This window comes from Oryctolagus cuniculus, chromosome 17 (assembly GCF_964237555.1).
Source record: "Oryctolagus cuniculus chromosome 17, mOryCun1.1, whole genome shotgun sequence".
NCBI classification, from domain to species: Eukaryota; Metazoa; Chordata; class Mammalia; order Lagomorpha; family Leporidae; genus Oryctolagus; species Oryctolagus cuniculus.
The window spans coordinates 19362355-19430200 of NC_091448.1; the positions used below are offsets into that span (position 1 = coordinate 19362355).

Below are 67846 nucleotides of genomic sequence, written 5' to 3' on the forward strand. Positions count from 1 at the left end.
GTGAACCAGCGGATGGAAGACCTCTCTCTCTCTTTCTCTGCCTCTTTCTGTAACAATGCATTTCAAATAAATAAAAATAAGCCTTCATAAAAAATAGATGGATTTAGGCTGAAAACCAGCACGTCGCGTCACAGAACCCACACAGCAGCGTCTCAGCACGCGGGAGATGTTTTCACTGCTGCTGCTCCCTGGCTGCGAACAGGGCTCCTGGAGCCTGCAGAGCCACAGAGGGGCTAATGGCGTGTGTCGCTTGTGTGGTCCCAGCTTTGATGTTGTCATGTGCTTTTGCTTCCCATTTGGACAGCGCTGGATTCGGGGCTCATCACAGCCCACCTTTTCCACCCCTGGCATGGTTAAGAGCGTACTCGTCTGTCCCTCCATCCCTCCTCTCTTGCCTGCTCGCTCTCTCTCTCTCTCTCTCTCTTTCCTGCTATTACTACTTTTTCATAGCCTCAAATAAAGATGCTCATTGCGTATTTCCTCCTGCCTGCCCCGTTCTTGTTCTGGGCTTTATTACAGCGTCCTAAGGCAGAGTGTGCAGCCCCTCAGGGGCGTCTGCAGAGTCCGAGCAGCCAAGGCCTCTCCTTCTCGGGCAGCTTTTCCATGGTGAGGAGCCTTGTGTTCAGCAGGGAGAGAGGGAGACAGGTCAATGACACAGAACCAGCCTTCGGAAAGCCGGGGTGTCCATTTCTCCTTCTCCCCTACTCATCCCTGATGGTGTTAAATAATACAAAATGCCGACACAACAGTCCTTTTGAACAGTGGCAGAGACCTGTAATGTAACGTTGGCACAACTTTAAAGCCATGAGGCCTCCCGTTTAGGTCTTAGCAGAACCCATGGCTTCCCTGCAGACTCCTACAGAGCCTCGAAGCCGACGGCAAACGACACTGTCGTTCCCGCTTGTGTGGAGGGAAGAAACAAAGAGAGCGCCGAGTTCCCTGTACAGATGACCTCTCGTTCACCATTTATGGGTTTCTTAGGGCTTTGGTATCAACTGTGACCATGTGGTGCAGATACACAAACCTATTCATCTTGGGAGAGAAGATATCTTGTTGTATTTTTGATATAGCGCCTTGAATTCTGGAAGAAAAAAAAAAAAACAGAAAGATCCATGTCAATGCAGGGTGCTGATGCTACAGCTGACGTCCTAAGTCCTTAAGGGGGGCTTGCGAGCGGTTCCCAGACCCAAGCAAGGGAGTGGAGGTTTCCACACACAGTGCATGGCTCCCCTTCCCCCCTTTTCATCTCTGAAGGGAGCAGACCAAGCACCTGCTGGGTGCCCCCTGTGCATTCAGCCATCTTTAATGAGTTAAGGGGTCGGGGAAGCTGCTACTGGATATTTCCTGGAACTAACACCTAAGACAGCGAGATGTCTTTAGCTGTTGGTTCGCTAGTCTGTTGGCTTTGTTAGCCTTCGATGGTTTCTGTTCTAACCATTGCGGCATTCCATGGGATCTGGCTCCAGCCACTTAGGGGTGCTTCTGAGACCGTCTATAGGCTGAGCAGGACAAACTGTGTGTGTGCGCGGGGGGATACAGCAAGAATGGCCACGTGCCTGCCAGTCCATCTCCGATGCCCTGCGGTCGTAGTGGGGCTTGCGGTCACCCAGCCTCTTGAGGATGCCCTGGTTCTCCACGGTGATCCTCACCAGCTCCCGGTTCCTTGTTTCCCTGTTTAAGCTGAAAAACACAAAGCCACAAAACAGATGCGGAAGGAAGTGCTTCTCCTGGATGGGGTGGGAGAGGTGCATCTGCTAAGCCGTCACAGACGCCCGCACTGTGGGGAATGTGCACGCCTCTGCAGGTTTGACAGGCGGTCCTAACCCCACTGCAAGATTCTGCTTTACTGGTCTGGGCTGGAGCTTGGGCGACACCATCTCGCACACGTGCCCCAAGGATTATATAATGTGAAACCAGGCTTGAGAATCTCTGCTTTCTTTTGGGGGCGGCAGGGGAAGGGCTCTTTTTGGACAAATCACAAAAGTCTGGCGACAAGTTTTGGTTCACCTCCCGCTCCCGTCTCCAGACATAGGAAAGGGGTCTCCGCATCACCCACTCCAAACTCTCCCTGGCACCCTCCCCACCACACTGTGCTGTTGCTGTTGCCACAGACAGCTGCCCTGTGGGATTTTACTTCTGAGGCCATACGTATGTCATTTCATCTCGGACGCCTGGTGCCTGGAACACTGCTTCGCAGTCCCAGCTATGGTGCTGTGGTCTGAATGTGTGCCCCCACCCACGGTTCGTTTCCTGAAATCCTAACCTCCAAGGTGAAGTGTTGGGGGTAGGGGGACCTGGAGAGGTGATTCGGTCACCCTAAAGCAGGGTTGGGGGACTTTTTTTTTTTCCTGCCAAGGGCCATTTGGGAATTTATAATGCCCTCTGCCGGCCACACAGAGTTAGCAACTTAAAAGTCAGCCCGCGGTTGCCATGAAAGGGCCAGGCCAGGTGATTTCACAGGCCCGGTACCCACCCCTGCAAAGGGATTAGTGCCCTCATAAAAGAAGTCTCAGGGAGAGCCCCACCCTTCCTCCAGTGTTGAGTGTTGTTCGTAAGCGATTGGAGTACGGCGTTTCGTTGTAGCTGCAAATCGAAGTTAGCTGTAACCCTGGCCAAAGCCCCAGTCGGGACGTTTTCCCCTTCCTCACCACAATCTCTCTGCCTATCCCTCGAGATAAATACCCCGAGGTGCTCCCCTCACACAGGAGAACCTCACGTGAAAACCCAAAGGAAGGGCAAGTTTGTCTCCCAAAAACTGAAACGAAGAGAAAGAACTGTACCTCTTGGAGAAATACTCGTTCCAGCAGTCCACCTTGGCGGGGCCGCGATGGGCGTTGGCGATTTTCTGACATAGCTGCTTATTTTCATACTCGATCTTATCGATTCTCTTTTGTTCACCCTGCGAAGAAACCCCACCCACATGGGGGTGTCATGGCTCCCCCACAGTGGCTGAGCCACCCTCCTCTGGGACTGCAGGAGAGGAACACGTGGGGGGCCAAGCTTAGGGAGCTGGGGGCAGGGGATGGGAAGGCGGCGCACCGACACAGGGGCTAGGTGGGTACTTAGCAGGCTCTGGGGAAGCCGGGCCTCTTTAGGGCTTAGAGAAAAGACCAGTAAAATCTGGCTGCAGACAGCCAAAACAAGTACCTGTAGTTTGCTCAGTTTTAAAATGTGGTGTGTGTGTGCCGCTGGAGGCTTGGTGTCCACGGTCGGCTTCACTGGGGCAGAGGAATAAGAGAGAACATCGTTAGAGCACAGGGACCCTGGAGCTTAGCAAACCTCCGCACGGGGGCCTGACAATGACCCTGACCAGTGAGCGTGACGATCATATTCCAGTTCAGGAATTTCAATTTGGTATAATTTCCCAAACTGACCTCAGCAGAAATGGAAGAATGGTGAGGACTAGAACAAGTGACACTTAGAGAGATGAACGTCCTCTTCACCCAGCGAAAGAGCCTCTCTTCCGTCCCTTCCCTGAAGTCCTAGCCTCAGGTTTACTTTGGTTTAAAGAGTTTAAAACGAGCGCCTTGGATGGAGCTGGTGTTGTGGCGCAGGGGGCTAAGCCACCTTTGCAACACTGGCGTCCCGTACTGAAGTGCTGACTTGAGTCCCAGCTGCTCTGCTCCCAATCCAGTTTCCTGCTAATGTGCCTAGGAAGGCAGCAGAAGGCAGCCCAAGTACTTGCCACCCATGTGGGAGACCTGGGTGGAGTTCCTGGCTCCTGGCTTCTGCCTGGCCCATTTGGGGAGTGCACTGGCAGACGACAGATCTGCCTCTTCCTCTCTCTGTTGCTCTGCCTTTCCATGAACGGAACCTTTCAAACAATAAAACGAGTGTCTCCCTTAAACAAGCTTCCCGGTGGAAAGTACATTCCGTTACTGATGCTGATGTACACCGGACTAAACTCAGCGTTCAGCCACGTCATCCTGAAGTCACGCAATGATCTGGTTTGTGTCAACGTCTTTGCGCTGGAAACTTCAGCGTCCAGTCCAAACAGCCCACCTACCTATTTGTATTCTATTCTTGTGAAATACGTAGTGGCCGAAGTCCAGTTTCTTCCTGAAGGTTGTGCTTTGCCTGTGATTAGAGACGATAACAGGGTAGGCCAGATAATCCAGAGAACTGTTCATCTTCTCTTCCTAGTCTCACTTCAGAAATGAGCACCCGGGGCCCTCTGGGAGGTGCTTAGGGCCCCTGTGGCAGGTTGTCATAGCTACCCAGTTGTGACATCAGGGACAGGGCTCAGAGGAGGAGGCGCAGCAGTGGGGCACGGCCGGCTGCCTCTGGGCTTCTGTTCTCAGTGCTAACGCAGTCCCCGGTCAAGATTAAGGTCGAGAGACTCGGAAGCTCTCCCACCTGCCTGGAATGCAGATGCTGCCAGCGCGGGAAGGAGAGGCATCAGCTTCCGGGGAAGGTGAAAGGTGACCTTGAGAATCGGATGCAATTCCTTCATTTCACAGCCGAGGAACTAAAGGGCAGAGCGGCAGGGAAGCGGTGCAGCAGCCAAGTCAGTGCAGAGCTGGGCACAGGAGGTGGGAGTCTTGATTCCGGGGGCCACATTCACCCCATTCGGGGTAGGGGGTCTCAGAGGAGAGAGCAGATTTCCTCCAGGACAGAGACTGTGTCTTTGGCACTAAGGGGGAGCTCAGGACAGGCTGAGTGCTGACGCCAGGTGGCGCCTGGTGGGCTGGCCGCGGGTCTGGGGGTCCGCATGCTAGCACCGGTCATACCCTGTGCCAAGACAAACGACGAACACTTCCTGAGTGCTTACTGCTGGTGCTGGGTGCTTTCCCTGAGTGCCGCATTTAGTCTTTCCAGCAACCCTCGGAGTTCGGTGTTCCAGGCTCCAAACTACTTAGGACCAGAAAGAATTCAGATGTCGGATTTTTTTTTTATTATTATTTTGGACTATTTGCACTTACATACTGAGCTGTCTTAGGGGTGGAGCCCGAATCTAAACATGAAATCCATTTGTGTTTCATATGCACCTGAAGATAAGTTTATACAATAATTCTGGTGCTCCTGGTGTTGACTGCGACCTGTCACACAAAGCCAGGCGTGAACTTCCCAGACGTGGCGTCACTCACTTCCGTGCTGCATGTCGAGCTTTGGGGCATTTCAGGTTTTTTTCAACTAGGGATGCCCGATCTCTGTTTCAGCAAACAGGCTCAGAGAGGTTCATTCCCCAGGGCCAGAGTTCCAAGCCTGGCTGCTCAGGGCTCCCAGTTTTTAAGCAGGATGCTGATTCTCCAAGAATGGTGAAAGCAGGTGGGCTGGGGGGCGGGGGAGCAGCACTTTAGCCCACTGCCTGCAAGGCAGGTGCTGAGCCTGGGTCCAGGCTGCTCTGCTTTGGACCCAGCTCCCTGCTAAAGCACCTGGGAAGGCAGCAGAAGATGACCCAAGTCCTTGAGCCCCTGCCACTCACCTGGGAGACACAGAGTTCAACTCCTGGCTTCCCCATGGCCCAGCCCTGGCTGTAGCAGCCATTTGGGAAGTGAATCAGCAGATGGAAGACTCTCCTCTCTCTCTCTCTCTCTCTGTGTGTGTGTGTGTGTGTGTGTGTCACCTGCCTTTCAAGAAACTAGGGGAGAAGGGGGCGGGGAGCAGATGGCCCTAGAGTAGTGCCTCTTAGACTTAGACCTTGGTAGGGGTTTCCTGAGGTCGGTGGGTCAGACTGGGGCGGAGACTCTGACAAGCCCCGGGGGATACAGCAGGGGGCGTCAGAGCGGGAACCCCGGTGCCCCAGTCTTCCTAAAATAATCTAAGCGACACCTGGTTGCACCCCGACAACAGGAACATTTATTGCGCCCCGCATTCGGTTCAGGGAAGGATGTGACTGCATTTCCCACTTTACAAAGATCCAGAAGCAGCTGAGCCGGGGCTGGGAGAGGCCCCCGAAGCTCACGAGCCGAGGCCGCTCGGGCGCGCGCCCCGGGGTGGGGGGGTCTTGAGGAGCGGCCGCGCGAAGCCCGGCGGCGCGCAGCCTCCCCGGAGAGCAGCGCGGTGGCCCCCGCGCCCGGCGGGCCCGCCCCCGGGGCGGGACGGGGCGGCTCCCGGCTCGCCAGCCCCCGCCCAGCTGACCCGGCCGCTCTCCCCTCGCTCGCTCCTGCCCCGGCGTGCAGGGCCCGGCCGCCGCCATGTCGGGCCCGTTCGAGCTCTCGGTGCAAGATCTCAACGACCTGCTCTCGGACGGCAGCGGCTGCTACAGCCTCCCGAGCCAGCCGTGCAACGAGGTCACCCCGAGGATCTACGTCGGCAACGCGTGAGTGCCCCTCGGGGCCGGCCCGGTCGCCCCTCCCCGGGCGCCCCGCCCACCGGGGGCTACGGCGGGGGAGTGGGGAGGCGCGGGTGGGGGCATCGCGGGCGCGGCCACCACTCCCGGCCCAACCTCGGGGCTGGGAGGGGGCCGGAGTCGGCGCCCACCCCCGCGTGTTTGCCAGAGCGCGGTCCTCCCGCGAAGAGGGGTGCGCGGAGCCCCCAGGGGTGCCCTCTCCAGTCTTGGAGTTCGGCCTTGGGCGGGGTCGGCTACCATGTTCCCTTAACAGGTGGCCCTCGGTCGCCCGGCCGGTCTCCTGCCCGCGCATCATGTGACAGCTGCCTGGTTCTGCAGTGAGGTCACCGCGGAATGTCTGCCTCCGTTGCCATGGCAACGGGCTGACGTCTCAATCCGGGCGTGGAACTTTTCCTGGCCCAGATCAGGGAATCAAAAAATACCTGAAACGTGGGAGTCCGGAAAGCTGGGCCGGGGTTTCTTGACCTCTTCTCCCACCTTCCAGACAGGGTTTGACTTGCATGGGCTTCTAGAACCATCCACCGATAACCCCCCTCCCCCAAGCCATCACTTGGAAAAGGCTCCCATCGCAGTCCTCTCACCACCAGGGAATGCATTTATTATTGATCACTTACCAGGGCTTCTTAGTAAATTGATTTTCCGGTTCTCTGTTCTTTAAACTACCTATCAGCATTTCTCAGCAGCGGGAGGGACCCAGGGTTACCAATTCTGGGAGGCACTGAAATGCCAGCCAAGAGAAAGAATAGATCAGATGCTGGTACAGCCCTGTGTGCCTGCCCGGGAGCATGTGTTGAAAACCTGGAGCTAACCCTCCTCTCAGCTTCCACAGGGCAGCGGGTGGGTGCCCGGATGGCAGAGCAGTTGTGAGCACAGGATCGCGGTTTTGTTCGTGCGTGTAGCCGCCATCCTGCCAAGGACGGCCGCAGAAATGGGAATCCATCGCCCGGCTAGGAGGGGTTGGAAAGGCCGGTCCCAGCCTCCCGAGGACAGAGCTCATTGCCGTGCCATCCGCTCCCGCCCAGCACCTGCTGTGATCCAGGCACTACAGGGTCCACGAAGAGCAGGAGGCATCAGGAAGGGGCAGGTGTGTAGGCTGTTGCATTCATATCAGCACCGGGAGATGAGGGGAGTGACCTCAGAGTGCTTCCCGTCACCACCACCTGGCAGTCCTGGGCAGCATCACACACTGGACAGCTAAGGCAGAGTCCCTCGGCCTCAGCCAGAGGACCCAGGAATTGCAAACTTCTGGGGGTACTTTCTGCCACCCCCCCAATAAGTGGGGCTTGGCTGCCTCGGGAGCCATGCTCACTGGGGCAGACCCAGGTGTTCCACTGTAGACCCACCTCCTCCCCAAGGGGAAACCAAGGCTTCAAACATCTGGTGGGAGCTGGCGTGCTAACTGCTGATGGGGTGCTAAGTGCCAGTGGCATCGAGAACACCTTGCTCGCCTGTGAGGCAGATCTGACCTTGACGTGGCCTGGTGTGTGTGTGTGTGTGTGCACACGCGTGTGTGTGGTGCTAGCAAGCAGGAGCTCCTGGGCACCCAAGTGTCATGAGCACCTGGACTCCCCCACCCATTGGGAGCCCCTCAAAAAAGTCCGGCCCCCAGAGCCAGAGCCTGTGTGAAGGCCCGTTTTCCAGGCCTCTGGGTTTTCCCATGGTGGGCATGGGACGCCGTGAGATGGGAGACGGTGGGGCTGGGTGTCAGGAGAAAGGAGGTCTCCTCGAGGCTCCATGATTGGCAGCGCGTGAACCCACACCCGTCCCTCCGCCTGCCCTGCGGGGCCAAGGTTAAGCCCTGTGCAGCGGGATGTCGCCACCCCTCCTCCGTGCACGTGTCATAGAAGTGCAAGCCGCTGTTTGAATGGGGATGTTGTGTGGTGGAGTGGTGGGGCGCTGTGATCCCTGAGCGCAGGCGTCTTGGAACCCCTGCAGTTCTCTTGGGGACTCTTGCTCCCCAAGTGCCAGCTTACCCGAGCGAGCTTCAGGAACATGGCGAGCGGAGTGTGGCTGGTCCCACTGGACGGCGGGGCAGGGCTGCCTGGCACGGGACAATGCTGTCCTCCCATTCACCAGGTACTTACTCTGCATCTACCACACGCCAGGCACCATAGCAGCTGCTGGGGAAACAGACCTGAAGCAGATCTGATTCCTGCCCCCCGGAGCTCCCAGCCTGGGTTTATAAATAAACAAACAAGCGCAGTCGTGCATTGGAATAGCAGCATTTGTGGGGCCGGTGTTGTGGCGCAGTGGGTTGAGCCGCTCCTTGCGATGCTGGCATCCCAAGTCACAGGGCCAGTTTGAGTTCTGACTACTCTGCTTCCAATCCAGCTTCCTGCTAACGTGCCTGAGATGGCAGAGGGCAATCACCCAAGCGCTTGGGTCCCTGCACCCATGTGGGTGCTTAGGGCAGTTCCTGGCTTCTGGCTTCGGGCTGGCCCTGGCCTGGCTCTTACGGTCATTTAGGGAGTGAACTGGCAAATGGAAGATCTTTCTTTCTGTTGCTGTGCCTTTCAAAAAAGAAAAAAAAAAAAGATTAGTAGCACTTGCCATGGCAATGTGGCATTTTACAGCGAGGGAGCTGAGGCAGAGAAAGGTGAAGTGTCGCTGAGGGTTGCCTCGCTGGCAGGTGGCAGGCTGGTGTCAGAGCCAGGCAGTCTGGGGTGTTTGAGCCCTTGGCTGTACCCTACGGGCACGGGGGTGTGACTGCAGGTGGATGTGGAGAGGAGGTGACACTGCCCAGGGCGATGAAATATGAGAAGTTTCATGTCCACAGAGCAGGGGCGGGGTGGGCGGAGCGCAGCCCAGGGAGGGGGTGAGCCTGGGCGTGAAGCCACCAGGCTATTTGGGGAAGATGCCGGTCATGAGATACGGCTGGAGTGAGGGGGCGAGGTCCCAGGATGAGGCTGCAGAAGCTGGCAGGGCCCAGGCCCCAGAGGGTTTCTGTGCTTAGCCAAGAGGCTTCGATTCTTGCCCGTCTTCCCCAGCTGGGGCTGCCAGCCGGTCGGTTGATCAGCTGCTGCCGCTGTCTCCTGTCCAGGTCTGTGGCTCAGGACATCCCCAAGCTGCAGAAGCTGGGCATCACCCACGTCCTGAACGCCGCTGAGGGCCGGTCCTTCATGCATGTCAACACCAACGCCAACTTCTACCAGGACTCCGGCATCACCTACCTGGGCATCAAGGCCAACGACACCCAGGAGTTCAACCTCAGCGCCTACTTTGAAAGGGCTGCAGACTTCATAGACCAGGCGTTGGCTCAAAAGAACGGTAATGGGAGAAAAGGGAGGAGGAGGACGCACCGTGGTCCTGGGGGCAGGAGCGCCAGGGCTGGTGGATTCGGTGCTTGGCCGTGGGGTGTGGACCCGGCTCTTTCCTGCGCCTTCCTCTACCACCCTCCGTGTCGCGTGCCCCCGGTCCCCTGGAGGCTCTGCTCACAGCAGTGCAGCCAGCTCTTCCTCGGGGCCCTTCCTTTCTGAGCAGCAAGTGCAACCTCCCGTCCCAGCCCAGTGGCCACCTGCTCCCACCAGCACCTGGCAAGAGGAAGCGGGGCGGCTGGGGGTCTGCAGGCTGCAGCCCACGCTCCCAGTCTTCCAGCTGCCCTCTGAGTGCTTCCTGCAGCCCAGACAGAAGGTCGGATGGAAGGAGAATGGCCTTGGGGCTGGCACTCGGAGGAGGCGTCAGTGAGAAACCCTAGAAGGCCATGGGGCAGACATGAGCTCGCAGGCTGGGCCACTTCCGTTTCTGTCTGGAGCTGTTTGTCCCAGCTTCTCCCGCCCTCCCTACCCCAAGCTGTCTCAGGAGAGGGGAATCCACCTTGTTTCTTTTCTTAATGCTTATTGATTCATTTACTTGAAAAGAGTCACACGCACATGCTTGCACACATGCATACACACACACACACACACATACAATCTTCCATCTGCTGGTTCACTCCCCAAAAGGCCGCATGGCCAGGGCTGGGCCAGGTCAAAGCCAGGAGCCTGGAACTCCATCTGGGTCTCCCACAGGGGTGGCAGGGGCCCCAGCAATGCCAGGTGCACGAGCAGGGAGCTGGATGGGAAGTGGAGCAGCCAGGACTTGAACTGCTCTCACACGGGATGCAGGCATTGCGGGCAGCAGCTTTAACCCCTGCCCCGCGCCACCGGCCCCAGGCAGTCGGCCTTGTTTCTGTGGCAGCCATGCTCCTCGGGCCTGGCAGCCGCCCCGACCAAAGGAGTCGCAGTAGATACAACTGGATAGCCGTGCAGGGCTTGGGGGAGAGTCTGCAGGCTTCGTGGTGACCCGCCGCTGTCTCTGCCACCCTCACCCACTCCCCTGCAGCTGGGTTGCACTCCTCCCTGTGTGGATGGAGGATGAGTGTCTTGCTCTTGCCCGGTAACAGGGATCACTCGTCTCTCCAGGAACCTGGAGCTCTGGCTTTGCTTCCTGTTCTGCAAACACACACCTTGAGCCTTGTGACCTCTGCCTTGGCCCAGGTGGGCTGGGCCTTCAGTCTGGAGTGCCCTCGCCTCCCCCAGCCAGTTCTTCCTTGTGCTTTCACACTGGGCACAGTATCCTCTCCATGACAGGCTTCTTCCACACAGGCTGGTGCCACGGCGTCCCTGTCTCTCTCCCCAACACCTCATGTAGCATCATGCACAGTAGGGGACATGAATTCCCTGCGCCTCTAAGACTGATTGGCCAAGTGAGTGAACAGACTTGTGCTGGCCTCCAACAGGGTGCAGGACCTGGGCCACCTGGAAGCCATTTCCAAGAGCTGGGGGACTCAGAGGAGGGAGCACTCACTTCTGGGGAGGCTTCATGGAGGAGGTGGCATCTGGGCTGGGTCTGGAAGGCCGAGTAGGCTCTGTGTGTCATGGGCAGGTGGTGAGGCGGCCACTCTGCAGAGGGTCCCAGCGTGGGTCCAGGGTGGGGGAGCTCCACTCTGTAAGCTTTGGGAAAACTGGCCAGAGGTAGAGGGGCAGGAAGGGGGGGACTTGGCTTCCTGATTTGGGAGCCACTGGGCAAGGAGGGTGGAGTTTCAGGGTAGGGCAACTCTTTGACTCTGGGCTAGGAGATCCCTGCCGAGTACTGCCCGGTGGAGGTGGCAGTGGGCGCTCACTCACTCACTCGGGATGGGGGGCAGATGCTCACTGAGCACACGGGTGCTGGCGGCGTGGGTGCCAGAAGTGGGGCCAGTGGCATGGGTGTCCTAAGTCAGCGCCCCACAGTCCCTGCTGTTGAGAAATGCCTGCTGTGTGGGGGCTTCTGGAGGAGGTGACCGGGTGCCACCGGATGATGGCTGGCAATGGGGCAATTTGTTGAGTGCGCACCTGTGCCAGGCATGAGGCCGGACCTTTGCATGTTGTGCAGCGGTACCGTCCGCACAGACGAGAAGACGGCAGCCGTGGGGTTAGCTGGGTCTCAGAGTTAATCACCAGCGTGCCAGTCAGGGTTCTCCCGACAAATGGTGTTGGCGTTCCTCGGAGGACCTGCCTCCTGTGACTGTCACAGCTGGTGAGCCTGGAATCTGTAGGGCTGGAAGCTCGGTGGGAGTTCTGTGTTCAAGTCTCCAGACAGAATGGCATCTTTCTCCCAGAACCTGTTTTTGTCTCCAGCTGATTGGGGGAAGCCCACATTCTCCAGGCCGTCGCCATGACTGCTTGGCATGCTGCAGATGCCTGCTCAGCCACAGGCTGGCCAATGCTTGACCGAGCAGCCAGGTGCTCTACATTCGCCACGCTGACATGTGTAACCAGATTTTGTAGGGGAGCTTTGCGAGGGCTTTTCCTTTTCTTTTCTTTTCTTTTTCTTTTCTTTTCTTTTCTTTTCTTTTCTTTTCTTTTCTTTTCTTTTCTTTTCTTTCTTTCTTTCTTTCTTTCTTTCTTTCTTTCTTTCTTTCTTTCTTTCTTTCTTTTTTCATTTATCTATTTATCTAAAAGGCAGAGATGCTGTGAGAGAAAGAGAGAGAGAGAGTCTTCTGTCTGCTAGTTCACTCCCCAAATGGCCACAATAGCCAGGGCTGGGCCAAACCAAAGCCAGGAGCCAGGAGCTTCATCCAGGTTTCCCAAGTGGGTGCAGGGGCCCAAGCACTTGGGCCATGTTCTGCTGCTTTCCCAGGCGCACTAGCAGGGAGCTGGATTGGAAATGGAGCAGCTGGGACTTGTACCGGCACCCGTATGGGATGCAGGTGCTGCAGGAGGCTTTGCCTGCCATGCCACGGCACCAGCCCTGAGAAGGTATTGTTGTCTGAATGTGTCCCTCATCCTGTCATAGGATGGGATACACAGTTAGGTCAGATGTTGCTAAGGCGAATAACACTCCAATCAGCAAGTCAAAATTTAAACCAAGGGGCCGGCATTGGCCTAGCAGTTAAGATACTGGTTAGGACACCTGCGTAGCTGGATCGGAACAGCTGGATTCGATCCCTGTGTCCGGCTCCTGTTTCCAGCTTCCTGCTGATGTGAACCCTGAGGGGCAGCGGTGATGACCCGAGTAGTTGGGTTCCTGCCACCCATGTGGGAGACCCAGATTGAATTCCTGGCTCCTAGTTTTGGCTCCCCAGCTGTTGTGGGCATTTGGGAGGTTGAACCCAGTGGATGGAAACTCTTGCTATGTCCCTCAGCCTCTCAGATAAATGAATAAAAATTAAAAATGTAAACCAAGGTTCACACGGCTTCCAAGACTTGAATTCCTATGCCAAGGAAGGAAATGCTTGAACCGGCACAGGAGGAGTGGGAGTTTACCAGGAGGCCAAGAGAGTCTGTTCCAGGCAAGGATCGGCACGTGGGAGGCTGCAGGCAGCTGGCCTCCTAAGCCACCCCGTGGCGACCAGACCACCCTGCAAACGCGGACCAATGGGTTTGTGTCTTGGCAGGATCCTGCCACGTGCTGGCTGGAGGGTGGCTTGGTGGTGGTAAGGGGGCAGGGAGAGCCCTGTTTCGAGGTACTGAGGGTGAGGCGCGCCAGGACCTGAACAGAGCGCTCGCTCTGTGTGCAGAGTGGTGGTGGCAGAGAGGGGCCGAGGTTTGCGGCTGGCGGGGCCTTCCTGCAACCTGCTAGGGTCTCACTGGCCATGGCCGCTGGCACCTCCTCCTCACTCGTCCTGCACCTGTGGCTGGGGACACGGCCCGGGCAGCATAGATGACAACAGCCCTGCCTCACAGTGCTTGCTCGTCAGCGGTGGATGGCAGCGGCCAGGCCAGAGGGGGCACCGGCCTATGTAGGGCTTGGGAGATGAGACCAGGGGTCAGGTGGTGTGGGCTGGGAGCGGGCAGGGAAGACCCTCCTGGGTAGAGGGGGGAGGACACTGAGTGGCACCTGAGGAGGGAGGCAGTGCAGGCTGGCACGAGGGAGGAGGGGGAGCAGGAAATGACGTCAGAAAGAAGGGCCAGCCTTTGGAAGAGCCATGAGGGGGTGTGTGTGTGTGTGTGTGTGTGTGTTGGTACTCGGTATGCACACTTTTTTTTGAATTACGTTGTTGAGGTATAATTGACATTCAATAAACTATACATATGAGAATACTTCAAAATGTTTCTGAAAACATGGCATTAAAATCATTTTGGTGCAAAAACTTTAGTAAACCCATAAATAATTTTTTAAAAGATTTTTAAAATTTTATTTGAAAGTCATAGTTACACAGAGAGAGAAGGCGAGTCAGAGAGAGAGTGAGAGAGAAAGGTCTTCCATCTGCTGGTTCACTCCCCAATTGGCCACAACAGCCGGAGCTGCGCCAATCCAAAGCCAGGAGCCAGGAGCTTCTTCCCAGTCTCCCATGCAGGTGCAGGGGCCCAAGGTCTTGTGCCATCCTCCACTGCTTTCCCAGGCCATAGCAGAGAGCTGGATGGGAAGTGGAGCAGCCAGGACTAGAACCGGCACCCATATGGGATGCTGGTACTGCAGGCGGTGGCTTTACCTGCTACGCCGCAGTGCCAGCCCTCCATGGATACTTCTGCCTTCTGTATTATGTGTATATGGTTCCCACGTCTTGACAGTACGCAGCCCCTGGTGTTTCAGGCGTGCGGTTCCTGCATCCTGAGGGTGCGCAGCCCCTGTGCAGCCTTCACCAGCTCCTGGGTCATGAGTGTCTCCGTCACCCCTGGGTTTCCTCCTGTCCCCTCCTGCCCTGTCCCTCCCTTCCCCATCAGCCCCTGATGTGCTGTTGCCAGAGATGAGGGGTGCAGTCTAGCGCTTCCCGGAAGTGGAATCACACAGTGCCCCTTCGCTTAGCGGAAGCATTCTGAACTTCATTCAGGTTGTGCCCAGCGTCAGTAGCTGGTCCTTCTTGTCGCTAAGTAGTGTTCTACTGCCCCCGTGTACCAGTTTGCTGAGCCGTTCACTTGATGACGGACATTTGCGTTGTTTCCACATTTTGTCTTTAAGAGATAAAGTCCATCTAGAGGTTGGTCAGAGATTTGCACACAGCCACATACCAGCCGGGGGTCAAGAAAGAAAACGCAAGGCACCAGCATCCCATATGGGTGCTGGTTCGAGTCCTGGCTGCTCCATTTCCGATCCAGCTCTCTGCTGTGGCCTGGGAAAGCAGTAGAAGATGGCCCTTGTCCTTGGGCCCTGTGTGGGAGACCTGGAAGGAGCTCCTGGCTCCTGGCTTCGGATCGGCTCACCTCTGGCCATTGCAGCCGTTTGGGGAGTGAACCAGTGGATGGAAGGGCTCTCTCTCTGTCTCTCCTCTGTAACTCTACCTCTCAAATAAATAAATAAATCTTAAAAAAAAGAAAGAAAACACAAAAACCCAGTGTGTTCCCCACCCGCCCCTCCCCCTGCTCCCATCTCGGTCACTGGAAGCCGTTGTGCCTACTTTTCTGCTCTCCGGGGACCTGGCCAGCTGTGGACTGTTGCACTCATGTATGTGGTTTGTCCAGCTTGGGCCCGCCCTGAGGCCTGCTGCCTGTGGACATCACGGTACGCGTGGGACAGGGAGCACATGTGTGGACGCGTGTGCGCGGCTGCGGTGGCTCCTGGGGCCGTTGTCCGAGGCGTGTGTCCTGCTTGGCGCCCCTGCCACACGGGCGGGGCCACTCGCTCCACATCCTCCCAGGCGCAGGTGCTGCCTCCGTCCTCCCGTGGCCGTCCTGGTGGCCGCACAGGGGCACGCGTGGGAGTCAGCTTTTCACTTGCATTTCAGGGGCGGGATTCCGACAAGAGCCACGGTCTGGTTCGCTGTCCCCAGCCCACCGCATCTCCCTGTTGTCTTGCAGGCCGGGTGCTCGTCCACTGCCGCGAGGGTTACAGCCGCTCCCCGACCCTGGTCATCGCGTACCTCATGATGCGACACAAGATGGACGTCAGGTCTGCCCTGAGCGTCGTGCGGCAGAACCGTGAGATCGGCCCCAACGACGGCTTCCTGGCCCAGCTCTGCCAGCTCAACGACAGACTGGCCAAGGAGGGGAAGCTGAAACTCTAGGGCGCCCCCTTCTGCCTCTGCTCCGGAGGTGCACCCGGGGAGGCCCCGGCGGAGGACGGCTGCGCCGCCACGTTTAGGACCCACAGTGTTCCCCGCTCCCCGCGTCACAAGGCACTTGCCCACGCGTCCGTCCCAGCACAGCCCGGGGCCGCTGCCCCCAGGAGCACGTCAAGAAGCCTGCCGAAGAGGGCGGTCTCGCTCCCTGGTCGTCCTGTCCCGTAATTCACGGTGTCCTCTCCCTGAGCCGGGACCCAGGAAGGCCTGTGCGCGCCGCCCCGTGGCGCAGGGCAGGAGGCGGGGACCTCAGCCCCTTGTGCCCTAGTCCGCGGGCGGTGCCAGCGCAGGCCCCGGCGTCCCCGCCACGTCTGTCCCCCCGCGGTCCTCTCAGCCTTCCACTTCCGCTCGGAGCGGAGCGGCCATACCTGCTGCTGGGTGGAAGCGGCCGCCAAGACTGTGTTTGGATGTCTTCCTTAGGATTACAGGTGCCCCAGAGGCCCCTGGGTGGGCCAGCCGTTTCTCCCGGAGGACGCGCCCCCGGCCCCGGGGCTCGCCAGCGGTGCCTCTCTGGGAAGCCCCAGTTGGCCGTGCGCTGCTGCCGGCTGTCCGCCTCGGCGGGCTCGCGCCTGCTGGAAGAGCAGGGGCCTTGGGCGTGGTGTTTTGAAAACGGGGTGTTGAAGTCCAGTCTATTTCAAAACCGCACCATTTGGAGAATTACAAGTGTTTTGTCCTGAATGACGGCGTTGGGCGGCTCGGGAGCTCACGCCGGCTGCTCGGCGTCTCCGTTGCTATTCCAGGCCCTGGAGGAGGCAGTTGGCCAGTGATGGTGGGGAGGGAGGGTTGTGAGCCGGGGGTGCCTTCTGAAACGCAGCCCTGGGATGAGCAGGCTTCCGGTGGCCCTGATGGTGCCAGGCCAGTGCGGGAGCCCCGGTGGGACTCAGCCGGGCAGGACGGAGGCATCCTCTTCGTGCCTGTGCTGGATGCAAAGTGAGAGAAAGACCATGTTTACTGACAGTGAGGGTGATGTCGGGGTGCACAGGTGCTCCGGTGTGTGTGCTTTGCTGTGGACACATCTTGTGGGGTGTGGCCGTCACTGGGACATGCTGCTGTTCGTCTCTGGGTCACTCTGGGTAGTGCTGGGGGTGGGGGGAGGTTCTCAGCCACAGTCCCAGCAAGCGAGCACAGAAGTGTTTGATCAAAGGTTAGGGACTGAACCTCCTTATTTATGCACCAAATATGTAGTGTGGTCTGTGTGGGTGAGCCAGGCTGCCAGAGGCCTGGCCCCGTGTGAGGACACGGGCAGGATCTGTGCAGGTGTCTCCTGCAGGGGAGGCGCCATCAGGGACTTTTGTCGCGCGTGTCAATTTAAATTCAGGTAGTGTTAATATGTGGATGTAAGGAATGTGCCTTTCTGGGAGTTGCACAGCTGGGTGGTCACTGACCCCTCTCCCCTGAGCTGCCCAGGTAGCCCCACCTCCGTGAAATGACTGTCCATGGACCTGTGCCGTGCTTTCCAGCTTTGGGGGGCTTCGCTGCCCCACCCACGTGGCCTGCAGTGGTGGAGCGGACTCACGTGTTGTTAATAGGAAGGAAAGCACTTGGAGGTCAGGATGGCCAAGGGCAGGGCTCCCAGGGTCGCTGGGCTCTTTGTTAAGGCAGAGGCAAGACGCCAGGGCTGCCCTTCCAGACGCTGGTTCTTTCTCAGCACAGCCCTTCAGCAGGAGCCCCTGGAGCCGGAGCTGTGGCGCGGAGGTGTCACTGCTGCTTGGGGCGCTCACACCCGCGTCGGAGTGCTGGTGCGGGTCCTGGCCCTTCTGCCTCTGACCCAGTTTCCTGCCGATGTGTCTTGGACGGCAGCAGATGACAACTAAAGCACTCGAGGCCCTGCTACCCATGCAGGAGACCTGGATGGAAGTTCAAGGCTCCTGGCTTTGTCCTGGCCCAGCCCTGGCTGTTTCATGCATTTGGGGAGTGAACCAGCAGATAGATGATCTATCTCTCTCTTGCTCTGTCATTCTGCCTTTCAGGTAGATGCAAATAAATAAAACACTTTTTTTTGAAATCTTTTTTTTTTTTTTTTTTTTTTTTTTTTTTTTTTTTTTTAGTTAGAGACAGAGAGAAAGGTCTTCCTTCCATTGGTTCACCCCCCAAATGGCCACCATGGCTGGAGCTGCGCCGATCCGAAGCCAGGAGCCAGGTGCTTCCTCCTGGTCTCCCATGCAGGTGCAGGGCCCAAGCCCCTGGGCCATCCTCCACTGCCCTCCCGGGCCACAGCAGAGAGCTGCACTGGAAGAGGAGCAACTAGGACTAGAACCCGGCACCCATATGGGATGCCGGCGCCACAGGTGGAGGATTAACCAAGTGAGCCACGGCGCTGGCCCAATAAAACATTTTAAAAGAAAAACGAGCTGCCCCCTGCCCCATGCCCCATGCCCAGGAGAGTCCAGGTGCACTGCACGCGCCCTCCTGGCCCCGCTGACAGGGCTAGAACATGCGGCTGCTCTTACAGGTGTCAGGCAGCATCCCTACATCACAGCCTGCCGCTCTGCTCCTGGAAGAGGTGCAGGTGCTGTGCCTCCCATCTCACGCCCCGGCATTGGTCGCCTCACAGGACAGCCGTGGCTACCTAGTGAACGGAGCAGCATGGTGTGGCCAGTTAACCAAGGGAGGGCCCCTGAAGGCCTCTCTGTGGGCACATGAGGATGCTAACTTGGGATTTCTTAGTGGTCTGTGTCCCAGGAACCTTACCCTTTCTTTTTGAGATTTATTTTTAACTCCCCGTAAAATGAACGTCTGTAGTCTAAGAGCCAATGCCTGCCCAGCTGAGTGGGAGCTGTTCCTGGGCAGCTCTCTACCCACTGGGGATGCAATGGGATAGGAACTCAGGGTGCCCTTACCCCCTCCCTACCCCTGACCCCCGTCTGCGACCCAACAGAGCCCCACCCAGGCGAATTAGAACACCAAGTGGTTGTCTTCTTTATCTTAAAGCAGCTCCCCTGCCACTGAGTTAGCTTGAGAGCAGAAGCCCACTGCCTGTCAAATGAGGGAGCTCGCCCAGAAGACCTCAAGGGCCCCTTTTGGCTCTGACACTGTACGGGTCTGTTAGAATCCCACTTGGATTTAGCATCGTCTGCAAAGTATAGGATGTGCTAGGAATAATAATATTATGGCCAGCAGGTGGCGCTGCGCTCCGCCCGTGGCAATGGAAGGATGGGAAGTGGAATGTTGGTGCCTTTTGTGTTCCCAGTTCGTGCTAAGATGCTAACAATGTCCAGATGCTAATGTTTTAATCAAAATAAGCACTTGTCTTAAATACGAGGATATGGGCTTTTCTTGCAGGGAATCTTCTTTGCCATAAAACTGGTGTCAGGAATCACTGAAGAGCACAGAGCTGGTCCTCTCCCGAGGGGAGACTGAGGCCGTCCCGGGTGCGTCAAGCAGATGGGCTGCAAGTTCCACTTTAGGACCTGTTGCCTCCTGCTCGCTTTGGGGGTAATATGATCGTGAGAGAGTGATTTTCTGGACAGACAAAGGGAAGATATGAAAATGATTTTTTTAAAGACAAGTTTAATGTCTGCTGTATCGCGAATCAGTGTTAAAACACTAAGGTTGTAACCAAAATAAATGTCTTACATGATCAAGAAGTCGTTTCTCGTGTCCTTGTCGCGGTTTCCCTCAGGCTGTTGTGTTTTCTCTGTTTGTGCAATGACCCTCATCTGGGAATCGGCCCCTCTCGCCCTGTAGGAACCACGGCCATTCTGTTTTTGCAGCACGTCTTCATTGGCCGTATCTTCAGTACCAGAAACTTCCTGTGTTAGGAATGTGCTTGATAAAGTGGCCCACCCCAGCGAGGGAGATAAGATTTGTGTTTCTAAGAAAGAGGGGACTGGGGTTCCACAGTGACCTCGTGAAGATGACTGGGTGGCATTTTAGAATTCGAATGATCCAGTCATCATTAGTTAGGCTGAGGTCCGTGGAACGAGCTCTGAGCCAGCATGGCCTGGTGCTTACAACAGGGGGGCGTCTGGGCCCAGGGAGAAGAGGGAGGCAGAGCTGGGGGTGGTGCTTCCCCAAGCCCAGGAAGGGAAGCAGCCGCCAGCAGGCAGAGGGCAGCCTGGGGCAGGGGGCAGCCTGGGGCAGGGGGAAGCCTGGGGCAGGGGGGAAGCCTGGGGGGCAGAGGGGCAGCCTGGGGCAGGGGACAGCCTGGGGCAGGGGACAGCCTGGGGCAGGGGACAGCCTGGGGCAGGGGGCAACCTGGGGGGCAGAGGGGCAGAGGGCAGCCTGGGGCAGGGGGCAGAGGGCAGCCTGAGGCAGGGGGCAACCTGGGGGGCAGAGGGCAGCCTGGGGCAGGGGGGCAGCCTGGGGCAGCTCGTGCCCGCACACTCAGGAGTCCACCCTGCCAATACCTGCACCTTCCGTTTCAGCTTCCAGAAGCATGAGACGGTTAACTGCACTAAGCCGCTCAGCGGGTGGCACTCACCATGGCAGCCCAGCACTTACCGCAGGTGCACGCCTGTGTGTCGCAGGTGGGGCTGGGGACCAGCTGGGCCTGGAAGAGAGCCGTGCTGCAACATGGGCAGGACCTACCAAGCTGCCCGCTGCCTCGGCCGCAGCCTTCCCTGTGGAAATCAGTGCTTGTGGGACACCACTCAGTAGTCCAAAGGAACCAGTTAGGGATCCCTGGACTTGGACAATTCTCCAGGGAAGTAGGCTGTGCAAAAACAGCCAGGCCCCAAAGGGTACATACTGATTGATTCCATTCACATCACACTTAAAAATTTTTTTTAAAGATTTTATTTATTTGAAAGGCAGAGTTACAGAGAGGCAGAGGCAGAGAGAAACAGAGAGAGAGAGAGAGAGAGAGAGTGTGAGAGAGGTCCTCCATCTGCTGGTTCACTCCCCAGATGACCTCAATGGCCTGGGCTGGGCAAAGCCAAAGCCAGGAGCCAGGAGCTTCCCCTGTGGAAGCAGTTGGGGCATCCTCCGCTGCTCTGTGTAGCTGCGTTAGCAGGGACTGGATCGGAAGTGGAGCAGCCAGGACTTGAACCTGCGCCCATAAGGGATGCAGGGGTCGCGGGCGGCAGCCCCGTCTGCTGTGCCACAACACTGGCCTCTGCATCACATTTTTTGATATGAAAGAATGATTGATATAAATGGTGCTTCAGGTCAGGGCGTTAACCCCCTGTGCCACAGCGCCAGCCCTACAAAATTTAAAAATTAATCCAAAGTGATTTTGTTTGGACATTCATAAAAATGGAAACAATCCATCAATCCACAAAAGGAACCCACTAGAACCCTGGGATATGGCCTAAGTCTGGACAGTGGCAAGGCTGTGGACTGAATGGCTACTAGAAAGAGCTGTGTGTGACCCAACACTGAGACAGCGGTGACAGCCGCACGCTGAGCCATCTGTGAAACGCGTGGCTGCCCTCCGGCGGAGAACGCAGAGTGCTGGCGGTCATCGGGCAGTTCAAGTCCGCTGGGTTCTCCTTCTTTCTTTTTAAGATTTATTTATTTGAAACTTAGTTGCACAGAGAGAGGAAAAGACATCAATCTTCCATTTGTTGGTTCATTCCCCAAATAGCCTAAGTGGCCAGCCAGTCCGAAGCTAGGAGCCAGGAGCTTCCTCCAGGTCTCCCACATGGGTACAGGGGTCCAGGCCCTTGGGCCATCCTCTGCTGCTTCCCCAGGTGCATTAGCAGGGAGCTGAATCAGAAGTGCAGCAGCCCGGACTCGAACCAGTGCCCATGTGGGATGCTGGCGTTGCAGGCCGTGGTTTTACCCGCTATGCCACAATGCTGCCCCTCCCTTTTTTCTCTTTTTAATGTGACTTCAGTTCCTAATGAACTAAATGAGTCCTAAGCCAGGCCATCTGGCAGGCGCTGGCTCCTCCTTTTGTCTCCAGCAGGTGGCGGAAGAGTTCCAAGGATGGTCCCATAGCTTCCCATTGACTGACGCTGGTCAGAGGCTCCCAACAGCAGGTGGGGCTCTAAGCATCTGTCCTGCCAACTCCAAGAACCCTGGCAGGGCAGTGGCTCTCTACAAAGTTCAGGGTGAGAGGGCCGTGGTCCGGCCACAGCAGGGTTAACAGTCCACATTCCAGAGCCAGGGGAAGGAGGCTGGAGGGTCACAGACAAGGGGAGGGGGCGCCGCTTCTCACAACCCTGCTGGCTCTGCTGGGAGAGATAGATCACCCCCAACAATGGCCACAGCTGTTTTCGTCTGCCCGAAGGAAACCGACTTAGGAAGCAGGTATCAGAGAGGGCCCTTCCTGCGGGGGCTTCTGTCTGGCTTGTAAAACTGTCAGGGCAGCTGCATCCATGTGTCAAGTGATGGATGACGGAAAGGCGGGGGACAGTCGGCCGCAGATGGACATAGCAACGTACAAGTTGAGGCAGGTGGCAGCGGCCTCCAAGAGGCTGTGCAGGTGGAGCGGGCTGATTCATTGCCCAGTGAAAATACCAAGGGGATCCGGGCCACAGCCCTCTTCCCAGCCTCCCTCCCTCCGGGCAGGAGCCCAGCGCCTCCTGCCTCCCACACCGCACTGTCCCCAGGGAAAGCTTGCCCTGGCCCTTTCTTTTCTGGCACCTCGGGTGTGAACCTTCCTCCCCGGCCCCTCCCCCTCCCCAGAGGCCTGATCTCCTGGGGTGGGGGGAGCTGAGAGTGCGACCCCCTGGGTTTCTCTTGGCTGCTTGGACTGGGCTGCAATGGCTTTGGGGAATGCATCCCAGGGTAGGCACCACTGGGGTCTCCCAGAGAGGACTCCAAGTTGCTTCTGCAAAGGTAGCAGGCTGGCAGACGGGGAAAAAAGGTCAGTACTGAACACATGCGCCTCGGCTTTGGCTAAGAAGGCCACAGTGTGGCCAGGGAAGGGACCACCCTCAGCGCACCAGCCCGGGAGCTGCAGCCAGTGCTCTGCGGGACCTGCACAACTCCACATGTCGCCAGCATCCTGCCCTTGCGCCCCAGCGGTCACCGAGCTGGGGCCCTGCGGCTCTCTTCTCTCTTGACTTCCAGGGAGGTTTTCTTGGTCAAGATGATCCATGCTGAGCCTCATGGCTTTGGGACCAAAATGGGGTTTCTTGAAAAGCCTGCTCCTGCCCCTGGCTGAGCCTGTGGGGCTGTCCGATGGGGAGGTGAGGGTGGCCTCTGCCCGGGCAGCTGCACCAGCGAGCTCAGGCCCGTGGAGAACTCTGAGCTACTCGTTTCCTTGGTTAGGCTTAGGCGGCTCCGCGGGTACCATGCAAATGCCTGAGGGAGGTAGACACCCAGCAGCCGGAGCTGTGAGCTCCTGCTGATATGGGAAAGCCACAGCCGCCTGCCTGCCGGGGGAGGTGCCTGGGGAGCAGGCGTGGGCCCTGCCTCACACGCCCCTCCCTCCGATCACCTGGGAGTGCCAGCAGCAAGTTGGAAGTTTGCTGAGCTCCAGGAGAAATCTTTGGGGAGGGCTTGCTCTGAGCACACCCCTTCCCTCCCCCAGAGACATGGAGCCAGCCCTGCCCCAGCCTGTCCTCATTGGCTGGCACGAGGCAGAGGGGGCTTTAAAAAGGGGACCGAGTCTGGGCTGGGGAGCCAAGCCTGTGCTCCTAGAAGGCAGGTGCCCTCCCGTGGCTGGCACCATGCAGCTCTCCCTAGCCCTGTGTCTCCTCTGCCTGCTGGTGCATGCAGCCGTCCACATGGTAGAGGGCCAAGGGTGGCAGGCCTTCAAGAATGACGCCACGGAAGTTATCCCTGAGCTCGGGCGGTACCCCGCGCCTCCCCCGGAGCTGGAGAACAAGACCATGAACCGGGCGGAGAATGGAGGGAGGCCTCCCCACCACCCCTTCGAGACCAAAGGTATGGGGGAGGGGAGAGCCGTTAGCCCAAGGGTCCTGGGGAGGAAGGGGGGATGTTTTAGAATCTTCTCTTCGGTAGGCTGTGAAGGCTGGGGCTCACCGATGCAGGGACAGGCACTCCTGGAGGTAGGGAGGGGTGGTGAGCCAGTGCAACCTTAGCCTTCAAGTTCAGGGGCACTGGACCAGGAGGGGCTGAGGCGGTGAGGGTGCAGCAAGGCAGCAGGCTCCAAGGCACAGGATAGAAAAGGGTTCAAAGAAACCTCTCCTGAAAGCACAGGAGCCAGGACTGGGGACAAGGCAGGAGCCAGGACTGGGGACAAGGCAAGGGCCCCGCACATCTGGAGTGGCACGTGCTGAGCACCGAATGCTCTAGGCAGGCTGTCGCTGCACTGTGACCGCAGACCCAGCACGTGCAGGGCAACCCCCAGATCCAAGTGAAAGCTACGGAGGCTCCTGAGATGGAGCTCCTTGGTTATAAGCAGCGGAGCTGAGATCTGAGCTCAGGGCCATTCAACTGCAAGGCCGCCAGGCGTGTGCAGGAGGGGAGGGGTGTTAGAACCCGAGACCCTCGCACGGCAGTGGGAGAAGGAAGCCAGAGAGGCCCCTTCAGCTCCTACTGCCCACCGTCTACCCGGCCAGCTGGCCTTGAACGAAGTGGGGGTGTAGGCACAGCTTCAGCCTCTGGCATGGGTGGCAGCTGAGTCCAGGCCCTGGCGGGGGCGGAGACAGGGAAGGCAGCAGCCTCTGTGCACGGAGTGGACACAGGTGGCACTGCCAGTGCGGAGCCCCCACCCCAGACCCAGCCTCTCTTATCCCTGGGTGGCAGTGGGGCCGCTGCAGGGCTCCTGTGTGCCACCCCTGCCAGCCTCCCACCCAGCTGCTGGAAGTGGGCCCCGGGGAAGGGCAGGCCCCTGGGGGCCAGCAGCGACCCTGGGTTTCACAACAGAGGGTGGGCGGCAGGAGCACTCCTCCCCAGCCCCTGAGCTCAAGGGGCTCCCACTTACAAGGCTGCAGGGGACCCGAATATAACATGTCCACTTCCCCAGGCTCTCGTGAGAGGCCACAGCCCACCATCCGGCTCTGCAGAGGAAGTGCTGGGGGGGGCACTATTCTTGGAAAAGCCTCCTTCCCTGGGCAACAGGCCGCCCCACCCAGCACTGCTGCAGGTGGAGGATGCCAGCCCCGAAACCAGGCAGCCAGCCACGGCCCTGCTGCGCTGGTTCTCATGCCTCTGTGTCACCGGGGAACTGTCCAGTGAAAGCTGTTGGGGTGGACCAGCTGTTTAGAAAGCCCCCACCTGCCTAAGCCCACTGAAAGAGGCACAGTCAGTGTGTGCAGGGGGCCGAGCCACATCCAGCGAGCAGGCTTGTGTCGCCATCAGGTGCCCACTTGAGTGCCACAGAGCAGCAGACGTGCTTAGCCAGGAGCCTGGTACATAGTAGGTGCTTAATAAATGCTGGTGGCAGCTGACGCTATGGAATCAGAGCCCAGTGCCCCTCTGGCAGGAAGTAACTGTGGTAAAAAGCAGTCCTGTGCCCCCGGGGGCCCAGCCCCGCCTCCCGCGGGCCCCCCCAGCAGACCCCTTTCACCCAAGCTGCAGGCAGAAGGTGTGGGCGGTGGGAGGTGGTGCTGGGCGAGCCGAACTGCCTTTTGGGCAGGTCCTTTCCCCTCTCCTGGCTTCAGCGTCCCGTCTGATAATGAGGGGGTTGGACGCGCACCTTCGGCTCCTTTCAAGTCTAATGAATTCCTCCCCTGCCGCCTCCCGCCCATGCTGCTCCTCTCCTGCAGCCGCTCTGATTTACGGCCTGCAATCGACCTCTCTCCCCCTTTCTCCTTCTCCTGCCCGCCCCTGCCAAGTGGCTGGGAAAGGAATTCGGGAAAAGCCAGACCCATGCAGGTGTGGCTGGTACCGCCCCGGTGCAGGCCAGGGCCCCTCGTGCACAGGTGTGGTTAAACTCAGCAGATGCCCCCCACCCCCGAAGAATAAAAACAAGGCCCCACAGCCCGCAGCTCCCACCCCTCCTGTGAACCCAGCTGTGCAATTGTGCACGAAGGACTGGCTCGCTGGAGACTCCAGACAACCCATTTTGCAGACTGGGAGAAGTGAGAGGTTAAGTAATTTGTCCGAGGTCACACAGGTGTTAAGGGATGGGGCCCTTGCACTTTAACCCTAGCTGCCACTCGGCCACAAGGGCAGAGGGTGGCCCTGGGTTGATCCCCTAACCTGCAGGAGTAGGGGGGCCTTCCTGTAACAGGTGCACAGGGGCAGGAGGCCCAGGTGTGTTAGAGATGGGATGGGGCTCGGGGCACGGGGCGTGGGGCGCCAGCCGGCCCAGGCCCCACCCTCACGCGCGCCTCTCTCCGCAGACGTGTCGGAGTACAGCTGCCGTGAGCTGCACTTCACCCGCCACGTGACGGACGGGCCGTGCCGCAGCGCCAAGCCGGTCACCGAGCTGGTGTGCTCCGGCCAGTGCGGCCCGGCGCGCCTGCTGCCCAACGCCATCGGCCGCGGCAAGTGGTGGCGCCCGAGCGGGCCCGACTTCCGCTGCATCCCCGACCGCTACCGCGCGCAGCGCGTGCAGCTGCTGTGTCCCGGCGGCGCGGCACCGCGCGCGCGCAAGGTGCGCCTCGTGGCCTCGTGCAAGTGCAAGCGTCTCACCCGCTTCCACAACCAATCGGAGCTCAAGGACTTCGGGCCCGAAGCCGCGCGGCCGCAGAAGGGCCGCAAGTCGCGGCCCCGCGCCCGGGGAGCCAAAGCCAACCAGGCCGAGCTGGAGAACGCCTACTAGAGCCCGCGCCCCACCCGCGCCGCCCCGACGCGCCCCGGCCCAGGCGCGTCCGGGTTTCCGTCTTCTGCGCGGGTTTCGTTGGTATTTCACTTCAAGTGCCTGGCCCTCACCCCCACCCCGAGGCAGGGGCCGAAACCTTCCGCCCGGGCGGAAGCCCGGGTGCCAGCAAAGCTCCCCGCTTTGGCCCGCAAAGAGGGTCCCGCAGGGAAGGGGCGGGAGCTAAGAGCCACTGACACTGAGCCAGGCAGCCCCGCCCCCGGGGCCCACCCACCTTTGCTGGTCCCGCCCTGAAGTTTTAAGGGAGCCGTGAAGGCTGTGAAAAGTCCAGGGAGGGTTAGGAAGGTTCCCTAAGAGTCCCCCTGCACCTCTGCCCACCCCTGGAGCTGTGTGGTGCCAGGAGCCCAGGACTGGGGGGTGGGGGGTGGGTCTGCGGGTGGGTTTCTGGTCCTGACTCTGCCACTTGGACTGTGTGATCCCCTTTAGGGACCTCGACTTCCTCTTTGTAAGAGGCGGGTGGGGAGCAAAGGTCTCAGGAATCCTCTGTTAAATGCGTCCATGGGTGCCCTTTGAAGGGGCGGAGGGGAGAGAGAGGGAGACAGAGACAGAGGCTGATTAGATTGACTCACGGCCAGGGGCACTACCAGAATTCAGGGCTGTGAGCTCTGAACCAACAGCCAAAGATGCAACAAATGGCTATTTATGACTGACAACCCCCTGGAAGAAGCTGCCTGGTGTCCCGGCCTGGCCTCGCCAGATGCTTGGCTACCTCTGCCCCTCCATCTCAAAGAACTGACTTCGTCAATCGGGGAAATGCAGGCGAGGGTCCCCAGGGTGGTGGGAGGGGCGGGATTTCCCCATCGGCCCGGCTCTACGCCAGGTTTTAAAGGCACCTTCGGTGGAGAAAGTGGAGACCCCGAGATGCAGGGCTTGCGGGTCCTGGGGGAGCAGACCCCTCCCGCGGCCCCTCCCCCGCTCCCCACTCACAGATGCACTTCTGTCTACAACACAGCTTCTTGCTGCTCTTACCGGATGGCATTTCTTATATTAAAAGAACGTAAGGGGGTGGGGTTACAAATGCTGTACATATGCTGAGAAACTGCAAAGCAGCGTCGTTGCCACCCACAAGACTCCTGAAAACCATTTCCAGACACCTCTTCCTTTCTGTGTAGCTTTCAATTGTTAAAAAGGAAAAACACTTTTAAACAGGAGCACATGCCGATTGGAAAGCCCGCGGGGCTGGTGGTGTTTGCAATCCCCGAGAGAGGGGTGTGGTTTTTAAAGAGTTAAGTTACCTATTTATTTTCTCACTTAAGTTATTTATGCAGAAGTTTGTCTCGTAGAGGATGACAACGTTAATATTGCTTAATGAAATACCAGTCTGTTCTTCGAGTCCAGAGGCATTGTTAATAAAGACAATGAATCCTAACCCAGAGGATGTGGTCTCCTTTTGTCAACCACACACGCTGTCATTTGTGTCCTAGTTAGCAGGGCTCGGGCCGGCCGGCATCTCTGCCGTCTGATGGCTCTTGTGGCAATTATGGCCTCCCTTTGAAAGGTTGGGTTTACCCCTTCCTTCCCCAGACCTCCTGGCCGTGACCTCAGCCCCACCTCCTTGTAGCAGCCTGCCCTTTGACTTATTTATTTATTTGCCCCACTCCCCTTCAACAGCTCCTTCTTACCCAGGGTCCATGTGAGCTTCAAGGCCTACATGGAAGACCATCCCCTCTGGCCCCGCCCCCACGCTGCCTCCAAGTGGACATGGCAGCTGCTCCTTTGCTTGCCGTGCCCACTGAGTTCCCCAGGGACTCCGGCTTTCTTTCTTTCTCTCTCTCTCTCTCTTTATTTTTTTGACAGGCAGAGTTAGACAGTGAGACAGAGAGAAAGGTCTTCCTTTTTCCATTGGTTCACCCCCCAAGTGGCTGCTACGGCCAGTGCACTGCGGCCGGTGCTGCGCCGATCCGAAGCCAGGAGCCAGGTGCCTCCTCCTGGTCTCCCATGTGGGTGCAGGGCCCAAGCACCTGAGCCATCCTCCACTGCACTCCCGGGCCACAGCAGAGAGCTGGACTGGAAGAGGAGCAACTGGTACAGAATCTGGCGCCCCAACTGGGACTAGAACCCCCTGGGGTGCCAGCGCTGCAGGTGGAGGATTAGCTTAGTTAGCCGCGGCGCCAGCCTCTCTCTGTTTTAAGACTGATTTATTTATTTGAAAGGCAGAGTGACTGGGGGAGAGGGAAGATCTTCCACCTTCTTTTTTTTTTATTTTATTTTTTTTATTTTTTGACAGGTTTTGACAGGCAGGGTGGACAGTGAGAGAGAGAGACAGAGAGAAAGGTCTTCCTTTGCCGTTGGTTCACCCTCCAATGGCCGCCGCGGCCGGCGCGCTGCGGCCAGCGCACCGCGCTGATCCGATGGCAGGAGCCAGGAGCCAGGTGCTTTTCCTGGTCTCCCATGGGGTGCAGGGCCCAAGCACCTGGGCCATCCTCCACTGCACTCCCTGGCCACAGCAGAGAGCTGGCCTGGAAGAGGGGCAACCGGGACAGAATCCGGCGCCCCAACCGGGACTAGAACCCGGGGTGCCAGCGCCGCTAGGCGGAGGATTAGCCTAGTGAGCCGCGGCGCTGGCCAAGATCTTCTACCTTCTGGTTCACTCCCCAAATGACTACCATCAGCCAGGTCTGGGCCAGTTTAAAGGCAGGAGCCAGAAACTCCATCCCGGTTGCCTACATGGGTGGCAGGGGACTGAGTACTCGGACCGGACCATCAGCTGCTGCCTCCCATGGTGCATTAGCAGGAAGCTGGGTTGGAAATGGGTGCTGGTGGAGCCACATTGCAAGCAGTGGCTTAGCCCACTGCGCCACAGTGCCAGAGCCCTATGTTTGTCTTTAGGGCCCATGTTACTTGTCACCACTTCCTTACACCTTCCAGAGATAGTTTGCTCTCCAATGATCCCTCTCTCCTCAGACGCCCCAGTCCCGATTGTCCTCACTACTACTTGGCTTCTTAATGCTGTACCTTCCGCGTGACGTTCCTTCCGGAATGCCTGCATGGCCGGAGCAAGCCTTGCTTGATACTGGCGTGGACACAAAGCCAAGCACAAGGAAGAGCCGGCTCGCAAGCTGTTTCACGAATGTGAGTTTGTTCCTCCCTGGTGAAGAAACGAGATCTTCAAGAGCAGCACGATGTCTCACCCTTCTTTCAAAGTCTGTCTCCCTCATTCAGTCTCCCTAACTGCCCTAAGGAGGGCTGCTCAGGCAAAGTTTGCAACCAGCTCCATCCCATTGTGGGGGAAGCAACCCCCTAATGCAAGCTGAGGTCTTTCACTCCCAGCGAACCCTCCTAAATTCATGATCATCAATCTTGGACCGATGCCAGTGGGTGTTGCTGCCCCGTCCCTCCCTGTGGGTCCAGACCCCGAGTGACCTCAACAGGAGCCCCAAGGGAATTCGTGCATCACAAGGGGTGCGCCAGAGCAGGGAGGAGATAGATATCGTCCAGCCTTGAGAGGCAGTGTGGCGCAGTGGTGGGACACGGTCGCTGGAGCCAGGTCTGTGTTGGATCTGAGGGGACTGAGGCTTTAAGGGGTGGTGTGTTTTGCCCAGAGCCAGACCTGCACTCAGAGCCTGTCCCTGACACTCACTCAGGCTGCTCAGAGGCTCTGTGCACCTGACCAGGTCACACTGCTCCATATGATGTGCAAGGGAACAAAGACAGGCCTGACCAGCTGGAAGGTGACCGGGAGGTGCAATGGTTAGGAAGGGTGTCATGGACGTGGTGTGCTTAGAGGCTTGTCGGGTGAGGAGGGGGTGCAGGTCTTGTCGGCGGAGGGTACATGAGGCTGCAAGCATGGGCTGCTCGCGGGTGGGGGAGAATCAGCCCACTCCACCTCAACATGCGCTAGGTGCTCCCCACACCCAGGGCAACCTGGGGGACCAGGAATTCCAACAATGCCCACAGCCAGCACACCTCAGCTCTGCCTGCTGGGGCCCAGGCTCCAATCCCATTACCATGAGGGGAAAAAAACCCCGAAGGCAAATTGTAGGTCAGGTTAGAGGCTATTTATAGAAAGTTATATTCTACCTACACGGGGTCTGCAAGCCTGGCGCCGATCAGAAACGGAACAAACAACAGGGTGAGCCAGGAGGGGCGGCGTTTGGTGGGGGGGCGTGTCCTGGGGGTGCAGCCACACACAGGGCTTGTGTTAATATCTGAGAGTTGGATGACAGAAGGAAATGGCTCCCTCTCTCTCTCTCTCTCTCTCACACACACACACACACACACATACACACTCCCTCCACTGGGTGCTACCTTCTCTCTAAGAACATATCAGGCCACCTCTGCACAAAGAGGTAAAGCAAAAGAAACGCGACAGGACTTGGGCAGCTGGGGAGCCTGCATGCACCAGCTGTGTGTGAGCCAGGTTCAGTCACGGGCACACACCACCCCCTTCCCCCAGTTCCCTCACACAAGCCTGTGCCCCTGCTCTCCTTCCTGTCCTGATCGCTGCAGCTCTGGGGCCTGCATACTGATTCCTGCCTGTCACAGTCCCAAGCCGTTCTTGGAACGAGCTGTCTTCTCCCTTGTCTGTGGGGGGCAACTGAGACTAGACTAAGTTACTGGAATTAAGACTTATTCTATGCATCTGATCTCCCACAATATGGCGCTGAGAAAGACCAAACACCTTCTACGCAGCTGCCTCCAGTTCGACCAATAAACTGCAGGAGCTGATCCTGCTCCTGATTGGAGGAGAGCAGCGTGCTCGGCGTGTGGGCAGCAGAGTTGGGATTGGTGGAAGAGGACTATAAAGGAGGAGAGAGACAACATGCACCAGGAACATCCAGATAACATCTGAGCAGCCCCAGAGAGAGCCGGCCGGCGTGTGCCGCTCCTCCGCAGAAGTGGGGAAAGCGGTGGGGAGTGCCGCCCCTCTACGGAGGTGGAGGGGCCGGCAGCTAACCCGGGACGGCGTCGTTCCTCTGCGAGTGAGGGAACAGCAGCTAACCCGGGAAGGGCCGAGCAGACAAAAGAACAGCGCAGGGTCCAGTGTTGTTCCTCCACGAATGGGGGAGCAAGGACAGGCAAGGGCTCAGGTCCCTGGAGGCCTTCATCGGTCACTCAGGTTCCTTTGGTGGGTATGGGGGCAGGAGGCAGGCGGAGTGTTCCTCTTGATCCACTGGGCCATGTGCCTGGTAGGCCTGGCAGGGTCTGGGTTTCCACCCATTGGCCCAATGCGAGTATTAGCTCCCACTCTTCCCCTAGAAACGTTCTGGTGCTGGCGCTGTGGCAGAGCTGCCGCCTGTGATGCTGGCATCCTGTACGGGTGCCAGTTCCAGCCCTGGCTGCTCCACTTCCCATCCAGCTCCCAGCTAATGCACCTGGGAGAGCAGCGGAAGACAGCCCAAGTCCCTGGGCCCCTGACACCCATGTGGGAGACCCAGAAGAAGCTCTGGGCTCTTGGTTTTGGATTGGTCCAGCTCCGGCTATTGTAGCCATTTGAGGAGTGAACCAGCAGATGGAAGACCTCTCTCTGTCTCTCTGTCTCTGTCTCTCTGTCTCTCTCTCTGCAATTCTGCCTTTCAAATAAATAAATAAATTTTTTAAAAGTTCCAATTTGGGCAATATATTAGTGCTCCCCAGCTATTAAGTGATATGACTAGGGCTGGCATGGTGGTACAACAGGTTAAGCTGCTGGCATCCCATGTGAGTGTTGGTTTGAGTCCCAGCTGCTCCTCTTCTGACCCAGCTTCCTGCTAATGTGCCTGGGAGGGCAGTGGAAGATGGCCTAGGTGCTTGGGCCCCTGCACCTACGTGGGACACTCCAATGGAGTTCCAGGCTCCTGGCTTCAGCCTGGCCCGCCCCAGCCATTTCGGCCATTTGAGGGAGTGACCAGCAGATGGAAGATCTCTCTGTGTGTCTGTCTCTCTGCCTCCCTCTGTAACTCTGCTTTTCAAATAAATAATTAATAAATAATTCTTTAGCCAAAAAAGGATAAGATACGGTTGCTGTGGAATGGCTGGGTGCAGCCGTCCATTTCCAAAGGCTGGGCTTCCACCTGGGAAGCTCCTGCGTGCAGTTAGTACCTGTTCCTCCACGTGGGAGGCTCTTGCGTGCCAGGAGCCAGGAGCTTTATCGAGGTCTCCCACAGGGGTGGCAGGGGCCCAAGCACTTGAGCCATCTTCCTTTGCTTTCTCAGGCTTATTAGCAGGGAGCTGGATCAGAAGTGGAGTAGCCAGGACTCGAATTGGTACCCATGGGCAAAGCTGGCATTGCTGATGGTAGCTTAACCTGCTGTGCCACAACACTGGCCCCAACTCTCATCACTGCCATAGGGGCATCTCCCAGAGTCAGCATACAGCAGGTGCCTAATATGTGCTGTGGTTGCATATTTGTTGTTCAGTTCACTTGGGATTCCCTTTCATGAGAATAGATACGTAGAGTGGGCTGGGACGGCTGCTTGATGGTGGGGAGGGGGGATGTCTGGTTTCTGTGAGAAGAGGCTGCTGGCCCCGACCCCTCTGGATTAGGTCTCTGAGGATAAGACAGCTCCTGGGGTCGGTGCTGTGGCACAGCAGGTTAAAGCCCTGGCCTGAAGTGCCGGCATCTCGCATGGGTGCCAATTCTAGTCCTGGCTGCTCCTCTTCCAATCCAGCTCCCTGCTAATGGCCTGAGAAAGCAGTAGAAGATGGCCCAAGTCCTTGAGCCCCTGCATCCACATGGGAGACCCGGAAGAAGCTCCTGTGTCCTGGCTCCAGCCTGGCCCAGCCACAGTCATTGTAGCCATCTGGGGAGTGAACCAGTGGATGAAAGACCTTTCTCTCTCTCTCTGTCTCTCCTTCTCTCTTTCTGTAACTCTGCCTTTCAAATAAGTAAATAAATCTTAAAAAAATAAAATCAACGCCAGGCAGCCTGTGATCTCGCTTGGGCATCAGGTGGAAAAGTAGCATTGCAAGAAGAGTCACCGAGGAGTAGTTGTCATTTGGCATCAGAGCGGTAGCAACTGAGGGGTGGGGGACTTCAAGGGAGCCGGTCGGCTGTGCAGTGCCCAAAACTCAGAACTCAGCTGAGCTTCGCGGGCTGCCTGCAACATAGAGGGACAGCCAGGAGACACAGAGGGAGGAGAAGGGCCGGCGGCACACATCAGGTGAGACTCAGCATCTCGCAGGTCTCTGAATCCAAGTTCATTGCATAAGGAAAACAGGAGGCAGGAGGGGAGCACACGGAGCGGGGTTGGCATCAGATACTGTCAATCATGGCAGGAGTGACAGAGGCAGCCAATGCGACTAGGAGAGGGGCTGAGTCCCCATAATGACAGCCATGGCTCCTTTTGGAAGACCGGAAGAGAAAGCCAAAGGGAGGAGCCCAGACTGCAAAGGTCCCCTGAGAAGGTGCTGAGGGCTGCGTTGCCAGTAGGTAGGTGTAAGGGAGGCAGTGGGAGAAGGTGGGGAGGAGAGGAGGGTGGCTCTTCCTGCAGCCGGCTGCCCACGAGAGCAGTGCGTGCCAGGCACTGCCAAGGCTCTGGCACACGACGGCAAATGTGGAGCCTCAGGAAGCTTATAGCTTAGGGCTGTAAGGGAGATGGACACTAGGTGGACAACAAACATGGAGTACACGCCTGGCAACAGGAAGTTCCATAAAGAAAAATAAGAGGGTGGGCGTGTGGCACGGGGGTCAAGTCACTGCTTAGGAGTCCCACACCCCGCGTGAGACTGTGTGCTTCTAGTCCCGGCTTCTCTGCTTCTGCTCCAGCTTCCTGCTGATGTGCACCCTGGGAGGCAGTAGGCGACCGCAGGACTTGGGCCCTGCCACCCATATGGGAGACCAGATGGAGTTCCTGGCCTCTGGCTTTGGACTGGCCCAGCCCTGGCTGTTGTGGACATTTCGGGAGTGAAGCAGTAGGTGGGAGATCTGTGTCTGTCTGTCTCTCACTTTCTCTGCCTTTCAAATAAAGATGAAATCAATACAAAATTTTGCATGAAAGAAAGAAGAATAAAGTTGGTGAACAGAGAGAAAGCTTGAAGGTGGCCAGGCCGGGCCTGTCTGAACCAAGGCCTAAATGCAGCAAAGCCTGGGGTGCAGGTGCCAGGAGGGGAGAGCAAGTTCACAGTCCTGCGGCGGTGGTGAGCAGACATCGCTGTGGGCCTTGGGGACGTTAGGCCTCTCCTTGCCAAGGCGTTCACTCCTGCACAGTAGTGGCCACCGTCGTGGGGAAAGGGGGGCATGCATTTGTGTGAGACAGAAAGAGGAGCCAGCGGTGTGGAGCAGCGGGTTAAGCGCCACCTGCAATGCCGTTTCAAGTCCCGGCTGCTCCACTTCTCATCCAGCTCCCTGCTGACGCACCTGGAAAATCAGTGCAAGATGGCCCAAGCACTTGGGCCTCTGCCACCTATGCGGGAGGCCTGGATGGAGTTCCTGGCTCCTGGCTTTGGCCTGGCCCAGCTCTGGCCCATGCAGCCATTTAGGGAGTGAACCTGCAGATGGAAGATCTCTCTGTCTCTCAGTCTGTATATCTATCGCTGTAACTCTGCCTTTCAAATAAATCAATCAATCATAACAAAACCCAAAAAGACACAAAGAACCTCTCTTTGTGTGCTCTCCTGGCTCTGTATGTTAAAGATGTCATGGCCTTCGAAGAGCATAATGTCCATGTTATTAATTATTAATTCCTAAAGCCTTTGATAAGCTTGCTTTAGTAAGGCTGACAGCATTGGGCAGGTGTCTTACAGTGGGAAAACGAAGCCCTTGAATTCCTTCAGGACACACATAGGCTGTGAAATTCACGGGCGATTGCAGAAAAGCCTGCGGCTTTCCCTTCCTGGATGCCTACAGATTCCAGGCTGGGATGGAAGCGAAGACTCGGCTTGCCGGGAAGTGCACGTATGGGGGCGTTGGTTGTTCCATCTTGCTCTGGCTCCAGCCCAGACAGGTAGCCATTCGCGGTCAGGTGAAGGAGGTCTGACAGGCAGCAGGTGCTAGCAGTGTGTTCCTTCTAGAAAGACCCGTTCCCGTTTCTCTGCAGTAAAGGAGGACAAAAACTTCGCGGCAGTGAGCAAGCTCAGGGAGCGTCCACCACACGCCTCCTCCCTGAAGACCCGCTTGTACTGTGCTCGGATGTGCTTGTGCTCACGCGTACACGCACACACATGCACCACCTGTACCCCGAATATGCAATGCCCAACTTCCCCAGGGATTCTGGAAGCCTCTGCTCCTCCCACTCCTTGTAGACTTCCAAGAGTGGTGCTGCCACCCCTGGGGCCCTGAGCGATGCTGAGGTCTAGAAGTTCCACAAGGTCAGAATGGTGGCCAGCTCTGGGCAAGACAGGGCTCCATGTCTTGGGGGACCCGGGATGTGTCGCAGCTCTGCCTCAGCAGGCAGGGTGACCTCTGCAGCCTCTGTCCCCGCCCCGTGGCCCCTCAGCACTGCCTGCAGCTCTGCTCCACGCCTCGGGGCTGCGTGGAGGCAGGGGGCCAGCTCAGGGCCCCTTCCCCCAACCCCTCGCCTCCGCCCTGCACTCCATCACCAGATGGATCTTTCTGCTTTTTAAAAAACTAGGTTCACGTTTTTTAAACTCCAGGAAACTCACTATTTTAGTCCCAGATATTTCTGTTTTTAAATAAAACCAGAAGAATGCTATAAAGTTCTCTGTGTTTCTCTCCTTCCCTGGTGCCTCTCTCTGCTCCCCAGGAGGAGCAACCCGTGTATTTCTGCTTTTTGACTGTGTATTATTTATTACCAGTGTACAACTGCGGTTCACGTGCATTTTATATACACATTCTGAAGCTCACTTTAAAATTCAATAGTGTTTATTTTATCTATTTTCATCTACTTGGAAGGCAGAGCGACAGAGAGAGTGACAGAGAGATAAATCTTCCATCCGCTGCTTTACTGCCCCCCCCCCCCCCATGCCTGCCACAGCCAGGACTGGGCCAGTCTGAAGCCAGGAGCCGGGAAGCCCATCCAGGTGTCCCACACGGGTGGCAGGGGACCAAGTACCCGGGCCATCATCCGCTGCCTCCCAGGACGCATTAGCAGGGAACCGGATCAGAACCAGAGGAGCCAGGACTTCAAAGGGCATTCAGCCATGTGATGCGGTGACCCACGTGGCAGTTTAATCACCACGCCAAACGCCCAGCCCTGTGCTTGCTTTAATTTCCCAGCAGTCAGGAGGATTCCCGCCTGTGAGCCTTCACGCCTGCCGCTGCATCTGGCCACCTCCAGCTCACCTGGCCACCTCGCCAGCCTCACTCACCTGCTGCCCCCTCCAGAGAGGCCGGCAGACACCTGGCTGCACCTGCTGGCCTTGGCCGCCTCGCCTCTGCGCCGTGAAGCTGCTGAGGGTAGGGCCTCGCACCTCTGCAGCCTCAGTGCTTTTGCATAGACTCCGTAAGTGTTTGTTGAAATCTTGGACATTTGGGCCATGAGTTGTGATTTGCACAGCAGGACCGAGCAGCCCTGCTTCCCGGAAGTCAGCAGCAGCCGAGCCGCAGGGCCGTTCCCAGGAGCAGGGCTCTCATTCAAGGCGCTGGGGGAAGAACAGGGCCCCTCCCTGGGAGCCTGTTTACCCGGGACCGTGTCAAGCGCCCAAATTACAGATATGGCTCTCGCTTGGCCAGCAAGTCCATGTTGCGGTGCCGGGCTATTTCTATGTCTGAGAAAACAGCTCAGTGCTGGCTAAAGAAATAAATGATATCATTTTTCACTCAAGCAACCAGATTCCCGGGGACAAAAGGCTCCCTGGGGAGCGGCGCGGGACAGCGTGGCTCCTCCGGGGCTATTTGCATCCGCCAACCTCTCTAATCTCTCGCCTTCCTTCCTCTGTCTGCTTCCTTCCCTTCCAGAAGCCGGCTCGGGCCTGGTACTGCAGGGAGGGTCGGAGCCTGGTCCATGTGCTGGGGATGGTGGGCGTGGGGGCGGGGCCTGGCCCTGTGGCATTTTCTTTTTTGTTTTTTTCCCTTGGCTTTTTCTTAGAAACCAGCCTCAATTTGAGATAATGCCTCCCTTCATTGACGGGGGACTGCTGTTGGCAGGGACTCGCTTTCCCTGGTCGAGTTGGCCAGGATGAGTGCAATTGAAAAGGGAACAGTTTCTAAAAATGCTGCGGGGCAATTTGCAGGAGTGGGAGCAAGGGACACCTCCCGGGTCACCTGTGCCGTGACGGCCTGGATGCCCCCTCCTCTTAAAGGAGGCCTGGAGGTGAACGCAGACTCCCCGGCTTCTCACGACCCCGTCGGGGCGGCTCCCTAAGTCAGCAGACCCTGGGCTACAAGGTTCCTGAGGAATCACCGGCCCATCTCCTGCCCAGGCAGCCCCACCTTCGCCCCAGCTGCCCCACCGTCCGTGCCCTCCCTTCCCTCCCGCCCCCCCCCCCATGACGGTGCCATTCCCTCCCCATGGCGCACCCTTCCTGCACCTGCTCCAGGCTCAAACGTCGTATCCTCGCAGCCTTCCCTGCCAGGATCCTGCCGTCCTCTCTCCCCACCCTGGCCACAGTCGGTCCTTTTCTGTCGCGTCTGCTTCTGCTGCCCCATCGCAGGCTCTGTGAGGCAGGACTGGCACCCCGGAGCCTGACTCGGAGCAGGTGCCTGGTGAGTGCGGGCAGAAAGAGTGAGCAGCCAGGCTGTTAGGGGGGCACCTGCGCACTGGCTCTGCTGCTGCTGCTGCCACGACCCCAAGGGTGTGATTTCAATGCTGCAGCACCAACACCTAGGAGCCCTGCTGGCGAGGGACAAGGGCTCTCCCTCAAGTCTGATGCCTGGGAAGTGTTTTGAGCCTTCTTAGTGCTTATTTGTTGCTTTTGATAAAAAAATTAATTTATTTCAAAGACAGAGTTACAGAAAGGCAGAGACAGAGAAAGGTCTCCCATCTGCTGGTTCACTCCCCAAATGGCTGCAATGGCTGGAGCTGCGCCCATCTGAAGCCAGGAGCCAGGAACTTCTGGGTCTACCACACAGGAGCAGGGGCCCAAGGACTTGGCCATCTTCCACTGCTTTCCCAGGCCATAGCAGAGAGCTGGATTGGAAGAGGAGCAGCCAGGACTTGAGCCTGCGCTCACATGGATGCCAGTGTTGCAGGCAGCAGCTTTACCTGCTATATCATGAGGCCAGCCCCTGTTTGCGACTGTTTTGGATGAGGAGAGAGAGAGAGAGAGAGAGAGAGAGAGAGAGAGAGAGAACACGTGTCAGCTTGGTCTTGGGTGACTCAGAGTGTGCAGGGGAACCCCAGAGGCCCCACAGCAGCTGTGGGAGTGAGTGGGCGAGGACCACAGCGGGGGTGGGGGTGGGGGGCCGGCTCCTCTGTCTTGGGCCTGTCAGCGTCTGACAGCCACAACCCTTGGGCAGTAGGCTTGGGGCGGCTTCATTTTCATTTTCCAGATCTCAGGCAAGTCCGTTTCCTGACCATCCAGACCCCCATGGAGAGGGAGGCTCTGAGATGTGTTGTTCTCAGATGAGCCAAGCTCGTAGGACACAGGCTAGCGGGGGAGCTGCCTGCGCACCTCCCTGGCCTCTCCTCCTCTGGCCCTAGACTATTTGGCTTCTGCAGTGCCCCTGCCCGCGCCCTCGCCATGGCTCCTTTGCTCCCCATCTGCAGCTGGTCAGCTCCATGGAGACTTCGTGGGCTTGCCCCAAACTCTCACCCCAGGAAGTCTCCCCTCTCTGGGGCTTCCCCTCTCCTCTGCAGCTCCCGGGGCCTGCTGGGTGTTCCTTGTGGCCAGGACTGTGCCTGTACTGGTTAGTACCCAGGAGCTGGTGCTCAGGAGCGAGGTTCCCTCCTGCTCCCCCTCCCCTGTCTGGGGTGCTTCAAAATCAGCTGGCAAGCTTGGGAGATCAGATTCCCAGGCCTCACCTCCTTAGGATTCTGAATCAGGAGCTCTGGAGCCAGGCCCAGGCGCCTGCATTTTTAAGCAAACGCCATGTGTGATCCCGATGCCAGCTGCTCACCGCCACATCAGGTCCACTCTAGTGGGCTGAATCTCTGTTTTTGTTTTCCCCAGAATTTGTCTGACCCTTACAGAGGGAGGTTCTGCTTATTCTCTTTTGTTAAAAATAAATTTATTCGGCGGTATGGGGGGAAATTTTCTATCTGCGGTTCATTCCTCAAATGCTCACATCAGCCGCGGTTGGGCCAGGCTGAAGTCAGGAGCCAGGAAATCGATCGAGCCACTCGAGGACTTGAGGTCACCTGCTGCTCCCCAGTAGCAGGTGCACATTTGCGGGAAGCTGGAGTCAGGAGCCAGGACCTGAGCTCAGGCACTCAGCTGCGATATGGGCAGCCCAAGCTGTGTTTTCGCAGTTATGCCAAAAACCCGCCCCAAGTTCCACCCCTTTAACAGAAAAATAAATGACTTTCACATGAATGACGCTTATGTCGAAACACAAGTCCCTCTGAGTCGCGCTCTGCTCTGGTGGGAGGCCCAGCTGGGGCAACGGGACTCAGAGGCTCTCCCAGTCCCGGGCAGGTTAAAGTGGACAAGTGTAGAGTCCGGGTGTGGGGCCAAGGGCCTGGCTGGACAGAAGCCTGGCACCGCTTAGGCCCCAAGGAAATCTTGTCTTCCTAGAGCCCTGAGAAGTGTGAGGAGGCCCCGCCTGGCAAGCGCCAAGCCAGGGATGGGTGGGCTCGGCCACGGAGGGGCTTGGCGGGAGGACCTCCCACGTAGGGTTTCGAGGAGCTGCAGTGGCAAGAGGCTTGATCCCCAGTGCATCAGTGAGAGGCCATGTCCCTGAGGCACTGTGGGCATGACTGGGGAGGTGGGGAGGTGGCCGGAGCAGGCAGCCAGGTTCAAGGCTGCCTTGGGGCGTGACGATGGCTCAGGAGCTGGAACTAGGACAGGAGCCATGGCATGCTGGCTCCCACAAAGCTGGGCTGTGCCAGCTTCCACATCTGTCTGGTCCTCCGAGGAATGTGGCTTAGGTCTGTGGCTCAGGACCCCAGGGGAGGGGGAGGGCACCCTTCAGCTTCTCCAGGTCTCCTTGTCCAGGTGGCAGGAATTCGGCAAAACTGGGCTTCTCCTGGGAGGCGGGGACTGCTGGATGCTGACTCAGCAATTGTGCCAGGCATATCTGCGCCTGTACTGGCCAGAGCCCCAGATCCATGTGTTTTATTTATTTAATAGTTAGTGTTATTGTTTTATTTAAACATCCAGAACAAATAAACCCACCCACAATCCTGCACCTCCCCACCAATACAAGCCCTGCTTCTATTTAGCTGTAATTCCTTCCAGCCTGTGTGCGTGTGTGTGTGTGCGTGCGTGTGTGTGTCTGTGTGCGTGTGTGTGCGTGTGTGTGTGCGTGTGTGTGCATGTGTGTGTGTGTGTGTGTGTGGTGGATCTATAGCTCTGTCTTCTGTATGATGACACAGGCATTTCCATGGTCTTCATGAACATCGTCCTGACGGCTGTGTAGTCCATTGAGAGGACGGGCCAGGCTTTCTTTAGGGCTCCCTGTTTTCTGACCTACCTGCCAGCACCCTTTAGCATGCTAAGTTTTGCCTGGGGCTGCGCTCCCAAACCCTGATCCCAGTCTTTTTCTTTCTTTTTGAAAGATTTATTTATTTATTTATTTGAAAATCAGAGTTACAGAGCGGCAGAGACAGAGAGAGAGAGAGGGAGGTCTTTCATCCGCTGGTTCACTCCCCAAATGGCTGCAATGGCTGGAGCTGAGCTGATCCGAAGCCAGCAGCCAGGAACTTCTTCTGGGTCTCCTATGTGGGTGCAAGACCCTACTTCTACTTGGGCCATCTTCTTCTGCTTTCCCAGACCTTAGCAGGGAGCTGGATCGGAAGTGGAGTAGCCAGGACTCAAAGTGGCGCCCGTATGGGATGTCGGCACCACAGGCGGAGGCTTAGCCCACTGTGCCACAGCACCAGATCCCCAGCCTGTTCTAACCCCAAATCTTGGCCCTCTCGGTCCTTGCTCCCTGAACTCTCCCTGCATTTTCCTCCCTGCACCTGGCTTTCTTTTTTAAAAGATTTATTTACTTTATTTATTACTTGAAAGAGAGAGCCGTGCAGAGGGAGAGAAAGAGATCTTTCAGCAGTTGATCCACTCCCCAAATGCCCGCAATAGCTGGAACTGGGCCAGGCTGAAGCCAGGAGCCGGGATCTGGGTCTCCCACATGGATAGCAGGAAGCCAGTGTCTGTGCCATCTTCTGCTGCCTTGCCCGCATGTTAGCAGGACGCTGGATCAGAAGCAGAGTAGCCGAGACTCCAACATGGCATGCAGATGTTCCGAGTGGCAGCTCAGCCTGCCGTGCCGCAACGCCTGCCCCGCACCAGACTTTTTCTTTACTTCCCAAGCTCGCATCACACTCCCTCTCCCAGTCTGACACTTGCTCATGCCTTCTTGAAGACTGGAGAACCTTGAGTTACCATCCATTTTTGAGGTGCCTAATACCCTACACAACGAACACATGCCTAGAGATGGTCATCAAACTCGCCTGTTATTGGGTTAAACATTGTTAGGAAACTCACAAGAAAAATCCAAATGCATAAGGCAATGCAGGTGGGAGACCTGGCCAAGGCCCGGCCCAGTGACAAATGTTCTCTTTTGGTCTTGTTGGAGTCTCTTGCTGGGAGGACGCCACTGCGTTTCGCAGCAGGATAGCTGGTCTGCGGAGATCAGACCTGGGCCAATGTCTCCCACCTCCCCACACCTCCCCACACCTTCACACATAGTTGAAAACAGTGCAAGACCCAGCTGGACAGGTTATGCAGACTATGTCTACCACACCGGTCCCCTGGCCTGTCTTCTCGGGCTGAGCAAGACACCAGTTCTGGAGCTGATGTCCCGTCGCTTGGTCCTCCCAGACCCTCCCAACCCCAGCTCCTGGGATCCTGCCCTGGGTCAGCCCCCTGGGCTGATGGAAGAGGGCAGATAGACATCGGATGGCTTCTCACGTGCTCATTCCTGCAAATGTGGGAGCGGGGAGTTTCTGGCCTCTCAGCCCTGCTCCCCTCTCGACTCCCTCTCTGCCCCAAGAGGGAGCCTTTCACCACCCTAAATCATTAGACTGATGCACTGAGAATCCACTCTAAGCCGAGGCTGACACCCCAACGGTCCTGCATGCAGGACAGGCGCTGCGGGGTGGGTGGCTGTGTCTGCCTCGGGAGCTGAGGTCACAGGAGCAATGTGGCTTTGCCGGCTCCTGACCAAAGGGGTGAAGCTGATTTGCTTTTCTCTAAGATCTATTTATTTATTTGAAAGACAACACTCAGGGCTGGGCCAGGGGCCTAGAACTTCATCCAGGTCTTCCACATGGGTGAGCCATTGTCTGCTGCCTTCTGGGATACATTTGCAGAGAACTGGATCAGAAGCAGAGCAGCCAGGACCGAACCAATGCTCTGGTATTGGATGCTGATGTCATAACACTGGTCCATTGAAGCTGATTTTCTTTCTTTCTTTCTTTCCTTCTTTCCTTCTTTCTTTTTTGACAGGCAGAGTTAGACAGTGAGAGAGAGAGAGAGACAGAGCAAAGTCTTCCTTCCGTTGGTTCACCCCAAAAATGGCCACTATGGCTGGTGCACTGCGCTGATCCGAAGCCAGGAGCCAGGTGCTTCCTCCTGGTCTCCCATGCGGGTTCAGGGCCCAAGCACTTGGGCCATCCTCCACTGCCCTCCCGGGCCACAGCAGAGAGCTGGACTGGGAGAGGAGCGACTGGGACAGAATCCGGCGCACCAACCTGGACTAGAACCCAAGGTGCCGGCGCCACAGGCAGAGGAGTAGCCTAGTGAGCCATGGTGCCAGCCTGAAGCTGATTTTCTAAGAGAGCTAGATAAAGAAGGAGGAAAGAGAAGCCGGGGAAACAGAGATTGTAGGGCATCTTGGGTTCTGTTTTCTGGAAGGCACCCCGATAGGGGTGACTGTCCTGCATCCTGCAGGAGCTGGACCGCATCCAGTTGTGGACCCTGGGGAGCGTGATGTCTATAACTCTCTCTCTGTCTCTCTCTCTCACTATCTAACTCTGCCTGTCCAAACCTCTTTGCTCTGAGTTGCTTGTCCATGGGATGATCTGCTTTCCCAGGAGGGATACTTTCTGTGGCTCCTGACATGCACAGCCGGGTGGCTTCCAGAAGACTGGCACCACTTTACAAGCCCATGACCCAGACTGGCCAGAGGACTCTGTTTCTGGCACATCCTAACATGCAATAAATAAATATTTAATTGCAGCCAGAACAGAAAATCCCTTAGGCTGTGGGCTGCAGCACTGTTGCTGGAGCGAGAACAGCCAGGTCTTTAACCCCTGGGAGACACTTCAAGTCCATTTGCTCAGGATTTAGAGGTCATTAGTAGATGTTGCTGAGCTGAATCGATAGGGGGATAGGAGAGGCTCTTTGCAGTGTTAGAGCAGGGGCAGCCAGGGCGATGTTCTTGGGAGTCCCTGTGGCCACCACTTCCTGTGTCATCCTCCCGGCAGGACTGAATCGAGGGCCCTGCCTGTAGAAGGTGTCTGTGGCCACTCGTCCTGCCCTTGATCACTCTGTGATCACTCTGGCTGGGGCCGGGTGTGGGGTGGTGATGCCAGAACCCCCCACTGACAGCCCCATCCAGGCTGCAGGGAACTGGAGAGAGGGAACTCGCTCAAGGAAACATGGGGCTGGAGGCAAAAGCGGCTCACTAGGCTAATCCTCTGCCTGCGGCACCGGCACCCCAGGTTCTAGTCCCGGTTGGGGCGCCAGTTCTGTCCCGGTTGCTCCTCTTCCAGTCCAGCTCTCTGCTGTGGCCAGGGAGGGCAGTGGTGGATGGCCCAAGTGCTTGGGTCCATGCACCCGCATGGGAGACCATGAGGAAGTACCCGGCTCCTGGCTTCGGATTGGTGCAGCGCCAGCCGTAACGGCCATTTGGGGGAGTGAACCAACGGAAGGAAAACCTTTCTCACTGTCTGTAACTCTCTCTCTCTGTCTCTCTCTCTCTCTCCTCATTATCTAACTCTGCCTGTCCAAAAAAAAAAAAAAAAAAAAAAAAAAAAAGGGCAATAGTTCCCCCCCTAGCCAAGCCTCTGAAACTTTGGGAAGTCTTATGGCACGTGAATTATATCTTAGTAAGAAAATAAATAAATAAAATATACAACCCACGACATCTGATATAATCTGGAACTCATTCTCAGAAAACGATTTTGAGGGGCCAGCATCCCATATCGGGGCACTTATTCAAGTCTTGGCTACTCTGCTTCCTATCTGACCCAGCTCCTGGGAGAGCAGTGGAGGACGGCCCAAGTACTTGGGCCCTTGTCACCCATGTGGGAGACCAGGATGGAGTTCCAGGCTCCTGGCTTCAACTTGGCCCAGACCTGTTGTGGCCATCTAGGAAGTGAACAAGCAGATGGAAGACCTTTTTCTCTGTCTCTTCCTCTCACTGTCTGTAACTCTGCATCCCAAATAAATAAGTAAAATATTAAAAAATAAAATGGTTTGAACTTGATGTATAACGTAGAAGCATTGGATATGATAATAGTCTGCCATGTATCAATATTCTATCAAACTAAGTGGAAAAAACGAACTACAAGATCTACAGCCATGTGTCTTAAAAGTCTTTAAACTGTTTGTGGATCAGTCAGGTCTTATCCAGTTTGAACAGCGAAAAAAACTGCTTGAGGACATATGGGGGCTTACTCTGCTGGAGGCGACAATCTTGCTTTCCCACTGGGCAGCCACCGCAGGCTGGGCCAGGGGCAGCAGGCAACCCCCGAGAGGGATGAGAGGACCTCTGTGCTCACCCCAGAAGGGGCTCCGTCAGCGCCTCTGCTTCCCCTCGCTCGGCTCTGAGTGGCTGTTGTGGGTGCACACGGGAGCGGCAGGCTTGATCCTGAGCTCGGGGGAGCACTGACAAGCGAGTTTTGGGTTCTACGAGAGGAGAAATTTTTGTTCAAAATTTGCTGAGCAGCTTAAGACACCCCTTGGGACATCTGCATCCCATCTCAGAGTGCCTGGGTTCAAGTCCCGCCTCCACTTCCAGTCCAGCTGCCCAGTGCACACCCTGGGAGGCAGCAGGTGAGAGCTCACGTCCTTGAGTGGGAGACCTGGATGGAGTTCTGAGCTCCCGGCCCTGGCCTGACCCAGTCCTGATTGTTACTAGCATTTGAGGAGTAAACCAACAGATGGAAGGTGTCTCTCTCTCTCTCATTCTCTCTCCCTGTGTTGTTCTGCCTTTCAAGTTAGTGATAATAAATCAATAAACATGAAAAAAGCACTTACTGGCTTTTAGAAAACTGCTGAGCAAGCAGAAGGCATGCAGAGCCCCTCCCTCACACTGCAGCCTTTGACCCTGGAGCTTCCCTTCTAGAAACAGCTCCAGCAAGGCAGCAGAGAGAGCGAGCGGGAGCGCGGTGGATTCAAGGACGCCCCCTGCAGCGTTAGCGCAGTATGAAGAGCAAGCGGAGGAGTACATTTTAGTCCATTTGCATGACAGAATATTACACAATTAGAAATCATGTTTCAGAAGAACTTCTAATGAGATGCAATATATTAAAAGCACAGGATAGGGGCAGGTGTTTGGCGTAGCAGTTAAGACGCTTGGGTCCCATCCCAGGGCCTGAGTTTTGCCTCCCGGCTCTGGCTCCTGACTCCAGCTTCCTATTAATGCAGACCTTGGGACGTGGTGGTGGTGATGAAGGCCTGGGCCGTTGGAGGCATTTGGGGAATGAATCAGCGAGTGGAAACTCTGTCTGTCTGTCTGTGTCTCTCTCTTTCTCTCTCTCTCTGCCTCTCAAATAAATAAATGGAAATATGGGAGAAAAAGCAACGGACAGGTACACCAGCACAGTACTCATCAACTTGTACTGCACACGTGAATTCCTTGGAGACTTGGCTAAGCTGCAGACGCAGAGTCAGCAGCTTTGGGACAGAGAATTTCGAAGCAGCTCTCGGGTGATGTTTGTGCCCTTGGTTGGGAGGAAAGGCGAGCCCATATCCAGACGTTTGTCATTTACCTCCAGGGTAAGTTCCAGGAAACCTTGCCACTGTGAGGACACCGTGGAGTGAACTTGCACAAGCCTAGATGCTGTGATCCGTCACCCACTCCTCATCCTCGTGGCCTCTTGGTGCAGTCAAGACGCGGTGAGCGCCAGAGGCACGAGGCTGCTGGCGGCGTAGCAGGGCGCACTGGTTTTCTATAGCAGTCTGCTTTCATAAGTAGAAGGCATGCACTCTAAGATAACAGGAAAAGTACAGTTCCCTGAATGTGCGAGCCGGCAGCCTAGGTGTTTATCACGACGCTCAAGTGCCACGCCCTGCACGGGATGGTAAGTGCTGTAAATGACAGCAGTAGGGTGCTTCTAGCAGCGTCCCCACAGCCATGTGAGTAACAACGTAAGATGGCTACAGTGTCTCTAGGCAACGGGGGTTTTGCAGGAAATCCACCAAAAGTGATCTCTAGATTGTGATATTGTTTTCTTCTTTCTATTTTCCTCTTTTTAAGTTTTCTGTAATGGCTGTTATTTAATAAAGATAGTAAAGGAATAAGCATAATAAAGATAGTAAAAAAGAAAAAAGACTCCTGTCTCCTTCAGTGCAATTACATTTTTTTCAAAAGATTTTATTTATTTGTTTGAAAGGCAGAGAGAGAAAGAGAGAGAGACGGAGGGAGAGAGGGTGTGACCTGTTGGGTCACTTCTCAAACAACTGCAACAGCCAGGGCTGGACCAGGCCAAAGCCAGGAAACAGAAACTCCATCTGGGTCTCCCACATGGGTGCAGGGGTCCAAGCCTTTGGGCCATCCTCTGCTGCTTTCCCAGGCGCATTAGCAGGGAGCTGGATGGGCAGTGGAGCAGCCGGGACTCGAACCTGTGCTCTGAGATGGGATGCTGGTGTCCCAAGCAGCAGCCCAACTCACTGCTCCACAGCGCCAGCCCTGCATATTTTTTTTCCCACTTGTATCTGTCAAATCTTTAAGCTCTTCAAAGTCAATGAGAAAAGAGTTCCTGAAAAAGAAACAGTGCTACAAATGATCAAGACCTGCCATCCTCGGTATAGTTAAGACACCACTCTCGGGCCCAGCGGCAGATCCGGGCTGGAGACTGATGGAGAAATGAATCCTGCCGGAAGCACCCAACACCTCGTGGGAAGAGCCGACAGCACACGCTGTGTTCGCAATGGGGGTGACCGCACACTAGGCAAGTTAGCAACCACGAACTAGACGGGACTGCTGGTCCTGGGAAATTCACCTGGCCTCCGCGGCTCAGTGCTGAAGCCTCCCCTCCTCCGGCGCAGGCTCAGCCAGAGTGGGCCTGCAGTGCGGTGCGGGGCTTGCTGACGCGCCTAAGAAACGCTGAAATGCAATTGCCCTGGTTGGAAGGAGGCAGGCTGGAGAGCTCAGAAGGCTTGGTCAAAGAGGCTCCTGAAAGCCTCAGGGGCCCCAGATGGCCGTGGGATGCAGTGTCCCCCTCTGCCCCGCAGCCCTGGGGACTGACAGCCTCACCCATCTAAGGACTGTGAATGCACTGGGCCCACCGGATCCGCCTGGGTTACAATAGCTGCTACTTCTCAAGATCTCCAATTTATCACATCTGCCGAGTCCCTTTTGCCAGGAAACATGAGGTCTCCTGTTCCCAGGTTGCAGGAGCATAGGGTGAGGGCACCCCGGGTGTGGGGTGCACTATGCTGCCTGTCACACCTCAGGATCTCTGAACACTCCCACTTGGCCTGACCAAGCGCCTCTTCATCCTCCAAGGATCCACCCACTCACTCCCTCCTACCTTCCTGCAGGTCTGGGGCCACCGACTCCCCAGCTTGCCCTGATGTGAGCAGAAGAGCAGAGATGCTGGGGACAGAGCGCTGGGGTCCAGCACCCGCTACGGTGCGGGGCCCTGCATTTGCCCCTCGGCCTCTCTGTGTGTGAGCTCATGAGGAGCGCCAGCCCTGTGGGGCTGTGGTGAGCCCTGGGCGAATGCTCACAGACATTGAGAATGGTGTGTGGCACCTAGTAGGGCCACCATTGTCATTATGAGCTCACAGGCCTGCCCTCCCTGGGAACAGCTCTCTTTCACAATTGCCTTCTAGAGGTGCCTTGTTTTTTTGACATTGAACGGTTCAAAGGTATCCAGTACTCTGAGCACCTTTCTAGAAACTCCACCATCCAGCACGTCTCCCAGCGTCCTGCACCGGAATCTGTTGGGGGAGCTTTGTTAACAACACGCACGACCCTCCTGCACACTAATGTCCGGAACTGCAGAACAGGAGCTACCATCTGCACCCGCAGCTGCCCTACTGTGCCCTCCACTGCTGGAAACAGCGTGCCCCACACAGCCAGGAGCTGACATCCCCCTGGGAGGAATCTTTGTCAGGCCAAGGCCCTCCCCTGACCCGTCGCTGAGTGCTGGGAAGGCCTTGACCCCAGGCTTGAGGGCGAGGTTTGGACCATCAGGACCACATTTTCCTTGTGGTTGCTCTTGACCGCTCTGAGGACCTGAGAGAAGTCGTGGATGCTCCCTTACACCTGGGGCAGGAGCGTGGACCACTGGGCATTGAAAGAAAGGGAGGAAGTTGGAGCCTGTGGCCAGCCTGGGGTCCAGTGCGTGCCTCCCCTTGGCCTCAGTATGAACGAATGATGGAAAAGCCAGAAAGAGGCCAACGGTGACGGCTGTGGGACATGAGCAGAGCTTGGGGTGAGCCCAGCCCCTTTCCCGGGATCCCTCAGTGGCGTCAAGGAAACTTCCAGGCCTGGAACCTGAAGAGAGCCAGGCCGTGCTGTCTCAGGAGTGGGGAGCGGCTCCTCCCTTCCCGTGCCCGGCCCACCGGAGCAGCCCACGGAGACGGCTCCAGGGTTGAAATAAACTTATATGCCCTCCCGGGGATGTGTGCGTCGTGTGTTCAGGGATTGGAATGCTCAGGCGGGGTTTACTCACATCCTGGTTTTCATGAGAGGGAGACAAACACTGAATCTCCCCAAGGGGAAAGTTAGAGCAGGCTGTGGTTCACACCAGCAAGCCTACAGCTGCCGGGCCGCCCGGCATCAGCGCCCTCACAGGCACAGCCAAGGGCAGGAAGGCCCCGAGTGGTGGGTGGGAGTGAGGGTGAGGTCTGGTTGAGCAGACGCTGAGCCAACCGTCTGCCTCTCCGTGACGCCGTGAAGCCAACTTCCTTCACCTCGCTTTACAGGGTGCAGGGAAACCAAGGCTGATGACAGACAGGGAGCTTGGCCAGCACTGTGGGGAGCAAAATTATGAGCCAGGAGCCAATTTATCGGATGATTTCGTTGCTGTTGCCACCTGTTGACATGCTAGTTTTCCCTATGCTTTTGAGTTTTCTAAAGACTTTAGAGAAAGCTCATCCAAGGATTATTATTATTATTATTATTTTGCACAGGCAGAGTTAGATAGTGAGAGAGAGAGCGACAGAGAGAAAGGTCTTCCTTCTGTTGGTTCACCCCCCAAATGGCCGCTATGGCCGGCACTGCGCCGATCCAAAGCCAGGAGCCAGGTGCTTTCTCCTGGTCTCCCATGCAGGTGCAGGGTCCAAGGACCTGGGCCATCCTCCACTGCCTTCCCAGGCCACAGCAGAGAGCTGGACTGGAAGAGGAGCAACCGGGACAGAATCCGGCACCCCAACCGGGACTAGAACCCAGAGTGCCGGCGCTGCAGGCGGAGGATTAGCCTAATGAGCCGCGGCACTGGCTTCATCCAAGATTTTTAAATTGCTAATTGTTCATCAAAGCCGTTGTCCCCCTCTCCGCCGAGTCTGCCGAGTCTGCCATCCCTGACTTGGCACCACCCCCTGGAACCTGTAAGAGCCGAGGCCGGGGCTGAAGGTATCGCCCGCATCCCTTCTGCAGCTTGCGTTTTCCCTGTGTGACTCTGCATGGGACGGCCACTCTGTGGCAGTGGTCCTCAGGTGCCAGGCCAGGGACATTGTTCATTAGGATCCGGGGAGCTTAAGACACACAGATGCCCAAGCTTCCCTGGAGGCCGAACGGCTCCAGATCTGCCCGCCGGGAGCCACACGTCAGCACCTCCAGACCTCAAAGCCAGAAACTCACGCCTTTTTGATATCTTCAAAGTGTGTGGGGGTGGGGGTGGGGTTCTGAGTGTGCTGTCTCCCCTCCTGTGCCCTCCTCTGTCCCTTAAGACCCAGAACGGAGGTGTGGGGTAGGGGTCCCAGCGCCTGCCTGGGTGGCTGTCACGCCCCCCTCTGCCCCTGTCCCGCGTTAGAACGGGTGAGTGTGGCCACCCGGGACACGTCGACGTCTGAGCCCCGTCACCTCTTCTCAGTGGGAGAACAGCTCCTCTCGGGAAGGCGGCCTGGCCCTGCTGAGCCGATGGACTTCCCAGGCGTTCCTGGGCTTTGTGCTGTTCCCTCTCTGTCCCGAGTGCTCCCACCAACCCAACCACCCTCTGCCAGCCATGTGTGCCTGTGCCTTCCCAGCTGCCCTTGTGGGCCCTGCTCAGGTTTCTCCTCTGCTGTGCAACCTCAGGAAGCTCACTTCACCTCTCTGAGCCTCAGCATCCCCCCTGCAAAGTAGAAATGACAGCCTCACCTGGGAAGACGTCACAAGGATGAACTCGCTCCCTATCCACTCTCAGGAAGCAGGCCCAGGCCCGTGTCCGTGTCCCGGCATCCGCCCAGGGGCCTGGCACTCAGCAGGTGCTCAATGATGCTTGTGAAGGGGATGAAATGAGGTGGGGCGGGGCAGGAAGGCAGGCTGCTGCCAGTGAGCCGTAAGTCCCGTCCTCGACTTCCCTAAGAGTCTGCCTGGGCAAGCTTCTGGAACATTCTTTTACTACCACCCGTGCACAATAACAACGTTATTCACCCCACCCCCTCCAAACGAGGGTCCCTGCCACACACTCACCGGCCCTCTTGGGGCCTCCTGCTGGCACAGACGTGGCTGCACTGGGTGAGAGGCCTGGGTATCAGCAACTGGAGGGTTAGGGTCGCAGCAGGCGGGGACATTGTACTCTGCAACTGTCTGTGGCTGCGGGCCAAGCTACCCAAAGTTGGTGACATCAGACAGCAACGGTCTAACCAGGGTCGCAGATCCAGCGACCCAAGGCTGTGACAGGGGCCCAATGGGGCAGCTTGGCTGTGCTCCACGATGGGACCGGCTTGGGTCAGGAGTGGTTCACCAAGTCCAGGTTCACGGCCTGATGCTGCTATTCAGTCATTACGCTGTGCGTGGCCTTGGGCAAGCCCCCCCTCCCCCAATTTCAAAACCTCTGTCTCCCCTGTGACACTAAGGACTATTGACTGCATTACGTCCACTGCACTTTCTGCTCCCAGCAGAGACACAGGGCGGGCCCAGCCATGTAGCTGCTAACAAAGTGGGGTGGCCACGGCCAAGAGGCCCCCGGAGACAGGCGCCAATGGCCACGGCTCGGCTCTGCTCGCCTCCAGCTCCCACCCCAGGAAGCCCCCGGAACTGACTGCCCTGCGCAGGAGCTGAGAAGACAGGGTGCTTGGATTTAAGCAAATGGCTGAGTCCAGCTAAAAGGGGCTTGGATCTGTGTGTGCTGCCACCAGGCGGGGTGCGGAGATACAGGAAAACCAAGCTCCGTTTTCAGTAACCCCGGGCTGCAGTGAGTCCAGGCTGTGACCCCGACCTGGAGCCCGTGACCCCGCCGCAGCCTCCCCCGCTGCAGCTCCAGGGACCGCGGAAGTGCACAGAGCTCACGTCCCCCGGGGGCTCGGCCTGGCCCAGCCCCGAGCTGCGGTTTGCCCCCAGACAATTGATGCTGGTGAGAAACCGCTGCGCAAGCCCTGGGCTGGGCACCCGGCCTGGCTCTGCGCGCTGTCAATGGAGGAGACGGTGGCCTCATTCTCGACGTGTTTACAACCTTGTGGCAGCAAACAATTAGAAGCCACTGGCTCGGGGGCCTCAATTAGAAATTGCTTCTGATGACAGCTTTGCTGCCGAGCTGGCGTCAGGACATCGGCTGAGCGACCCACAGCACTCATGGGACACCTGCTGTGTGCCCAGCTCTGCTTCAGCTGCTCGGGGTACATCCACGGCAGACAGCAGCAAACCAAAAAATGAGCCTTGAAGGACTCTTTTTGAAAAAGATTCATTTTTTCAATTTATTTGAGGGGCCAGCTCAGAGGCATAGCGGGTAAAGCCGCCACCTACAGTGCCAGCATTTCATATGGGCACTGGTTCGAGTCCCGGCTGCTCCATTTCCAATCCAGCTCTCTGCTATGGCCTGGGAAAGCAGTGGAAGATGGCCAAGTCCTTGGGCCCCTGCACCAGCACAGGAGACCTGGAAGAAGCTTCCGGCTCCTGGCTTCCATTTGGGGAGTGAACCATTGAATGGAAGATCTCGCTTTCTCTCTGCCTCTGTGAAACTCTGCCTTTCAGATAAATAAATTGATCTTTTAAAAAATTATTTGAAAAGGCAAAGCTAGAGAGAAAGAGAGAGCGAGGGAGAGCGTGCTCCCATCTGCTGGTTCACATCCCAAATGGCATGGCCACAATGCCTGGGGCTGGGCCAGGCGAAAGCCAGGAGCTCCATCTGTGTCTCCCATGTGAGAGGCAGAGGCCCAAGGATTTGAACCACTTGTGTTGCTTTCCCAGGCACTGGATCGGAAGTGGAGCAGCCAGGACTCAAACCAGTGCCCACATGGGATGTCAGCACCACAGGTGGCAGCTTAACCTGCTGTGCCACAGCACCGGCCCCTGAAGGGCTCTTTGTCATCTCTCTGCCCATCTTTATCCTGGGACTTCAAAAAGTTCACGGACAACGTGTGGTATCAAACACTATGTGTGGGCTTAAAAAGCAAACGAGGCCAAGATAAATTTATCCCTGCTTTCCATGAACTTTTCGAAGGTTCCTTGTAGTTGTTGGGGCTTCAGCAGAACAACTGAGCGACAACCACCCCCAATGGTTCCCAGTCAAGGTCAACTTCAACAATCCCTTGCTAATCAGCTGCGAGCTTGCAGGGCCCCAGACGCTCCTCCAGCAGCTGTGGGAATGTCCCCAAAGGAACATCTCTGGTCAAAAGAATGCCAGGAGTTTAATTACGACGTGGCCCACGGAGGAGATTGCCATTTGTCAGAGCGGAGCCCCGACAGGTCCCAGGAAGGCCTGGTGTGTGAGCTTTGGCTGCTGCGCGGCTCCGCCAAGGCAGACCGAGCCTGGGGCCCCAGGAATGCTTTGAATGCCTCCTCCGCATGTGGCCTTGGGTTTGTGACCCCTGGCTACTGTAGGCGTTTTAATTAATAAAAGTCCCCTTCTTGTCATTTGTCATTACCAAAACAGGAGGGGTGGGAGGCGGGGGCAGCCCAGGGCCAGGGAAGGGTCGGTCTTCCCTGTTGGCCTCCCTGGCTGGCTGCTGCCCGCAGTCCCGTGAGCTTTCCCTACCTGCGTCTCAGGGCTGCGCAGCGGCTGGTGGGAGCTCCCGTCAGTGACTGGAAACCTCGGTCAGGGGCAGTGTTGTGTGGGGTGTGAGCCAGAAGATGTGCCCTGGGGACTGGCTCCCCACACTTTGGGATGGACGCAGTCTGAGGCTGGATTTTGTTTGGTCTTGATCAATATCGTTCAACGAATTGGAAGATCTTACTTAAAAATCCAGATTTCTGGCTTCTCTTGAAAAAGCAAGCGGTAGCAAAAATCAAGGCCTCTTTTTTCACTGGGCAGCAAGCAGCTGATGGCCAGCTCAGGTGCAGCCTTGTGACACCGTGTGGGTTGTGCACTGCACAAAGGCACCTGGCAGATGGGCGGGTGGACACAGGCCAGGCTCTCTCCCGGCCGACGCCATGCAGGCGGGACGCGGGCCCTGCGCCTCTCCACTGCCCCCGGTGACCCCTGCCGCCCTGCTCTCACCCGCTGCATTCCTCCCGAGCTTGGCAAGTACCGACGCCTGACTCCAAGGACACCCAAGCCACGGTCCTTCCTTCTCCACCTGAGGAACTCGCCACCCTCCAAGGCTCGCCGCAGGCTGTAGCAGTCCCCGGTGGGCCCCCACTCCACGCTTCCTCACACAGCCGCCCCCACACCACTGTGGCGGCGCCAGCTTGTTAACCAGTCATGTGTCCCGTGGACGGTGCCCTCCCTCTGGCACATGGCAGGGACTGAATCAGCGAGGGCTAGGTGGGTGGCTCTGTCTGTGGTCAAGTTCACGGCAAGGGAGACCCCCCAAGAAGCTGCCTAAATTTCCAAGCCATGACAGTCAGCTGTAGGGTTGAGATTATGGAATTTTTTTTTTTTTGACAGGCAGAGTTAGTGAGAGAGATACAGAGAGAAAGGAGGTCTTCCTTCCGTTGGTTCACCCCCCAAATGGCCGCTACGGCCAGCTCGCTGTGCTGATCCGAAGCCAGGAGCCAGGTGCTTCCTCCTGGTCTCCCATGCGGGTGCAGGGCCCAAGCACCTGGGCCATCCTCCACTGCACTCCCGGGCCACAGCAGAGAGCTAGACTGGAAAAGGAGTAACCAGGACAGAATCCGGTGCCCCAGCTGGGACTAGAACCCGGGGTGCCAGCACCGCAGGCGGAGGATTAGCCAAGTGAGCCGCGGCGCTGGCCAGAAATTTTTTTAAAATATTTATTTATTCATTTGAAAGTCAGAATTATAGAGAGGGAGAGACAGAGAGGGAAGTCTTCCATCTTCCCAAGTGGCTCCCCAAGTGGCTCCAATGGCCAAGGCTAGGCCAGGCCAAAGCCAGGAGCCAGGAGCTTCTTCTGAGTCTCCCACATGGGTGCAGGGGCCATCTTTAGGTGCTTTCTCAGGCTATTAGCAGGGAGCTGGATCGGAAGTAGAGCAGCCGGAACAGGAACCAGCGCAATATGGGATGCCAGCGTAGCAGGCAGGGGCTTTACCCACTACATCACAGTGCCGGCCCTGAGACTTTGGAATTTTGAAGTGACCCTGGACTCCTAGGTTTTACTGTCTTGGGCAGTAACTCAAAATCTTGAACCGCGCATGTCTGGGGTGTCCCACGGCCAGAGGCAGAAGGTCTGGGAGTTTCCACATTTGCTTGTTCTGAAGTCAGGGGCTCATCAGAGCCCAGCCTGCTTCTGCTGAGACCGCCAGTCCAGGAGTGCCAGACCCGGTGTGGCCTTCAGATCCCGCAGGGGGAGGGTCGCTGCAGGGCCTACAGCCTGAGACACAACCCCTCCCCAGTCCAGCGCTCTTTTAAGGACAAAAGGTGAACCTGCTTTCTGATAACCAGAGAGAGAGGGGCCTGAACTCATCACCAAAGAGGAGACGACACACTGGGCAAAACTAGTTTCCACTATGGTGTAAATGACTGATAGAGGATTCTTTCCCAAATGCCGGTTTGGTGAGGGAGTAAAACAAGCTTATAAGAGGGCACCAAATTCTGGAAGGGAACCCTACAAGTGGGGAAGAGGTGCTCAAAGGGAAGTCTGGAGTTGAGGAAAGACCAAAGTCATCGCGGGGTCTCACCTGGAGCCCGGGGCTGGGACAGTTGTGTCGAGGAGCAGCAGGCCTTGTCTGCGTGAGGCTGGTGCTGCAGCCTTGGCGCCTCAGTTTCGAGCAAGCAAGACGCAGTGGGGGCGAGAAGCAGACACAGGCACAGGCGGATCTTCCACCTGCTGGTTCACTCCTCCAAGGCTACGCCAGCTGGGGCTGGGCCAGGCAGAAACTGGGCGCCGGCAACTCCATCGAAGCCTTCCATGTGAATGGCAGGAGTCAAACCCATCGAGCCACGACTGCTGCCTCCCAGGACGCTGGGATCAGGTGTGGAGCCAGGACTAGAACCCAGGCCCCCTGGTACAGAATGCAGATGTCCCAAGCGGCATCTTAAGCTCTGTGCCAAATGCCTGCCCCTGGATCCCTTTAAGTTGCCAGCCCCAGCGCCCCCAGCCCCTTGCTGCATTTTTCTTGGCACCACTCACCGCCTCCTGATGCAACCCTCCCAGCCGTGCGCCCCGCCCACAGGATACACCCGGACCCCGCGGGCTGACACTGCTGACATCTCCAGGCCTGACACCGTGCTTTGCCTTCTATGTACTCAGGCACATATGAGACAGTTTAATCTATAAGTTAAGCATAGGAAGATTAATAGCAGTAACTGGTAATAAAATAGAATAATTATAGTAATACACTGTAATAAAAGTTATTTAATACTTACAAGTTGTTTAGAATTTTCTGTTTCATATTTTCATACCATTAAAGCAAGATTTTTTAAAGTAAACTTAACTGAGGAATCATTTACATATAATAAATTGTATCCCTTTAGCAATTTGTACAATTCTTTTTTATATATTTATTTATCTATTTGAAAGGCAATTAGAGAAAGACATTGATCTTCCATCCACTGGTTCATTCCCCAAAGGCCACAAGAGCCTGGGTGGACCAGGCCAAAGCCAGAAGCCATGTGGGTACAGGGACCCAAGCACTTGGGCCATCTTCTGCTGCCTTCCCCGGTGCATTAGCAGGGAGCTGGACTGGAAGCAGGCGCCCAGTGCTTGGATATGGGATGCTAGCATTGCAGGCAGTGGCCACCTGCTGTGCTGCAATGCCAGCCCCTAAAAGTCTGCAGTTCTGAGTCAGATGGTGATACCTGCAAAGCCACCCCCACCACCATACACTGAGAACATTTCCCATCACCCCCCAAACTGTGGGTCTTCCCACGCCCTGCCCCCGCCTCCACGGAGCTGCCTTTTTCACGAGGTTGGTTAACAGCAGGCATTTCTGTCTGTTTTATTTACTTCTGCGTCCATAACACATGAGAATGTGTCTGGTACCGTAGGCAGTGGGTCCTTGTGGAACGCCTGAGTCAACAGGCGGAGAATGAGAGGTGGTGAAGGGCTTTCGTCATGCGGCTCACAGCGGAGGAGACAGGTGTGCCCAGTGCCTACGCCGGCCTCCTGTCCTCAGCACTCTGCAGGCCACCCCAGGAAGTGGCGGGGCGGGAGCACACTTCAGGCAGAGGCCAGCTCCCACCTCTCACACCATGGAGATCTCAGGAAGCCCCTAAGCCCTGGGAGCCCCTCTTCTCGCCTGTGAATTCTGTGTAATCGCAGCACCTGCTGGACAGCGCTGTGGCCCCTGCTGGGCTTGGGGCAGGCTCTGTTGTCACCACTGACTCCCGCGTCCCATCTCACTGGCCCCTGCAAGTCACACAGCCAAGCCCGAGGGAAGCCAATGAGTCCGAGAATTGGATCCTTCTCCCTGGGGGAGGAGAAACCAACTGTGGCAAAGGCTCAGCTGGTACAGTAGAGGCATGCGAGCAAATCACTAAAAGATGTAAGATATGCCCATGCCTCTGCTGGGGGCCGGGAAGGGAGAGCCTCCGGGTGTCCTGTAGGGAAGGTGTCAAGAAGAGAAGCCATGGAAAGCTTCCTGGAGGAGGTGACAAGTTGCTGGATCTCGAGAAGAGCTGGGGCCAGCGCTGTGGTGTAGCAGGTAAAACCATTGCCTGCAGTGCCAGCATCCCATATGGGCGCTGGTTCAAATCCCGGCTGCTCCACTTCTGATCCAGCTCTCGGCTACGGCCTGGGAAAGCAGCGGAAGATGGTCCAAGCCCTTGGGCCCTTGGACCCACGTGGGAGACCCGGATGAAGCTAGCTCCTGGCTCCTGGTTTTGGATCAGTCAATTGGGGAGTGAATCAGCAGATGGAAGACCTCTCTCTCTGCCTCTCCTTCTCTCCCTGTGTAACTCTTTCAAATAAAATAAGCAAATCTTAACAACAGCAACAAAAAAGAAGCAAGGGCTGGCAGGCAGAGAAAACGAGGGCGCACTGAAGGGTGAGCAGCTGGCAATCATCCAGGCGTGAATCCGGATAGCAGCAGGCCGGCTCCCTGCTCAGGACCAGGCAGGACCCTGGGGCCGTGAGGACGAGCTAAGCGGCTGGCTGTGCTTTTCTCTAAGGCTGCTGGAGACGCTGAGGTTTCTGACCAAGCAGGAGACGTGACCTTGAACCTGGCGTGGCTGGGAGGAAGGGATGCTTTCAGCCCAAGAGCAGAGACCTGGCCAAGGAAATGGGGGGGGGGGGTGCCTCGGGGAGAGCCCGGGAAGCAGCCAGGTGCCTGCGCCAAACCCAGACGGGAGCGGCTGGTGGGAGCCGCGGGGAGCGGGCACGGCTCGCGCAGCAAACGCCGCGGGCTGGGCGGCGGGAGCCCGGGACCCGCCAGACCCCGCGCCGGCTGAGCGGCCCCGCCCCGGGCTCCGGAGACCTGGCGTGACGGATATTTGTCTGCGATACGATTGTAATTTGGGTCCCTTTTGGCCGCGGTCAATTGTCCTGTTTGCACAGCGCCAGGCTGAAATAGCCCGGAAATGAGCGCAGGGCCGAGTGCGGCGGGCGCGCAGGCGGGCGGAGCTGCTATTTTTTTTTCATTTGACCGACTTTAACGGGTAATTTGAATTATGAGCATGAAAACGTGCCCAAAGCTCTGTGCCCGAAAGCTCGGGTAGCAAAGTGAGAGACGCTAGCTCGGGGGTCGGGAAGGATCGGCCACCATCCGCGAGGCTTTGAGAGGGCGGGTCTCACTTGCAGACCCTCCGGCTGGCCGCAGGGCCACGCCGCGGCTCCAGCTTCTCCAAGGTCCGACGGGCCTCAATCAGCCCTGCGCACACCTCGCTCTGCCAAAGATCCCCGCACGCACGCAGTTCCGGGGGCCCCGCACCCCACCCCCGCGCCCCACTCCCCGCCAGTGTCGCTCGTGGGCACTGCTTTATGGGACGGTCGAGCCATAGCTGCTGGAGCTTCCCGTGCCGCTGTCTGGGGAAGGCATCCCCAGTCTTTCCCTGTCGTAAATAACACCCCCATAAATGTCTCTGTCCATACAAAATTGTTCTCTCTTCCTTGTGAATTATTTCCTGAGGATTAATTCCCAGGAGAAGGATTACTGGGCCCAAAGCTATGAACATTTTTATGTCACTTGATATTATTGCCAAATTGCTTTCCAAAAGGGCTTGTGCCTGATAATTTACGATCGTGAAAGAAGGAACTAACCCAATATGTACACTGTACTTCCCTGTGCTCACCCAGAGGCCGTGACCTTGGGGACCTGGGAACAGGTGCCTGGGGACAGCCTGAAAGGGGGGGTTGGGGGGACACAGGAGAAAGGGGACTTGGCTGTGTGGGTGCGGGGATGCACTCCCCCCAAGCGTCACACTCTCTGCAAAGACAGGCCTCCTGGGTCTTTGGACTCTCTCCTGCTGTCCAGCTGTTTAGACCTGGCTCTCCCCAGCCCTCGCCGCACGGTCCACCCCTGTCCACCACACACTCCTGCCAGGCCTGCCTGCGCACAGCCCCGCCCTCCGCCCTGAAATCGGCCGACTCGCGGAGGCCAGCACACAAGGACAGGGGGCCTGTTTGCAGCTTTGGCTTCTCGCCGGCTCCATGATTTCTGGATGCAGAGAGAACCCCTCTGCAGTGAGAGGCGGAGGGACAGCGGGGTTGCTATTGTTCCTTGTGGTAGAGCCCCCATCGCCAGGCGGCTTCGGGTGGAATCCCCGGCCCTCCGCAGAGGAGGCTGGGAGATGAAGCTGCCCGCAGGTCCCCACACGGCACTCCCCACCTCGCTGTGTCCTTCCTCCCAGAATGCTGTGGGTGTTGCCCAGCAGACGTCATGGACATTTCATTTTTACTCTTGTGGGGGCACTGTAGGAGGGCAGCTCTCCCGGGAGGGGGGCGAGTTTCCCCGCCTCTGGTCCATCCCAGTGTTTCTGGGATCATGGATGACAACTTGGCTGAAAGGGAGGTACGGGCGGGATGTTGCTGGGCCCCAGGGCCCCTGGCAGTTTTGTCTGTGCCCCAAATCGTCCTGCTGGGGCTTCATCCCGTAAAAGTGGGGCAGGGTGGCCCTGGCAGCAGGTATTCTGAGGGGTGGACAGAGCAGGGAGCTGAATACAGAACAGCAGAAGGAGGGGCAGGATGGCGAGTCTGGAGACTGTGGGGACAGATCCTTACGTGCCCAGGAGAGCCCAGCCTAGTCTCTAGGGCCTCCACTGCCCACTGCACCCCCCGCCCCGGCCTGTCTCCTGAGGGACCATCCGCACCCTGAGCAGCCTCCTGGAAGCCCACGCCAGCCCTGCCCAGCCCAGACCCCACCTGCAGGTGCTGCCATCTCAGGGAGCCTTCCCAGATTCCTCCCTGGGGCTCCTCGGCCCCCTGTGTCCGGGGGAGCTACCTGGATTGGGAATGGGGACTCCCGTGGGTCCCTGCTGGGTGGAAATGGATGGAACACAGACGCTGGTTCTTCACTCAGCAGTTGCTGTCTTCCTGCCTGGGGCACGGTTCTTGTAAGCACTGACTACCGAAGGGTCCTTCCCTCTGCCCCACTGGGCCAAGTTCAACTCTTTCAGCTCAAGGCCCGATCTGGAGGGTTGTCCCCATGCCTCCAAGCCTCACAGTCTAATTCTTGTTCTACTTTTGGTGGCCCCATGCAGTGAACACACAAGGTCATCCACACCTGGTGCCCGGCAGTAAGGTGGACAAGTGAGCAAGGCCAGCGTCACGTCATTGTCACATCCGCGGTCTTGTGCAGAACACACTGGCGGTACCGCCTCCACCCAGCACCTCAGGGTCTGCTTCTCGGGTGTGTTCAGTGACACATGTGGATCAATTTCAGCTGTACACTTGACCCTTCTTGCCTGGACAGAGACCAACACTGGCTAAGAAGACCCAAAGCTGTTGATTGGAGGATCTCAGTGAGTACAAGGAGCCCTCTGGGAGGCTGCAGCCCCCAGGGGAGGGAGATGGGCAAGGGAGGCCAAGAGGCAGAGAGCCAGCCAGCCTCATGCCTCAGCCAGGTGGGCTGGGCGGCTTCCAGTCCAGCCGGCCACCACCACTGCCACCCACGGAGACCGAGGCACAGTGGGAGATCTGGGCGAGATAAGGGAGCATCTCATCTGATTGGCCAAGCCTTGCTCACACCCCAGGCAGGCGGGACCTGGTCAGGAAAGCTTCTTAGATAAAGCGGGATTTGGGTCCAGCTTTCAGGGATGTGTAGGGTTGTAAAATCTTGATGGGAGACATCACTGGAGGTGGAAGAAACAGCAGAAACCCAGAGTGGAGATGACACAGGGGCAGGGAGCCCTCTCACAGCATCAGAACACGCCCAAGCATCTGACACCTGGGCAATCATTCAGTATCGCAACAAGCCTCCCCCAACCGCCACCACACCCCCCGGCTGTGCTCTGCACCCAGAATGACTGGACGCACTCCCTGCGTGGTTCGGCTGGTCTGTGGGTTAGGCCAGGGCTGCCCATCCCTCCCAAGAACAAGATGCCTGCGTGAGACCCCTGGGTGCCAATGTCTGGTCCTGCCCTGGAGGAGCCGGGATTGGGGGCTGAAGGAAAGCAGCTCCTTTCTAGAAGTGTGGTTGTGAGTCCCCGCTCTGTCATTGGCTGGCTGTGTGAAGACAGGCCGGTGGCCTGACAGCTCCGATCCTCGCTTTCCTGGTCTATCAGGTAAGGAAAGCACAAACTGCTCCCAGGATCCCTTCCCCAGCATCCCACTGTCCCTGGCTGCTGTGCCGTGTTCACTGGGGAGAACAGGTAGCCCACACGCCCGCCCTCTGAGCAGGACATCTATTGCTGTCTCCACAGAGGAGCAGGGGCAGGCCTGAGACCCCAGGCTCCCTCCCCCCAGGCTTGAGTGCAGGAGTCCAGGGCTGGGAGAGATGCCCGGAGCATATGTGGGGGGCGCCTGGGAGGTCAAGATGAGCAGTTCAGGCTTCCAAGGCCTGGGCTGGGCCGGTGCTCCTGGACGCTGCCCTCCAGCCTTCCCGTCCAGTCTGTGAGTGCCCCTTACCCTCCCAGTCAACTCAGTTTGCTTCAGTTAGCCAGGGCCAGGGTACACGCTTTGCCTTCGAAGAGGCCTGCCCAGTACAGGACTCGGGGCTTGCGGCAGCAGAGACGAATGTGCACAGCGGACACGGCACAAGGACACCAGAGACGGCTGTCGTCACCACCGCTGCTCTCGATCTTCACGCCAACCCTCCTGTGAGGTGGTGACGGCCCACCCAACCCATGAGGAGACAGAGGCTCAGAGACATGAGGTGGCCCCTCCCGAGTCACTCCCCAAGTGGCCAAACGAGGACGCAATCCCGGACGCAATCCCGGATGTGTCTGATGGCGGAGTCCCTGAGCCATACACGGTCGCTCGCGGCCGCCGGGCTCCCTCTGCGCTGCTGTACCTCGCCAAAGTGGCCACAACTGCGCTGCTATCCCAGCGCCCACAGCAGCCCAGGGCCGGGCCGGCAAAGGCGAGCAGGAGCCAAGAACACGGCGCTGGGGGCGTGGCCACGCCCCCCACGTGAGCGTGCTGCAGCCCAGGCGCTTGCTCCTGCTGTCTCGGGTAAAACATCGGAACCCTCAACCCCTAATTAGGGCCGGGCACAAGGCACCTCGTGGTTTCCGGGTGGCTTGTATTGACTCGCACGGTCTTCACAGGACAGGGTCTGGGCTAAATTTAAGCCCTGTCACAGACAATTTCACAGTTTTCTGAGGGGGGGGGTGTAATTTAATGGTAAACCCTAATTACCGAGACAGCTGACACCTTAATTCCCCGAGCAATCTGGAGGTGTGTGGAATTGAAATCAGTCCAATTAGAATTCTGTCTTCTCATAATTAAACACAGCATAGCTGCTGATTGCCTCCCTGGCTCAAAATATTTTAAGGCAGAAAGTTGGTTTTGTCTTGTAATATGGCTTTTATTTTAAAGTGTTTGTTTTTAATTTTGGACCACTGCCCACGAGAGGGACAGGAGCCAGGTCTCCATCCTCCGGGTTCCCGTGGGCCCCAGGCGTCTCTCCTCGGCCTGGGGAGGGGGGCAGCTGTGCGGGAGGCTCCGACGATGCCGGGCCCAGCCCTTGGCAAGGTTGCGGGGGTGGGTGGGGTGGGGGCTCTGTGGATTAAGCTGCTGGAGCAGCAAGGCATCTGGATGAGCCGAGGGGCGAGGCTCCCAGAAGCTGAAAGGGAAGATGCAGGAGGGGCCGGCTCCCCTCCCCTCCATGAGGTCTCCTGTGAGCGCTGACGTGGTGCCCTGCATGGGGTAAGCACTTGTGAAATGGGGCTGCTGTTCCCACCACAGCTGGGTTCGCTTGCTGCCTCAGCACACGCACGTCTTACAGGCTGAGTACGTCTCTTGCGGGAAACGCGTGAACCGCAAGTGTTTGGATCCGAGCATTTGCATAGACTTTACGGTTGGGCAATCCTGATGCAAAAATCCGAAATCTCAAAATGCTCTGAAATCTGAAATTTTTCTTTTGTTAAAGATTTATTTATTTATTTGAAAGTCAGAGTTATAGAGAGAGGGAGAGACAGAGAAATAGAGAGAGAGAGAGAGCGAGCGAGCTTTCATCTGCTGGTTCACTCCCTAGATGGCCACAAAGGCCAGGACTGGGTCAGGCTAAAGCCAGAAGCCAGGAGCTTCTTCCAGGTCTCCCACGTGGGTAGCAGAACCCAAGCACTTAGGCCATTCTCCACTGCTTTTCCCAGGCCATTAGCAGGGAGCTGGATTGGAGGTAAGACATCCGGGACACTATCTGGCATCCATATGGGACGCTGGCATCGCAGGTGTTGGTTTTACCCACTACACCACAGCACCGGCTCCAGAATGTTCTGAATGTGGTCGCAGTGTTGTGGTTGGATCACTGCTGCAGAGGAGAAGGTACGGGGCCAGGGGACCCCGGCCTAGGTGACGTGTGGGTGGCCGGAGATGGCTGCTTCGTCCCTCTCCCCTGTAGGCTGGGAAGGAGAAGACTGATGTCACAGGGCCACGGGCAGGGGCTGTGTGGGATCAGGCACATCAAGGACATGGACACACTGGGTGCCCAGGAAGTGTCAAGTCCGCCTCTCGCCTGAAACTGAGGCCCAGAGAAGGAAGCGACTTCCTCAAGGCCACGCACAAGTTGTGGCAGAAGGCAGGCAGGGACTGGCTCCGTGTTCTCGGCCCTGACAGCAGGACTGAGCTGCCCCAGTGGCCAGGGGGAGGGCATCTGCAAGGCAGGTGCTGACGGGTGGCAGGTCAGAAAGGAGGAGGGTCCAACAGAGAGGCACCCAACTTGACCTGCACTTGACTTAAACCAAAACAAGCTGCTCTGCTTTTTGAGTTCAGGTCTTCGTTTCCTTTCAACGGCTGGGCATGTTGGAGACAACCCCTAGGAGCTACAGAGCTGGCTTTGGGGGCAGGGGGAGGTGGGAGGAGTGGGGGCTGGTCTGGAGAGGGGATAGATTGCTCTGAGACCGTTCGCTTGTGCTGAGGAGCCCCTTGGCATTCCCAGACAGCCCCTCCCCATCGATAAATCCCACTTCCCAGCTGGGATCTGAGGGGTCTCTAAGATTAAAAACCTGGTCCCCCACTGGTTATGGGGCAAATGGCTCCTGTCACCAGCTGGCTCTGGGGGCCTGGGAACCCAGCGTGGGGCAGGTTGGCTCCTGCTGATCCCAGCGCCTCCAGGGTAGGACCGCTGACTGCCCACATAGAAGTGGGGCTCCGGGGGTCCCTGCACCTCCGCGGTAATTATCACTCTGCACTGGCCGCGGCCCAGACCACCCCCTCGGTGGGAACCTGTGGCCAGGCTTGCTGCTCTAGGGCCCCCTTCCCACTTCTGAGGCCTGGGGGATGGGAAACCAAGGAACTCAGACCCGTAGTGCAGGTGGGCTCCGGGGTTGAAGTCACACGTTTAGACCAGGAAGCCCCCACTGGGCCCTCAGAGAGTCCTGGGTCCCCCAATTCATCACTGTTGTGGCGGCAGGTGCATCAGGTGCCCCAAACAAGCGCGGTTCTCGCTCCATTCCTAACACGGCTCTGTGTTGTGTCTCCTCTGAGTCTCTTCAGTGGGAGTCACCTCCCTGGGGCCTAAACCAGAACTCCTGCGGGCCGGGGGAGAGCCCTGGAGCAGGCATCGGACACAGGGCTGTGCCGTGGGTGGCACCTGCAGATGTGCACACTTTGCCCTCCTGGCTGGAGGCCCGTGTGGGAGAGCAGGCCGGGGGCTCGTCCGTGGCTTCTCAGCAGTGCTGCGCCCACCGCGGGGTTGGAGCCAGGGGAGCAAGAGGGTAAGGCCCGGCCAGCCACACCCGGCCTGGGGCCTGGTCAGTAGCTCTGGGTCTCTGTGCTGAGCTTGCTGTGTCTAAGGCCTGCTATTTGGGCAGGAGAGGCTGTCAGGGGACTTCTGGGTTCTGTGGAATATTCGTGGAGCAAGGCTGGTCCCTTAGCATGGCCATGACTAAAAGCGGACAAGGTCACCATGGCACCCTGACACTGCTCTCTCACTGCCAGCTCTGATCCAAGGCCAGTGTGGTTGACACTGGACCCGGAGCCCCGCGCCCACTTCCTCACCTGACCGGGGCCTGAGCCCCAGCAGCACCCCAGGTGAGAAGCATCTCTCTTGAGCTTACAGCCTGGACAACATCTCTAATGCCCACCCACTTGACTGCTGGGGAGACTGAGCCTCAGAGAGACCCCTGCTCCGGAAAAGAGTAAGCGGGGAGGTTCAGACCACAGCCAAAGACTCTGCCTCCGTCTCCGGAGCCCCCTCTGCCTCACCACCAGCCCCCCTGGTGCCTCTAAGGCCATGGCCTTTCTCCCTGGCCTGAGGCGGCGCCTCTGTGCTGGGTGAACTAACCATGGGAAGGGCAAGCAGGCGGAATCCTGCCAGGGCGGTCCCCAGGCAGCTCTTGGCCCCCGACGTTCAAGAGGCCACGTAAGCCCCCCGAGACTGCGCTCCCGTCGGTGACAGGAAGAATGCAGGGAGTATAAGGATCTGTTAGAAGAAATGAAAACCGCCTTTGGAACCCAGGAGGAATAACACCTCGTGGCTGCAAGAGTCACACTCGCATCCGCTCCCTCCACCGCCCCGACTTTGGGAGAGGCTCCTTTTCCCGGAGTTCAGATAGAAGTCCCGGGATAGACCCTCATTGGCTCTGGTGGATCACGTCCCCTCCCTCAACCAATCACGACAGTTGGAGGATTTGGCAACCTGATTGGCCAGGCCGGGGTCATGTGACTAGCAGGGGTGGGGAACTTTTGTCTGCCAAGGGCTGTTTGGGTATTCATAACATCACTTGTGGGCCGTACAAGATGATCGACTTAAAAAGTAGCCTACTATAGATTTGAGTTTCGAGTCCCACCTGCGGTTGCCTTGGTAGAGCCAGAGCACATAATTTCCCAGGCCTCCTACGGGCTACAGGCCAGCAGTGCCCCAGACCTGGAGAACGAACAAGGTGGGGTCAGCCGCCCCTACCCCCACCCTCACCCCCACCCCCATCACAGGCCCTCCTGTACTGGGGCTCCGTCACTCTAAACCCATAATAAGGTGAGAGTGCCGCAAGCCAGAAGCGCACTTACTGCCTGGGCCTCCCAGCCGTCTGGGCCCCACACCCGGCGCACTGCAGAGGAGCCGCAGGGCTCACGCAGAGCTGTGCCGCCAGGCATGCGAGGGGAAGCTTACGGGAGGAGGTCAAGCTCCCACCTTCACAGTGAGGGTCTGCTGAATGCGTTACCACGTCTGCACCATCACGAGCCAAAAACTCACACGTCAGGGCCGTCACAGAATGCCGGTAGGGAAGGGGCTGGCGCCAGAAGAGGGGAGTGGGAGTTGGGTGGGAAAGAGGACTTGGACGACAGCTGGAGGGTTTCTAATGTGCCCACCGCGGGTGGGAGCAAAGACGTGCTCAGTGGTCGGGGCTCAGGGAGGTGAACCAGGAGGCAGTGAGGTTGTTGCTACTGTGCCTTTAAATCGCTAGATGTCAGTTACACACCCAGATTGCCTATTAATATAAATTACTTAGCAGCGTGGCACACAGCCTGGCTCTCTCATTCACCAGTGGCTCTGAAGAAATTACTGAACTCCTAAGCTTCAGTTTCCTCATCCATAAAATGGGCGTCACCATGACAACTCCTCCTGGATTCATGGAGCAGGTGCACTGAATTTATACCCAGAAGGCACCTAAAGCAAGGCTGGTCCGCCTTGGCTTCTGTTCCCAGCCCGAGGGCACTCTGGCTGGCTGGCAGCAGGCGCCAGCCGTGAGCGGTGTCCCGCTTGTCCGCTGCCAACCAGAGCCACGCTTGGCTGACAAACAGGAAGGTGGCAGGGCTCCTGCTGCCCCCGCCGCCCCCACAGCCCAGCGTCTGGCCCGAGCCTCATCTCTGCTCACTGCTGCGGTGGACTTGGAGGCTGTGCCCCACCGCAGACCGCAGCCCGTCACAAATTGCCATGTGGGGAGTAGCGAGCACATTTATAATTGATGAAGCAGGGGGCGAGCCCCTGGGGGAGATGTTCTGTAAACAAACCTGGGGGGGGTGAGCTTGAGAGAAAACAAGGACCTGGGAGTAAGGGGGCAGGGAGGGGCTGGTGTTATTGAATTTCTTTGGAAAAACTTCAATTCTACAGAAAAGCTGTGAGGACATTAAAATTACCATATCCCTAAAAAATAAAATAAAAATAAAAAATTTTTAAAAATTCCCATATCCCTGTCTCTGAGACTCACCATGGCTAACGTCTGAGTACCCTGCTTTAGCTCTCTGCCTGTGTGCATGTCCAGTACAGTCATCACCGTCCTATGCTGTCTTATTTTACTGGACCGTGTGGCAGTTGCAGAGGTCATGACCTCCCACCCCCCCTCACCCCGGGAAGAGCTTCGAGGACGGTCACTTCCATCCCCACGGGAGAGTCATCATCGCCAGGCCATTTCAT

General features: G+C 57.3%; 3 protein-coding genes across 5 annotated transcripts; 2 read left to right on the forward strand and 1 right to left on the reverse strand.

Moving 5' to 3' along the window:
- Positions 1 to 545: 545 nt before the first annotated feature.
- On the reverse strand, positions 546 to 4206 carry CFAP97D1 (CFAP97 domain containing 1). Its single transcript, XM_002719426.5, has 5 exons — positions 4007 to 4206; positions 3148 to 3218; positions 2781 to 2899; positions 1557 to 1680; positions 546 to 1081 (listed from the first exon to the last, which is right to left on the reverse strand). The coding sequence occupies exons 1-5, from the start codon at positions 4128 to 4130 to the stop codon at positions 1025 to 1027; spliced, it is 495 nt and encodes a 164-aa protein (XP_002719472.1). The 5' UTR covers positions 4131 to 4206; the 3' UTR covers positions 546 to 1024.
- Positions 4207 to 4283: 77 nt separating this feature from the next.
- On the forward strand, positions 4284 to 19333 carry DUSP3 (dual specificity phosphatase 3). Of its 3 annotated transcripts, none has more exons than XM_051825714.2 (4): positions 4284 to 4421; positions 6123 to 6262; positions 9333 to 9559; positions 15490 to 19333. In XM_051825714.2, the coding sequence occupies exons 2-4, from the start codon at positions 6138 to 6140 to the stop codon at positions 15693 to 15695; spliced, it is 558 nt and encodes a 185-aa protein (XP_051681674.1). In that variant the 5' UTR covers positions 4284 to 4421; positions 6123 to 6137; the 3' UTR covers positions 15696 to 19333. The 3 variants fall into 3 exon arrangements, with proteins under 3 accessions (XP_051681674.1, XP_069916736.1, XP_069916735.1); XM_070060635.1 differs by lacking the exon at positions 4284 to 4421 and adding an exon at positions 4515 to 4532; XM_070060634.1 differs by lacking the exon at positions 4284 to 4421 and having other exon boundaries at positions 6043 to 6262.
- Positions 19334 to 23173: 3840 nt separating this feature from the next.
- On the forward strand, positions 23174 to 27742 carry SOST (sclerostin). The gene is made up of 2 exons (XM_002719425.5): positions 23174 to 23528; positions 25895 to 27742. The coding sequence occupies exons 1-2, from the start codon at positions 23177 to 23179 to the stop codon at positions 26314 to 26316; spliced, it is 774 nt and encodes a 257-aa protein (XP_002719471.2). The 5' UTR covers positions 23174 to 23176; the 3' UTR covers positions 26317 to 27742.
- Positions 27743 to 67846: the final 40104 nt, after the last annotated feature.

What these genes read in the sequence shown, in the direction of transcription:
- CFAP97D1 (XM_002719426.5), bottom strand. Translation starts at nt 4,130, where the DNA reads ATGAACAGTTCTCTGGATTATCTGGCCTACCCTGTTATCGTCTCTAAT. An exon ending in CAAGAATAGAATACAAATAG is followed by an intron (nt 3,219 to 4,006) that starts GTAGGTGGGCTG and finishes CCTCTGCCCCAG; the next exon opens with TGAAGCCGACCGTGGACACC. An exon ending in CATCGGAGATGGACTGGCAG is followed by an intron (nt 1,082 to 1,556) that starts GCACGTGGCCAT and finishes TTTTTCTTCCAG; the next exon opens with AATTCAAGGCGCTATATCAA.
- DUSP3 (XM_051825714.2), top strand. Translation starts at nt 6,138, where the DNA reads ATGTCGGGCCCGTTCGAGCTCTCGGTGCAAGATCTCAACGACCTGCTC. An exon ending in AGGATCTACGTCGGCAACGC is followed by an intron (nt 6,263 to 9,332) that starts GTGAGTGCCCCT and finishes TCTCCTGTCCAG; the next exon opens with GTCTGTGGCTCAGGACATCC. An exon ending in GGCGTTGGCTCAAAAGAACG is followed by an intron (nt 9,560 to 15,489) that starts GTAATGGGAGAA and finishes GTTGTCTTGCAG; the next exon opens with GCCGGGTGCTCGTCCACTGC.
- SOST (XM_002719425.5), top strand. Translation starts at nt 23,177, where the DNA reads ATGGAGCCAGCCCTGCCCCAGCCTGTCCTCATTGGCTGGCACGAGGCA. An exon ending in CCACCCCTTCGAGACCAAAG is followed by an intron (nt 23,529 to 25,894) that starts GTATGGGGGAGG and finishes CTCTCTCCGCAG; the next exon opens with ACGTGTCGGAGTACAGCTGC.